At 47.2% G+C, this 72,089-nt stretch overlaps 3 protein-coding genes and 3 pseudogenes across 4 annotated transcripts; 2 read left to right on the top strand and 4 right to left on the bottom strand.

The window, feature by feature from the left end:
• Positions 1-8,473: 8,473 nt before the first annotated feature.
• LOC147963700 (uncharacterized) lies at positions 8,474-9,347 on the bottom strand (annotated as a pseudogene).
• Positions 9,348-35,630: 26,283 nt separating this feature from the next.
• On the top strand, positions 35,631-37,304 carry LOC147963699 (uncharacterized). Its single transcript, XM_087531340.1, has 2 exons — positions 35,631-35,896; positions 36,029-37,304. The coding sequence occupies exons 1-2, from the start codon at positions 35,631-35,633 to the stop codon at positions 37,302-37,304; spliced, it is 1,542 nt and encodes a 513-aa protein (XP_087387466.1).
• Positions 37,305-40,418: 3,114 nt separating this feature from the next.
• Positions 40,419-43,586, bottom strand: LOC147963698 (uncharacterized). The gene is made up of 2 exons (XM_087531151.1): positions 42,442-43,586; positions 40,419-40,743 (listed from the first exon to the last, which is right to left on the bottom strand). The coding sequence occupies exons 1-2, from the start codon at positions 42,995-42,997 to the stop codon at positions 40,736-40,738; spliced, it is 564 nt and encodes a 187-aa protein (XP_087387277.1). The 5' UTR covers positions 42,998-43,586; the 3' UTR covers positions 40,419-40,735.
• A 2,839-nt stretch (positions 43,587-46,425) lies between these two features.
• LOC125515597 (NAC domain-containing protein 67) lies at positions 46,426-47,680 on the bottom strand. Its single transcript, XM_048681095.2, has one exon. It carries the CDS (start codon positions 47,447-47,449, stop codon positions 46,574-46,576), a length of 876 nt encoding a protein of 291 aa, XP_048537052.1. The 5' UTR covers positions 47,450-47,680; the 3' UTR covers positions 46,426-46,573.
• A 4,232-nt stretch (positions 47,681-51,912) lies between these two features.
• Positions 51,913-53,976, top strand: LOC147963697 (uncharacterized; annotated as a pseudogene).
• A 14,066-nt stretch (positions 53,977-68,042) lies between these two features.
• On the bottom strand, positions 68,043-71,457 carry LOC147963696 (putative F-box/kelch-repeat protein At1g15680; annotated as a pseudogene). The gene is made up of 2 exons (XR_015608165.1): positions 70,328-71,457; positions 68,043-68,342 (listed from the first exon to the last, which is right to left on the bottom strand). The product of XR_015608165.1 is annotated as a putative F-box/kelch-repeat protein At1g15680 (transcript).
• Between the last annotated feature and the right edge of the window lie 632 nt (positions 71,458-72,089).

Genomic DNA, 72,089 nt, shown 5'->3' with positions numbered 1-72,089 from the left:
ATGTGAATCCTGGGTCCATCTCTTAACTATATGCATGTACTTCCTCACGAACTATGCATCAGGCATGTACTTCCTCATGAAGTAATTCTTCAACATGTGGTTCGCACTTTCACTCCGCTATGTACTCGTCATTTTAGCACAGAATACACTTTGAAATAAGGCTTCGCCCACTTGTGTTGGATCTCATACAATTACTTCATGTAAGTGTAGTTCTTCATGCTGTACTTCTCCACAAGATACTTCCAGGCTTCTTCAAATTCATCTATGGTCACCATGTGATTAATAGCCTTATGAAATTCAGGAAGGGAGTGACTCTTCTTTAGTACAAAGGACCCAAGGACTCTTTTGCATTCTTCCGCACGTGTCGTTTGCACCATCTGTGAGTTGTGTCTGGCATCAAATTTTTTATTGCTACTACCATTGCTCGATTTTGATATGAAAATCAAACACATCATTTCAATGTCAGGTCTGTAATGATCTACAGGAGGAAGTTTTAATATTATTCACATAGCAATTCAGATCATGATACCTGTTTGTGGAGCAGTACCGCCCATTATCCTGATAAATTATGCGAAAACCCACTCAAATGTTTCAACCTTCTCATCACGAACCAGCACACCAGCTAGTATAATGCTCTGAAAATGGTTGTTAACAGCCACAAAAAGACCAAACCGCATGTCATATAGATTGGCCCTGTAGGTTGTATCAAATGTTACTACATCTCGGAAGAAGTTGTACTGCAATTTGCTGCTGCCAGTTGCCCACATTACAATGTTGATCCTTCCTTCTTTGTCCGCCTGAACTCGACATGTGAACTGTGGATCCTTTGAGCATAGTTCCTGGAAGCAATTATGCTGTACACCTTTGCTTTTGCTTTCCTGGCGTCATCTTCTGCTTGCTCACGACTAATTTTGCCACACAGACTACGCAATGCTCTTTTCGTGAACTGGTACATTTTCCATCCTGCCAAAGAAGCTCCCAGTTATGCTGTACACCTTTGCAAGGTTAACTGTTCTGCCACAATTGCTTAACTAGATCCGTGCTGTACATGTTGATATGCTTGTGTGATGGCCAGTGTATTGTGTGTCCATAGGAGGGGGACAACAAATGGTTGTGCTCATCACGATGCTCCGCTATGTACCACCCATTGTCCTTCGAACGCAGCAATCTTGTAAGGGCAGGGCACTCACACCGACAAGTGTGTGTATTTTCAACTATTGGTTTCCCCTGAAAATAGTTTGATCAGCATGATTTCAGTTATTCATGGCAAAAACGATAAATGCCCAAATCAGAAACTTTCAAAAATGAACACAAAAAATTCATACCGTGCAGCCACATACTATCCCTTGCATGCATTGTCCGGTAGAGGTTCAGCCTGCTCTTCCCATATCTGATTCCAAACCGCCTCTGCCTAGTGCGGCAGCCCCAATTCAGACCTTGCATTGTGGAGAAAGTATGCCAGAAATCTTCAGTTCATTCTTATAGTTCAGTACGCCCTGAAACTACATTCACTAGTAATTTTGTAAATACATATTGTGCAGACTTACTTATCTTTACCCAAGTGGATATACACTTTGTTGTTTAGACACTAGTATCTATAACAGTATGTCTCCTAATGATGCCACACATAACTTTTCAGTTAATTCGTACCAACAACATATTCAGATTTTTACTACAGTATATATGATTTACTATCAATATATCCTGCGTGGTCAGCACAATGCTTAATGACAGACAAACCTAGTTCCCACCACTAATCTTCGTACCTTTGCGTCCATCCAGATGTTTTTTGGTCAACTTGCTGGATGGAGTGCTCTGAAGCTTGAGGTTTGTCTGCACTGCCTGCCCCTGGATCAGCGCCCTCGGCACAAATCTGGCCATCAGCACTCGACACCGTCCTGGCCGGCAGCTCTACGACCGGCGGCGTCCTCATGGTGCCTCTCCGTGATCAGGTTGTTCCCGTTCACCTCTTCTAGCAAAGTCCTGCTGCTTCCAAAGATAGGAGGCAGCCAAATCAGATCTCTGACAAGTTTTCTATAACAAAATGGTGTCCAATGAGCAGCAGCAGCAAGCAGACCCATACCTGCATCAAGAATTCCATGCTTCCCTCAGCGGGTCGTCGCCTTGTTGCACCAGATTTCTCCACGGGGTCGCCGCTCTCGGCAATGGAGGAAGCGAGGTCTGGAGGTAGGAGGTAGATGCTGCCAACGGCCAACCCCTCTAGCGCATTAACTCCGGTCACTACCGCCGTTACCGACCAGCGCCGGATCTGATCCACGGATCAGGACGCCGGCGACATGTCGAGCCACGGCTCTGCCTCGTTCCGTCCATGGCGTGCAAACGTCCGTGTAACCAGGGACCCGCAAGGCAGGTGCGTATACAGTTGTATATCTGGATTAATCTGTCCCACATGGCCCCTCGACCTGACGCTACATTGAATTATCCAAATCGCAATGCAATACCTGACGTACGAGATTCCGAGCTCCTGTGAGCTCGTGATCACATACTCCACGTCCGGAGCAAACGCAGCTTCTTTGCTTGTTTCTTTTCTTTTGGCAAAGAATTGTTTGATTCTTCATGTTTGATTTCCTTCTCCTTTGTCCTATTGACTGGCAAAAAAGATAACTGATCAAGATTCTTGGGCTGTTTCCCACAAGCAAAGGTGATAAAGAGCAGCGAAGGCATTGCTGCAGCACAAAGAAAACATATGAATGGGGTGTTGCTGCTGCTGGCTTCACACTTTAATCTATTTTCTTTTGGTAAAGATAAAGAGGGGTTTGGTTTCCTTTTTCTTTTTCCTCTAATACGTTGTCAATCTATAATGCAGGAAGTTACCTAAAAATTGTGACAAATTAGCTGCGCAATTATGAACGGTAAAGATAAAAAAGGAAACAAATGTAAGATCCATGGTTTACTTATTTGCTCACCACAAACGGCACATCAGAGAATACATTACCATCTTCCTGACTACCAACAAATGAAACCAGATAAGATAAAATTGCAACTGCCCGAGCCTAGGCAATAGTATATCACACTACTGTAACACAAAAAAGAATAAACGAAAGCGACTTCAAACAATTTAGCTGACTAGGTTGAAACTTCCTTGAAATTAACATGGATGGCAGATCAGTCGGCTACAAATGCATTAGAAGTATTGTCTCCTCAATTCAGCCAAAGCAGCGACGCCTCCACAAAACAGGAAGACCAAGGTATTTTACAGGACTCCTCACATCACAATATCTATAACATGGCTCTACTGAGCTTAAATCTTTTAATGTTTTGTTTACTGATGACGATGACCGATCGGTCAGTAACTAATGCTGGATTGACCTGAGTGAATTGGTCAACCAAGAAACTTCAATACTAACTATTTAACTCGGACGGAAGCATTATGCAAACAAGATAACACCAGGGCAAGGATTAAGACTTGAGAATGACCTGAAGCGTTGTCCAAACAAGATGCATTGCTCGTGGCTTGAGAGAACGAAATGTCTCCAAGCACCACTTGGTTTCGCCATGGTCCATGGCATCTTTTACGGTGTGGCCAATGGAGATCAGAAACGGACCTGCAAGGCTTCATCATTGAACTGGCTGAGTTGGAGACACAGCAATAATCTCCTGATCGTGACAGAATGCTGGCAGGGAGGAAGCTCGTTCTGCTGGTGCTTTGCGTCTTTGTTATACTAACCAATTGATACACCCATATAGAAATTGGCCGGCATGAACAATGTCAGCGTGACAGTATCATCAGGAATAATTTGGAGAGAAAATCAACAGACTTAGACTAATATGCAAGGAAGAGGAGGGTCTAGCCAGTGGTCCCTATGGAGTAAATTCACCATACAGTGTCAAAATGCCCTATGTTCCCTAATATATAAACACAACTTTTGAAACGTGCATGCATGATGAAAGCATTGCTGCCATTGCTGGTCGAAACGCTTGCTATGCAGCAGCAAATGGCACCAGGCAGGCAAGTGTATGCCAAAATTCATTAGCCAAAATCAGATTTAAAAAATCAACAGAACACGCGCACTAAATGGACATAAGCAGGAATACAAAGTCAAATCTCCCAAACTAATACAGCATGGAACCTAATCAAACGGAAACAGAGAGAAGATGAACACACACACACGCACATGACAGTAAGCCAAGATCATTGGGCAGGCAAGCTTGCCTGGAAAGCATAAAGCAAATGTACCACAAATGCTCATTAACTCAAGCAAGTCTGTATCTTCATCAAGCCAGTTGGCTAATTGTGTCCAGCAATAAGATAACAGAGGGAAGTTAGCAATTAACAATCAATCCTGTGATTGCCCTTCCTAGTTGACCATGCATGCAACATAGACCGTTGATCTTCACATGAACAGTGAGGTGTAGAAAATTGATGAACCCACATTGATGAAGCCAATTCCTGCATCCCGGCAACCAGAATACAAATCTAGGTACATGTGGAACAATCAACGACATCAGTCAAACCATTAGTACTATTCATCCATGGAAAGACGCTGAAGTTATGCAACCTCACAAGTTTTTATTATTCAAACAGTAAATATTAGCTTCGCCACAAGGAAATTGTACCAAATACACCAAAGTTCAGTCATCTCGACATTGATGGCAAAAACAACAATGGAAACAGAGATTGTCAGCTGGTAATTTGTGGTGTAATGGCACACTTTCAACAATCTAGGTTACCAATTCAATTGGAATATTCTCTGTTATCATGGACATATGAGGGGCTCATGTGGAGTAGAAAAGCAGAAGCATCAGGTTAGCTAATAGGCACATCTTTCAGAAATATATGAGCTCAATAGTCACCAACTACTTGAATTTAACCAAAATCATCCTATAGAATCTTCAAGCAAGGGGTCTTATTAATTAAAACTTCCTTCGGTACATAATAGATACCACCTTTTTTACACTGCATGTCATCAAAACAAAGCTCGGAGTGCTCCTTCAAGCATATCATGTCACTAATTTAAAAATAAAAGTGGGTATTCGTGATGAAAACAGTTTCAATGACAAATCTAGTCTTATGATTTTGCTCATGTGTTCAGTATGAAGTCTCTTATGGTGACCCAATTGAAGAAATTAGACCGCACACAACACATGTCTACAGCCTATAGCTAAATTTCATTGTTCAACTTTTAGGTTTGAACTGTAATATACGTATCTTGAGAAAGAACTGCACTGCAGCTATGCACTAGAACTATAATTATACCATTCTTGCATATGTCAATAGGCAGTCATCTAAAAATGTGACCATTTCTCAACTAAAAAAAGTGAACATTTTCTCTCTCAAAAAAAAGAAAAGAAAACCATGACCGTTTGTGTCCTGCAAAGCTCGGGTGGGACACCTTCGGCAGGGAATGGATGAAATCTAGGGGTTCCGCGACTATGGGTGAGCTGCAAGGTTTCACTCGTGTGACTACGGAGGAGCTGTTCATAGCCCCATCCATCATGTCCGGCCACTCTGCCCCGAACCGGCCCTTGGTGTTCGGCACTGGCGGCGGGGCCCGGGCTTCCCCTTCGGTGGGAGGCGGTTGTGACGCTTCGGCGGGCCGTGAAGACTCCGGAGCTGTCTTTTGAGAAGGCTCAGCTTGCACGAGCCCCTTCTCTTGGTCTTCGGCGGCCGAAGCATTAGCTTCGGCCATGTCGATGTCACCATCACCCCCCGTGTTCGGCACGGGTGGGGTCCTTTAGGACAACACTTCCCTAGTCTCTCTGATGACCGAAGGAGGCGCGGAGTGTGATGCGCCCCCACTTTCCGCCAGGTCGGCTGGCGGAGAAGTGCCCTCCGACATCTGGTCGGTGGGGAGGTCGCTGGGCGGGCTACAGCACAAAAGCACACGTACTTCTGCTAATGGGTTAGTAAAATCAACATCCGGACAGTCTTCGGACTCTCACCTTTCAGCGCGGGCCTTGACTCTGTGGACCCTCTCTAGGACCTTTTCTGAAGATGCGGACTCCTCACCGGAGTCTGAACTATCGTCGAGCGTGGCCAGCTTTCCCCTGCTCCTCTTCTTCGAAGTTGGGGAGGGGTGCTCCCCTTCGGCTTCGGCTGATGCCGCTCTCTTCCTGGTACGGGAGGAGTCGCTCAACTCCTCTTCGTCCTCCTGCTCCCCCTCTTGTGCGGAGGAGACGTGTGTGTCCTCGGACTTGGTGTTCGGAGGGACTCTTGGGCGGAGGCCCTCCCTAGCCTCCCTTACGGGGTTCTTCTTCTCCTCCTCCTCCTTTTTCTTCGGCGCATTGTAAGGTGCCACTGTCAGCATCTCTACTAGCACAGCCGACACGGGGTCTTCGGGCAGCGGGGTCGGACTGCCCATCTACACGGCCTTCTTGAGCCAGCCCTGGGGAATGAGAGGAAGGAGTTGAGAATCATAGTGAGAATGCAGATATTAGAATATAAAGAGAATAGTATTACATTACCTCCTTAGGTGGGTTCTCGATGTCAATGTCGATGTCCTCCTTCTCGGTCGGCCAAGTCTTCTACGGCTTGAACAACGCCCTCCACAGCTTCTCGCGAGTGGTGTCGTGGAGGTACTGCACAGTGCAGGGGTCTTCGGGCTTCCAAGACCTCATTGGAGCGGCCCAAAGTTGGCAGGGCAGCAGGCTGCGGTGCAGCATGATCTGGACCATGTTGGTCAGTGTGGCCCCGCCTCTATCATATTGGAGACACGTTTTTGCAGCGCCTTCACCTCGGCAGCAGGCTCCCAGTCAAGGCCCTTTCTGGTGAAGGAAATATGCCCTAGAGGCAATAATAAAGTTGTTATTTATATTTCCTTATATCATGATAAATGTTTATTATTCATGCTAGAATTGTATTAACCAAAAACTTAGTATATGTGTGAATACATAGACAAACAGAGTGTCACTAGTTTGCCTCTACTTAACTATCTCGTTGAATCAATGATGGTTATGTTTCCTAACCATAGACATGAGTTGTCATTTGATTAACGGGATCACATCATTAGAGAATGATGTGCTTGACTTGACCCATCCGTTAGCTTAGCACGATGATCGTTTAGTTTGTTGCTATTGCTTTCTCCATAACTATACATGTTCCTATGACTATGAGATCATGCAACTCCCGAATATCGGAGGAACACTTTGTGTGCTACCAAACGTGACAACGTAACTGGGTGATTATAAAGGTGCTCTATAGGTGTCTCCGATGGTGTTTGTTGAGTTGGCATGGATCAAGATTAGGATTTGTCACTCCGATTGTCGGAGAGGTATCTCTGGGCCCTCTCGGTAATGTACATCACTATAATTCTTGCAAGCAATGTAGCTAATGAGTTAGTTACAGGATGTAGCATTACAGAACGAGTAAAGAGACTTGCCGGTAACGAGATTGAACTAGGTATTGAGATACCGACGATTGAATCTCGGGCAAGTAACATACCGATGACAAAGAGAACAACGTATACCGTTATGCGGTTTGACCGATAAAGGCGACGGGGTCCCACACCAGGAGCTGGGGCCAGTCCAAGATTAATACGAGGCCATGGCGGCACCCCAGTACACGGAGGCTGGAGTCAGACTGCAAGGAGAGGCGCCCGGGCGGAACGCGATTGGGGGCCTCCAGAGTAGGCTCAAAGGATATGCCGTCGGCACGCAGCCGAGGAGTGGAGGGTTGCGGCGGTGGTGGAGGTGGAAGCGGCGGGAGAAGGCTGGGTCGGAGATGAGGCAGCGTCAGCGCTTGCAAACAAGGGAGGCGCGCAGGAGGGAGGACGGGAGCGGCAGGAGGCGGAGGAGGATCTCGGTGAGTAGGTTCTCGTTGTTGAGCGGCGGCGCTGCCGGCGGCGGCAACATGTCGCTCATGCGGGACTACGGAAGGTGAAGCAGCCGCCACCCTGTGGCAGGTTGGAATTGGAGTGCGGGTGACCTAGGCTGACACAGCCAGTCCAAGTGAAATGAGATTGAAGTCAAGCCCATTGGAAGAAAGAAGGCCCACGACCACACTTATCTTGAGAAAGAACTTCACTGCAGCTATGCACTAACACTATAAATATATCGTTCTTGCATATGTCAATAGGCAGGCAACAATGAAATTTGGTTCAATTATTATTCAAAGAACTTGCCAACCTTGGCTACAGAAGCAGACCTTGCGACATAAACTAACTAAATGTCTAAACCAGACACCACAAGGATTTTTTTCCCGACCATAACAATTAAATAAACACCATACAAGCATGGGAAGAAAACGCTACAGAGCGCCATTGCTATATGTTAAGCCATATTATAAAAAACAACCTGGTTTCGTTATAGCCATATTGTAAAGACATGCCTTTACCTCCAGTATAGACACTTTTGAACGGATGAAGCCAAAGCTTGTTGTTGGACACACTAAGTTTCCTAAATTGCAATGATTCAAGCTGGACCATGAGGACACCATCAACTGCTGGCAGGAACACCGTATTATTTTCCTCTGCAAACCCTATTAGGGATAGGCGTTTTCTCGGCTTCTCCGAACTCAGGGAAAGTAGCTTGTCCACCTCAATAGTTCTTCCAACCCACCATGATGCAACACCATTCCGATCAGTCTTTCTCTTCCATAATTTGGCCGTGAAGCCTCAGATGGAGAGTAAACCCAGCCCACCATCATCAGCCCGCATAACTGTGAGGTTGTTCTCAACATCCGTTGGCGCTTGCATCGCCACCAGGCTCTGCTTCTCCAAATCAAACTCAAGAATCACGGCCAAGTGGTTTGCCTCAAACAGCCAGTAAAGGGAATTCCCAATGAGCAAACCCGGCATTCTCGTAAACATAGTGTAAATGAAAGCACCCCGAACCGATGTTGAAATGAGATTACCCCATGCGCCAGTCTCTGAGGAGTAAACGCAGGTGAGCAACCGCATATGTTGTGCGCCGTCAGTGGCGGCCTCTACCAAGACCACCTGGAAGTGGTGGACCTCGCCGGGAGCGCGAAGCACCGCCCCGTGGATCCGGCTTGCAACATAGCCGAACCCTGGGGGAACGGCAAGGCGGTGCTGGTCGCCGATGACGGGGTCCCACACCACGGCTTGCCTCCGCATCGTGAAGGAGATGAGCACAAGGCCATGGCGGCAGCTGAGAAGCAAGAAGTCGGAGCTGTAGTCGAGATGTAAGGAGAAGCGCGCGGTGGGTACACAATCGGGGGAATCGCTGTAGTCCAGGCCTTTGTCGAAGCAGCCGAGGAGGGGAGGGCTGCGGCGGTGGTGGAGCCGGAAGCGGCGGAGAAAGCGGGTGTCAGATAAGATGTTGCGCCAGCGCTTGCAGACGAGGGATGCGCGGGGAAGGGAGGACGGGAGCGGCGTGAGGCGGAGGAGGATCTCGCTGACTAGGTTTTCGTCGTCCAGCGGCAACATCTCGCCCACCTTAGGGCATCTTCAGCCGCGCCCCCAAGAAGGCCTCCCCAGACGATTTTTTCGCGCCGGCGCCGAAAAAACGGCCCAGTCGCGCCCCCAGGAACCCGATTTTCGCTGGCTTGGGCCGAAAACAGCGCCGGCGGACCCAGGCCGAACCCGGCGCGCTGGGGGGCGCCCGGGGGCGCCGGGGCGAGCTGTTTTGGCGCGAAAAAGACGCGGGCCAGCCGCGTCAGCGACTCGGCGCCTCGTCTTCCCCCAACGGCCTCGGTTCCCGCGGGGAATCAATGGCAAGGCTGCCGCCGGTCAGACTTGCCATTGATTCCTCACGGGCGGCGCGTCGCGGGACGGCGCGCCGACGCCTTCCCTCCCTCGCACGTGTACACACGGGCGCGGCCCGGCTATAAAAGCCGGCGGCCTCCACTCGCCTGTGCCCACACCAGCCCCGCCCTTCGCCGCCGTCCAGCCCTTCCTCTCCCTACCTCTCCCGAGCGCCGCCGCCTAGCCCCTCCCTCTACCTCTCCCGAGCCCGCCCAGCCCCGCCTTCGCCATGGCAAAACGGTTCCCCGGAGATGAGGCGGCGGCCAACGGCTTCGGCCGCCGTTCGCTCCGCGAACAGGAGTCCTGGCTCCTGTTCCAGGCGAACATCCCAGTGCCGCCGGACATGCGCGCCGGGCCGACAGGGTGGAGACTCAGCGCCGGGGGAGTGCCCATTCCCCCGTTCCCCAACGTCGTGGCGAAGCCGAAGTACTTCGCCGAGGAGGTCGAGATCGTGCGCGCGTCCCTCACCGACGCCGAACTCTCCCTCCCCCAGTACGCCGCCGACAACCACGCGGCCTGGGCGGAGTATTTCGAGCGCCGCCAACAGCAGCGCTTGGCGTCCACCAACGGCGCGCCGGTGGTCGGCGGCCGGCAGAACTGCGAGGGGCGCCACCTCTGGTGGGGCATCCCCGGCCACACACTCGAGGGCGTGCTCACGTACCTCGAGGGCGGCAACGACCCGCCGTTGGCGTACCCCCCGGCGAGGGTGGCCGCCCCGGCGCAGCACCGACGCGCCGGGCCGTGGGCGCCAAGGAGGTTCGGCGCCTCCTCTTCTTCCTCCTCGTCACGCTCTTCTTCACACTCCTCCGGCTCTCCGGCGCTGCTCGGCGTCAAGGCCGAGCCTGCGGCGGAGACGCCGCTCGGCCGGCGCACTCGCAGCGCCGGCATCGTCATCAACGAGGGTGGCCGGCGCGCCTCCTCGTCGGCTCCTCCGCGCTTCGTCAAGTCAAAGACGGAGCCGGGGCTACCGCCGGTGAAGACGGAGCCGGGGCTAGCGCCGGTGAAGACGGAGCCGGGGCTGGCGCCCGTGAAGGCGGAGTTCGACGACGACGACGCGGCCCTCGAATGGGCGCGCCAGGACTCCATTGCGATGGAGAAGGCACGCTGCAAGAAGGAGAAGGAGTGCCAGTGCGCCGCCCTACGCCGCTTCGAGGAGCGCCGACGCAGCCGCGAGGAAGGCGGGGTCGTCGTCTTGTGCGACAGCGACGACGACGACGACGCGCCGCCGCCTGTTCGCCATGGCGACGCCGGGCAGGGGTCCAGCAGGGGAACCCGCGTGAAGGAGGAGAAGGCCGACGACGACGATGGCGGCGACGGCGGCGACAACTTCAGCCCCTTTCTTTTTTTTAGATTAGGGTAATGTAATGTTTGGCCGAATTTCGCCGAAATTTGCCATGTTTGGCTGAAATTTAACTAGTTTTTATCATAACTTCGCCGAACGGCTCGGTTTTTTTTAAGATACGCACCTGGGGGCGGCCCTGGGGGCCGACGGCTGGGGACCAACTCGCCCCCAGGGCCATTGTTTTCGCCGGCTCACCCCCAGGCGGCGCTTTTAGACGCCCCCTGGGGGGCCAACGGCTGGAGATGCCCTTACAGCTCATGCGGGAGGGGGGAACGGGTGAAGCAGCCGCCACACTAGTGGAATGGTTGGAATGCGGTGACCTAGGCGAGGCGACACAGCCAGTCCGAGTGAGATTGAAGTCAAGCCCATTAGATGAGGGCCCATGAAGTCAAGCCCATTGAGATTAAAGTCAAGCCCATTGACGTAAATGCGGCCCGGAACACTCAAGGCACACACGCATTCGCTTTCTTTTTTCTTCAAAAAAAAAGACAACACACATTCTCTTTTAGGAAAAAAACAATGTGCCATCAGTATGCTGCAAAAGATACCATAAATCAGATTTTAAGTACTCACCTAGCAATCACAATGGTGATACTTTTTCCCCATCTCCAGTGGAGTATTTAGTAAATGCGACAAGGCTTTACATGCTCGGATTTTTATTTCTGAAGAAAACACCCTCATTTTCTATCTAACATTTTGATTCAATTTCCAGAGTTCAAATTTAGTACGGTAGTTTAGTAGGTTAGCATCGGTGCCTGAATCTCTTACTGCATCGTGTAACTTTTCAGTTTTCACTATGCTGATTTTGAAAATGTATTGTGTTACGCATAGCTGAATAGAGTTATAGAAGCTCTTATTCGAGTAATCATCTTGAGCAGTTTTGGAGCTTTCTATTTTGTGCTATGTACTACCATTTTTCTACAATCACCCGTGGGACCGGAAAATTGAATGAAAGCCGAGATTACTGAGTTGGGGCCCAAAGGGACTCGAGATAGTTGATATAAGCCGAGTTTGTTTTGTTTCCCAGTGCACTTTACTTGGCACTAAGGGCATCTCCAGCCGCGCCCCCAACAGGCCCCCCCAGGCCACTTTTTCGGCGCCGGCGCCGAAAAAACCGCCCAGTCGCGCCCCCAGGACGCCGAAAATCGCCGGTTCGGATCTTTTTTCCGCCCGGCGGTCACAGGCCGAACCCGGCACGCTAGGGAGCCGTTGGGGGCTCCGGCGCTAGGGAAAAGCACGCCTGGCCCACACCGACAGGGGAAAAGTCAAGGTTTTCTTCCCCCGACTCGCCTCGCACCCCCCGCGTCCTCGGCCACCACTAGCTATATCCCGGCGACGGCCGCCTCCCTACTCCGCTAGATAGCCATTCCCCGCCGGAAAATAGCAGCGCTTCGTCGCGGCAGCCCCTCCCACAGCAGCTGGGCATTTCCGGCCGCGGAGGCGCGGTTTAACGGCGGGTACACGCCCACCAAGCGCAAGGTGTTCGGCATTTTGCCTGTCTCGACGATGGACTCGGATGAGGAGGAAGAGCTCGCCGCGCTGCTGGAGGAGGAAGCCGCGGCCGACGTCCAGGAAGAAGAGCATCTGATGGTGCTCGCCGCCCTCGCCCAGCTGATGGCGAGCAATGAAAAGCCGCGGCGAGGTGGCTCGGCGCGGGGGCGGGTGAAAGCAAAGAACCGGCATCGTCTGCAAGGCTACTGCATGCTCTACTCCGACTACTTCGCCGATGCTCCACTTCATGGCGAGAGAACATTTCGGCGCCGTTATCGGATGAGCCGAAAGCTCTTCCTCAGGATTGTGAATTCCATCCGGGAGTTCAACAACTACTTCAAGTGCAAGATGGATTTCACTGGCGCTCTTGGATTCACCTCCATCCAGAAGTGCACGACAGCGATGAGGATGCTTGCATATGGAGCTCCCAGTGATTCACTCGACGACTATGGGCGCATGGCCGAGTCCACCAGCATAGAGTGTTTCTACAAGTTCTGTCGGGCAGTGGTGGCAGTGTTTGGGCCACAATACTTGAGAACACCCAATGCGGAAGACACTGCTCGGATCCTAGCCCAGAATGCAGCAAGAAGATTTCCTGGGATGCTTGAAAGCATCGACTGCATGCATTGGAAATGGAAGAACTGCCCATTTGGTTGGCAGGGGATGTACAAAGGCGCCAAAGGCGGTTGTAGTGTGGTTCTTGAGGCGGTAGCCACACAGGACCTCTGGATTTGGCACTCCTTCTTTGGTATGCTAGGAACTCACAATGACATCAACGTGCTACAGTGCTCTCATGTTTTTGTCAAGCTCGTTGAGAGTCATTCTCCTCCGGTGAACTTCGAGATCAATGGGCACCAATACAACAAGGGGTACTATCTAGCTGACGGCATCTATCCGAGATGGTCGACATTTGTGAAGACGATCTCAAACCCTGTGGCAGGAGGCAAGAACGCCTGGTTTGCGAAGCTTCAGGAGGCTTGCAGGAAGGATATCGAGCGGGCATTTGGTGTGCTCCAATCTCGATTCGCTGTTGTTCGGTACCCCGCTCAGACCTGGTCGAAAGATCAAATGTGGGAGATCATGACTTGCTGTGTCATCTTGCACAACATGATCATCGAGAGCGAGCAAGAAGACCCAGTGTTTGACACTGAACCATATACAGGCAGGGTCCTCTAGCCGAAGTTGATCACCAGCTACCGGCAACTTGGACTGCCTATCTCAGTATGCGTTAGGAGATCCGAGACCCACAGGTGCATCATCAACTGCAGAAAGATCTGATTGAGCACCTATGGAGGCTCAAGGGGGACGCCGCGTGATGAAATACGAGTTTTTATTTGTTGAACTATATAATTTGTATTGAACTATTTGTTGTTGTAGTATTTTGTTGAAGTATTTGATTTTTCTGTGATGAAATATGTGATAAGAAATAATTGTGTTGATAATTGAACGCCGAGACACGGCGAAACCACGCCGAATATGGGCCTATTCTCGCCCATATGGGTCGTTTATTCACCGAAATTAGGCTGCAAAGTGAGCCAATTTCGGCGCCTGGGGGCGACGACTGAGCGCAAAACCGCCCCCAGCGCTGAGTGTATCGCCGGCTCGCCCCCAGGGGGCGATTTTTATGTGTCCTGGGGGGGCCAACTGCTGGAGATGCCCTAAGCAACAGCCGGCCTATGCCGAGATTGTTCCGTTGCCGAGAACCATACTCGGCTTATGTTGTCTTCGCCGAGCTCCCGTGGTTCGAGACTCGGCAACGACCAATTTGTAGTGCCTCCTGGTGATTCCTCAAAAAATAAATAAATTAGTGCGTCATATGGCCTGATGATGCATGCATTGTATGGATTGTGCATGTTGTATGGCCTCATGATGCATGCATTGTATGGATTGTGCATGTTTGTATGGCCTGATGGTTGTTGTTATTTGTGTCAAACATTCTGGCTGTTGTTTCACTTATTTGTGTCAACTTTAGTGCATGGTTGTGCATTGCCTTTTTTAAGGCTTGCTGATATCTGTTGTTTGCTTTCTTGCTGAGTTTCTGACGAGTTAAAAAGTTGATTTATTGCACACATGTTGAGCAAATTAACAGGTTGTGAGTTGATTGCCTGACTGAGGGGTTTCTTCTTGTATATGGGTACCTGGAATAACCTTTTTTTTGCGGCATGGAATAACCGAACGGGACAACACAGGTTCTGTCAGTAGGTCTTAGATTAATTTTTGATAAAAGAAAACGTCTTAGATTAGACACATTAGGATACTTTCTTGATTTTTTGGAAACCAAATTTTTGGAAGACGGAACCAAAAAGAACCCATGACAAGAGTTTGTTTGGTTCACATCCTGGCTACCGTGCGGCTGATCGAGGAGGATTATGGGATGGGATAGAAAGAGCTCAGACTGGTTGGTATCTCAGTTCATTGAGAAAGAAAACTGGACTATCCAGTACCATCCTCACAAGAAAAGGTAATGCAGAGGAGCAAAGGCAGCCTGTTTCATATGGCTGGGGGGGCTGTTCCTGCTACTCCTTGCAAGAACTCCATCTCGGAATGATTGATTGGAGCAACTCTAGCACACTCTTTATACTCTCGAACTGTAAACGTGGTATAAGGGCCGAGAAAGCAGGGGTTTGAGGGGTCATTTTTGTTGCGGCCGAAAAAACACCATATTTGGAACCGTAAATTTCAAAACAAATCATTCGCGGGCGAAATTGAGGAACACATAGCACCATCATAGTTTGATCATGGGTACATAGATTATCACTACATTTATACTACAATGCTACACCATCGTTGTAACCGAACTAAGCAAAATCTGAGCTCGCCGGAGCTCTCCGGGTGCGGCGACGGCACTCACTCGTCGTCATCGGAGTCTGAGGAGACAAGGTCGGCGTATTTCTTGTCCTGCTCCTCCTGCTTGCGGCGCCATGCGGCCAGCTTCTCGTGGAGCTCGCGGTCGGCGGCGAGCGCCTGCTCGAAGAGGTCGCTGAGCTCGTCGTCCCGCCTGCGATGCGCGTCCTCCTCCTGCTGCTCACACGCAGTGCGCTTGGTGAACGCCGCCTCGAAGGGGTCCGATTCGGGCCCGACGAGGTAGTCCTCTGGCCCGATGACGCTGCGGCCGCGCGGGCGCTCCTCCCCCGGCTCGATCTTGACGGCAGGGAGGTCACCGGACTCCCTCTTCCTCTTCACCGGAAGTAGCCCCGTGCCGGAGTGCCTCGCATGGCGGAGGTCGTACTCCTCCGTCTCGCGGCGGAGGAGGGACTCCAGCACCGGCAGCCTGTACTTAGTGTAGCGCTTGGTCGCGCGCTTGCACGCCGCGTCGGAGGTGACACAACGTTTGTGCTCCGGGTCTTCGCCGCCACCGCGCCGGCCAGAGGTCCACATCCTCGTGGATTGGGGGGGCAGGGCGCGACTGATTTCTCACCGGCGACGAGAAATGGGGAGGGCAATGGGTGAGAGGCGGCAGTGGGGGGATAGGGTTTCGACCCGTATCTGGACGACAAAACCCATAGATATATTGCGTCGGGGGGGGGGGCGATTTGCGGGCCATCATAAAAAAATTACGGGCCAGGCGACTATACGGGCTCTGGTCTGGCCCAAAAAAGGGCCAAACCCGTATAGTCGCCGGATTTTTACTGTTTGCGCGAGAATACGTGCTTTGCTAGAGTTGCACTTACATTGCCACATTTGCTATTCATCAGATAACTGAAGAAGTTTTTTGGGTCAGTTGGGTTTGGAAATGGGCAGCGCAACGCAACAACGAGCTCGAGTTGGGGACGACAAGGTCGATCATGGTGTCATCGCCAAGGGCTCCAGCGCGGCTCGCCACGACGTCCCAGACAGAGGGGAGGACGAGTGCTCACAGATTTGGGTCGCAGCTGGAGGTGAGAGAGGACCTTGACTGGTTTGGGTTTTGGGGAGCTCTCGTTTGGGGTTTGGGCTGGAGGTAGAAGATGAACCAGAGCCGTCGAACGGCTCGAGAAATCGACTGAAAACAAACAAAAATTCAAGCACCTGATACATTGTAGATATCCGAAGGTTTCATCGAGGAGAGATGCACAACCCACCTCTTCCTCGATAAACCCTTCAGAAATCCACAATATAATCAAATCGTGTAAGCACGGCGGCCTATGCTCTTGACCGTGTCAAGAGCGTCTTTGGTTCATGTGCTAGGAACCAGAGTGTGTTCATTTCAGAAGGGGCTGGGAGGAGCTCTGATTGGTCGGCAGCACATTTTATTGAAGAAGAGAGCTGGACTAGATTCTCTTTGGTTGGGCCTCTGGTTGCTGCTATTCCTCACAAGAAAAAGGTAAGTAAGGAGGAGCAAACGCGAAAGTGCTCATGTGAGCCCGGGCTGCAGTGATCCCGGAATCAGTGCCCACAATTCACCTCGTGATAAATGCACATGCAGGCATTCGCACAGGTACATTAATTCAGCTATATTCTTTTTTATGTGCTATGGCCCACAACTCAGTTGACGCCCAGGTATTTCCGTCAGTTACCATCAACATAGATCAGATGGAGATGGATGATGTGGACCGGTAATATGTAGATTCTGGACTAACGTCCACCGGCAAGCCCATTTCAGAGATGGCCGTCGAGTTAGCAGACGCCCTCCTCTGCAACTGCATACTCCTGCAGTTGGATCCCACCATTCAGCTTGTTCGCTACCTCTGCGTCGCTACCATCACCTTCACTCATATCCTGAACACCACACAAACTGTTAACACGCAGGCCAAAATGGTTTTGTAATGGTCAGTTACCATGTGCTCACATAATCCGACAGTGAGGAAAGCACCGACTGTGCACTCCCCGTCGGTTCAGGATCTGCTCGTTGATTGACTGACGCCTCAGAAGATGCAGCAGCCTGCAGTGTTCACCACATCAGTCTACGCGTACTTACAGTTAGCGAATGGATAATCACTGGACTGGCAATGCATACCTGAACCGAGAAGTCGCTCCCATGGATGTATTCTTCAGACTTGCTCACTGCAGATGCACCATGTGAGAACGAAGCTCAACCCATCCCACACACCCTCTGATACCCCTGATTGAGATGCATCTGCAGCATGTACTTGACACGTGGTAATTCAAATAAAAAAGATCATGCAGAATCTTAAATTTGGGCATGAAATCCCTCTGAACATTGCAACCCTGTAGTATCAATACACTCACACTGAACAAGTCTAATTTATGAATACTAGAGTCATTACCAACTATGCCATAGAATCCATTAAACATTATAAACTGTCAAAGCAAGGTCTGATGGAAAGCAAATTATTTTATAAGCACATGTCCAACAAACAAGCTACAAATTCTAATTATACAAATAGACCACAAGTTCATGACATTCCCTGGTCACATAGTTCACACATTTACATCCGTCTCAGCTCACCCGCCTTATGACAATTGTTTCGACGGCGGCTTTCAACACCACAATTCTTGCATCTTGCCAACTTTCATGGTTGTTTCGGTACATCACCACGATCAGGACAAGTTGTTCTCTTGTGGCCTTGTCGCCGACAAATGCTGCAGAATCTGGTCCGTTTACTCAACCCTCCGTATGGTGCCTTATCCATACTTGTGGTAGGCCTCCCTATCTGCTTGCGCTTAGCTGGAGGTAATAAAACCTGCAAGCATATTTCCCAATTTATGTGTTGAATTGTTGCCGCCGTTCTCCATATCAACATGTCCACCTACTGTTGCAGCCAACACAACGCCTTCTGACTGAACCTGATTCAGAACATCTCCATTCTCAGCCAACCTGTCCTCCAGTCCTAGGCCGTCCCTCATTTCTGTGTATGGTTTCATTTCAGCCTCACAATGCTTGAACAGTTTTATCATGTGCTCATATGCTTCTACACTACTATAGGGTAGTGAGCTGTTCACAAGAAATTTACACCCTCCCCTCACGGATCAGTGGAAGGATCTGGTTGAGGTGGTTAACTCTTGGCAGTTGTCTGACGAGACTGATCAGATTAGTTGGGCGTTGGGTAAAAAAGGTAAATTCTCGACCAAATCGGTCTATACCTACTTGGAAAGGCATCTGGCTGGATGTGACTATAGATGGACCTGGAAAGCAAAAATCCCCCTTAAAATCCAAATTTTTCTTTGGCAAGTGTTCCAAGACGTGGTTCTGACTAGAGAAGTCATGAGAAAGCACAACTGGGCAGGCAATCCTAAATGCTATTTTTGTGATAATGTGGAGACCTCACAGCATCTTTTCTTTACGTGCCCTGTGGCTCGGGTGGTATGGAGGACGGTTGGATGTGTGCTGGGCACATCTTTATGTCCAAATAACATTTGGCAGTACTATTCCTGGTGTTATATTTTCCTTCCTGATGGAACTAAACTTTACACCTCTAGTTTGGCAGCAGTTTGTTGGGCGATATGGAACAATCGTAACCAAGCTACTTTTGAACATAAAAACCTCAAAAGCCCTTTTAATGTGGTGTATGCTGCTTGTGGTTTTTTGATGTACTGGGCAGGTTTGATGGCTGGCGATGATCGGGAGGCCATGGAGCGCGGAGCCAAGATGCTCAGGTCCAGTGCTTCGATGATGATGAGAATCTGTGCGGCTCCAACCAACTCAGCTTCGAACTGATCCCTTCTGCGTCTCTTCGGAGCTTCGAGTTCTCGTCTGTCAGGGATAGGCTGCCTTTCACTCCTGCGCGAGTGCTCTGATTGCTCTTTTGTGAGCCTGTAAGCTTGGTGAATTTAGACTATTTCGGGTTCCTTTTGGAGACTCCTTGGTGTTTAGATCCTATAGGTTGCGTGATCACAGGTGTCGCTGGGTTTTCGCCCCGCAATGAGCTGCTCGATGACGAGTGCTCATGGTGGGTTTTCCAGTGGCGCTTTGAACTCGCCCCCCCCCCTTTCTAGTTTCCTTGCGATGTTTTTGGTACTTGGGTATGTGGTTCTCTGAACTATGTATTTCCGTTATACTGTCTTGGTGTCTCCCATCCGCACAAGCTCCATTGCGTGCATATACATACTGAAATGCCTGAAACTAAATGAGTTCTCCTGAGCACAGCCGCCGTTGGTACTGAGTTAGGTGCGGCAGGGGGATATCATGTGAATCCTGGGTCCATCTCTTAACTATATGCATGTACTTCCCCACGAACTATGCATCAGGCATGTACTTCCTCATGAAGTAATTCTTCAACATGTGGTTCGCACTTTCACTCCGCTATGTACTCGTCATTTTAGCACAGAATACACTTTGAAATAAGGCTTCGCCCACTTGTGTTGGATCTCATACAATTACTTCATGTAAGTGTAGTTCTTCATGCTGTACTTCTCCACAAGATACTTCCAGGCTTCTTCAAATTCATCTATGGTCACCATGTGATTAATAGCCTTATGAAATTCAGGAAGGGAGTGACTCTTCTTTAGTACAAAGGACCCAAGGACTCTTTTGCATTCTTCCGCACGTGTCGTTTGCACCATCTGTGAGTTGTGTCTGGCATCAAATTTTTTATTGCTACTACCATTGCTCGATTTTGATATGAAAATCAAACACATCATTTCAATGTCAGGTCTGTAATGATCTACAGGAGGAAGTTTTAATATGATTCACATAGCAATTCAGATCATGATACCTGTTTGTGGAGCAGTACCGCCCATTATCCTGATAAATTATGCGAAAACCCACTCAAATGTTTCAACCTTCTCATCACGAACCAGCACACCAGCTAGTATAATGCTCTGAAAATGGTTGTTAACAGCCACAAAAAGACCAAACCGCATGTCATATAGATTGGCCCTGTAGGTTGTATCAAATGTTACTACATCTCGGAAGAAGTTGTACTGCAATTTGCTGCTGCCAGTTGCCCACATTACAGTGTTGATCCTTCCTTCTTTGTCCGCCTGAACTCGACATGTGAACTGTGGATCCTTTGAGCATAGTTCCTGGAAGCAATTATGATGTACACCTTTGCTTTTGCTTTCCTGGCGTCATCTTCTGCTTGCTCACGACTAATTTTGCCACACAGACTACGCAATGCTCTTTTCGTGAACTGGTACATTTTCCATCCTGCCAAAGAAGCTCCCAGTTATGCTGTACACCTTTGCAAGGTTAACTGTTCTGCCACAATTGCTTAACTAGATCCCTGCTGTACATGTTGATATGCTTGTGCGATGGCCAGTGTATTGTGTGTCCATAGGAGGGGGACAACAAATGGTTGTGCTCATCACGATGCTCCGCTATGTACCACCCATTGTCCTTCAAACACAGCAATCTTGTAAGGGCAGGGCAGTCACACCGACAAGTGTGTGTATTTTCAACTATTGGTTTCCCCTGAAAATAGTTTGATCAGCATGATTTCAGTTATTCATGGCAAAAATGATAAATGCCCAAATCAGAAACTTTCAAAAATGAACACAAAAAATTCATACCGTGCAGCCACATACTATCCCTTGCATGCATTGTCCGGTAGACGTTCAGCCTGCTCTTCCCATATCTGATTCCGAACCGCCTCTGCCTAGTGCGGCAGCCCCAATTCAGACCTTGCATTGTCGAGAAAGTATGCCAGAAATCTTCAGTTCATTCTTATAGTTCAGTACGCCCTGAAACTACATTCACTAGTAATTTTGTAAATACATATTGTGCAGACTTAGTTATCTTTACCCAAGTGGATATACACTTTGTTGTTTAGACACTAGTATCTATAATAGTATGTCTCCTAATGATGCCACACATAACTTTTCAGTTAATTCATACCAACAACATATTCAGATTTTTACTACAGTATATATGATTTACTATCAATATATCCTGCGTGGTCAGCACAATGCTTAATGACAGACAAACCTAGTTCCCACCACTAATCTTCGTACCTTTGCGTCCATCCAGATGTTTTCTGGTCAACTTGCTGGATGGAGTGCTCTGAAGCTTGAGGTTTGTCTGCACTGCCTGCCCCTGGATCAGCGCCCTCGGCACAAATCTGGCCATCAGCACTCGACACCGTCCTGGCCGGCAGCTCTACGACCGGCGGCGTCCTCACGGTGCCTCTCCGTGATCAGGTTGTTCCCGTTCACCTCTTCTAGCAAAGTCCTGCTGCTTCCAAAGATAGGAGGCAGCCAAATCAGATCTCTGACAAGTTTTCTATAACAAAATGGTGTCAATGAGCAGCAGCAGCAAGCAGACCCATACCTGCATCAAGAATTCCATGCTTCCCTCAGCGGGTCGTTGCCTTGTTGCACCAGATTTCTCCACGGGGTCGCCGCTCTCGGCAATGGAGGAAGCGAGGTCTGGAGGTAGGAGGTAGATGCTGCCAACGACCAACCCCTCTAGCGCATTAACTCCGGTCACTACCGCCGTTACCGGCCAGCGCCGGATCTGATCCACGGATCAGGACGCCGGCGACATGTCGAGCCACGGCTCTGCCTCATTCCGTCCATGGCGTGCAAACGTCCGTGTAACCAGGGACCCGCAAGGCAGGTGCGTATACAGTTGTATATCTGGATTAATCTGTCCCACATGGCCCCTCGACCTGACGCTACATTGAATTATCCAAATCGCAATGCAATACCTGACGTACGAGATTCCGAGCTCCTGTGAGCTCGTGATCACATACTCCACGTCCGGAGCAAACGCAGCTTCTTTGCTTGTTTCTTTTCTTTTGGCAAAGAAGGGTTTGATTCTTCATGTTTGATTTCCTTCTCCTTTGTCCTATTGACTGGCAAAAAAGATAATTGATCAAGATTCTTGGGCTGTTTCCCACAAGCAAAGGTGATAAAGAGCAGCGAAGGCATTGCTGCAGCACAAAGAAAGCATATGAATGGGGTGTTGCTGTTGCTGGCTTCACACTTTAGTTTATTTTCTTTTGGTAAAAATAAAGAGGGATTTGGTTTCCTTTTTCTTTTTCCTCTGATACGTTGTCAATCTATAATGCAGGAAGTTACCTAAAAATTGTGACAAATTAGCTGCGCAATTATGAACGGTAAAGATAAAAAAGGACACAAATGTAAGATCCATGGTTTACTTATTTGCTCACCACAAACGGCACATCAGAGAATACATTACCATCTTCCTGACTACCAACAAATGAAACCAGATAAGATAAAATTGCAACCGCCCGAGCCTAGGCAATAGTATATCGCACTACTGTAACACAAAAAAGAATAAACGAAAGCGACTTCAAACAATTTAGCTGACTAGGTTGAAACTTCCTTGAAATTAACATGGATGGCAGATCAGTCGGCTACAAATGCATTAGAAGTATTGTCTCCTCAATTCAGCCAAAGCAGCGACGCCTCCACAAAACAGGAAGACCAAGGTATTTTACAGGACTCCTCACATCACAATATCTATAACATGGCTCTACTGAGCTTAAATCTTTTAATGTTTTGTTTACTGATGACGATGACCGATCAGTCAGTAACTAATGCTGGATTGACCTGAGTGAATTGGTCAACCAAGAAACTTCAATACTAACTATTTAACTCTGACGGAAGCATTGTGCAAACAAGATAACACCAGGGCAAGGATTAAGACTTAAGAATGACCTGAAGCGCTGTCCAAACAAGATGCATTGCTCGTGGCTTGAGAGAACGAAATGTCTCCAGGCACCACTTGGTTTCGCCATGGTCCATGGCATCTTTTACGGTGTGGCCAATGGAGATCAGAAACGGACCTGCAAGGCTTCATCATTGAACTGGCTGAGTTGGAGACACAGCAATAATCTCCTGATCGCGACAGAATGCTGGCAGGGAGGAAGCTCGTTCTGCTGGTGCTTTGCGTCTTTGTTATACTAACCAATTGATACACCCATACAGAAATTGGCCGGCATGAACAATGTCAGCGTGACGGTATCATCAGGAATAATTTGGAGAGAAAATCAACAGACTTAGACTAATATGCAAGGAAGAGGAGGGTCTAGCCAGTGGTCCCTATGGAGTAAATTCACCATACAGTGTCAAAATGCCCTATGTTCCCTAATATATAAACACAACTTTTGAAACATGCATGCATGATGAAAGCATTGCTGCCATTGCTGGTCGAAACGCTTGCTATGCAGCAGCAAATGGCACCAGGCAGGCAAGTGTATGCCAAAATTCATTAGCCAAAATCAGATTTAAAAAATCAACAGAACACGCGCACTAAATGGACATAAGCAGGAATACAACGTCAAATCTCCCAAACTAATACAGCATGGAACCTAATCAAACGGAAACAGAGAGAAGATGAACACACACACATGCACATGACAGTAAGCCAAGATCATTGGGCAGGCAAGCTTGCCTGGAAAGCATAAAGCAAATGTACCACAAATGCTAATTAACTCAAGCAAGTCTGTATCTTCATCAAGCCAGTTGGCTAATTGTGTCCAGCAATAAGATAACAGAGGGAAGTTAGCAATTAACAATCAATCCTGCGATTCCCCTTCCTAGTTGACCATGCATGCAACATAGACCGTTGATCTTCACATGAACAGTGAGGTGTAGAAAATTGATGAACCCACATTGATGAAGCCAATTCCTGCATCCCGGCAACCAGAATACAAATCTGGGTACATGTGGAACAATCAACGACATCAGTCAAACCATTAGTACTATTCGTCCATGGAAAGACGCTGAAGTTATGCAACCTCACAAGTTTTTATTATTCAAACAGTAAATATTAGCTTCGCCACAAGGAAATTGTACCAAATACACCAAAGTTCAGTCATCTCGACATTGATGGCAAAAACAGCAATGGAAACAGAGATTGTCAGCTGGTAATTTGTGGTGTAATGGCACACTTTCAACAATCTAGGTTACCAATTCAATTGGAATATTCTCTGTTATCATGGACATATGAGGGGCTCATGTGGAGTAGAAAAGCAGAAGCATCAGGTTAGCTAATAGGCACATCTTTCAGAAATATATGAGCTCAATAGTCACCAACTACTTGAATTTAACCAAAATCATCCTATAGAATCTTCAAGCAAGGGGTCTTATTAATTAAAACTTCCTTCGGTACATAATAGATACCATCTTTTTTACACTGCATGTCATCAAAACAAAGCTCGGAGTGCTCCTTCAAGCATATCATGTCACTAATTTAAAAATAAAAGTGGGTAATTCGTGATGAAAACAGTTTCAATGACAAATCTAGTCTTATGATTTTGCTCATGTGTTCAGTATGAAGTCTCTTATGGTGACCCAATTGAAGAAATTAGACCGCACACAACACATGTCTACAGCCTATAGCTAAATTTCATTGTTCAACTTTTAGGTTTGAACTGTAATATACGTATTTTGAGAAAGAACTGCACTGCAGCTATGCACTAGAACTATAATTATACCATTCTTTCATATGTCAATAGGCAGGAAACAATGAAATTTTGTTCAATTACTGTTCAAAGAATTCACAAACCTTGGCGGCTCATGTCAGCTTGTGCTGGGGGCGTGTGTGAGGTTGGGATCCCACCCAAAACCCTAAAACTAAGGCTGGAGAATGGACGAAGCCCATCTTAAAAAAAGGTCCACTGAAGCCCACGATAAGTGTAAAACAGACTATCCATTCACGGTTTCCAAATACACGAGTCTTCAAAGAAATCTCAAAAGGTTCATACTCATAGACAGAGGTGGACACTATATAGTCATCTAAAAATGTGACCATTTCTCAACTAAAAAAAGTGAACATTTTCTCTCTCAAAAAAAAGAAAAGAAAACCATGACCGTTTGTGTCCTGCAAAGCTCGGGTGGGACACCTTCGGCAGGGAATGGATGAAATCTAGGGGTTCCGCGACTATGGGTGAGCTGCAAGGTTTCACTCGTGTGACTACGGAGGAGCTGTTCATAGCCCCATCCATCATGTCCGGCCACTCTGCCCCGACCCAGCCCTTGGTGTTCGGCACTGGCGGCGGGGCCCGGGCTTCCCCTTCGGTGGGAGGCGGTTGTGACGCTTCGGCGGGCCGTGAAGACTCCGGAGCCGTCTTTTGAGAAGGCTCGGCTTGCACGAGCCCCTTCTCTTGGTCTTCAGCGGCCGAAGCATTAGCTTCGGCCATGTCGATGTCACCATCACCCCCCGTGTTCGGCACGGGTGGGGTCCTTTAGGACAACACTTCCCTAGTCTCTCTGATGACCGAAGGAGGCGCGGAGTGTGATGCGCCCCCACTTTCCGCCAGGTCGGCTGGCGGAGAAGTGCCCTCCGACATCTGGTCGGTGGGGAGGTCGCTGGGCGGGCTACAGCACAAAAGCACACATACTTCTGCTAATGGGTTAGTAAAATCAACATCCGGACAGTCTTTGGACTCTCACCTTTCAGCGCGGGCCTTGACTCTGTGGACCCTCTCTAGGACCTTTTCTGAAGATGCGGACTCCTCACCGGAGTCCGAACTATCGTCGAGCGTGGCCAGCTTTCCCCTGCTCCTCTTCTTCAAAGTTGGGGAGGGGTGCTCCCCTTCGGCTTCGGCTGATGCCGCTCTCTTCCTGGTACGGGAGGAGTCGCTCTCCTCCTCTTCTCCTCCTGCTCCCCCTCTTGTGCGGAGGGGACGTGTGTGTCCTCGGACTTGGTGTTCGGAGGGACTCTTGGGCGGAGGCCCTCCCTAGCCTCCCTTACGGGGTTCTTCTCCTCCTCCTCCTCCTTTTTCTTCGGCGCACTGTAAGGTGCCACTGTCAGCATCTCTACTAGCACAGCCGACACGGGGTCTTCGGGCAGCGGGGTCGGACTGCCCATCTACACGGCCTTCTTGAGCCAGCCCTGGGGAATGAGAGGAAGGAGTTGAGAATCATAGTGAGAATGCAGATATTAGAATATAAAGAGAATAGTATTACATTACCTCCTTAGGAGGGTTCTCGATGTCAATGTCGATGTCCTCCTTCTCGGTCGGCCAAGTCTTCTACGGCTTGAACAAAGCCCTCCACAGCTTCTCGTGGGTGGTGTCGTGGAGGTACTGCACAGTGCGGGGGTCTTCGGGCTTCCAAGACCTCATTGGAGCGGCCCAAAGTTGGCAGGGCAGCAGGCTGCGGTGGAGCATGATCTGGACCATGTTGGTCAGTGTGGCCCCGCCTCTATCATATTGGAGACACGTTTTTGCAGCGCCTTCACCTCGGCAGCAGGCTCCCAGTCAAGGCCCTTTCTGGTGAAGGAAATATGCCCTAGAGGCAATAATAAAGTTGTTATTTATATTTCCTTATATCATGATAAATGTTTATTATTCATGCTAGAATTGTATTAACCAAAAACTTAGTATATGTGTGAATACATAGACAAACAGAGTGTCACTAGTTTGCCTCTACTTAACTATCTCGTTGAATCAATGATGGTTATGTTTCCTAACCATAGACATGAGTTGTCATTTGATTAACGGGATCACATCATTAGAGAATGATGTGCTTGACTTGACCCATCCGTTAGCTTAGCACGATGATCGTTTAGTTTGTTGCTATTGCTTTCTCCATAACTATACATGTTCCTATGACTATGAGATCATGCAACTCCCGAATATCGGAGGAACACTTTGTGTGCTACCAAACGTCACAACGTAACTGGGTGATTATAAAGGTGCTCTATAGGTGTCTCCGATGGTGTTTGTTGAGTTGGCATGGATCAAGATTAGGATTTGTCACTCCGATTGTCGGAGAGGTATCTCTGGGCCCTCTCGGTAATGTACATCACTATAATTCTTGCAAGCAATGTAGCTAATGAGTTAGTTACAGGATGTAGCATTACAGAACGAGTAAAGAGACTTGCCGGTAACGAGATTGAACTAGGTATTGAGATACCGACGATTGAATCTCGGGCAAGTAACATACCGATGACAAAGAGAACAACGTATACCGTTATGCGGTTTGACCGATAAAGGCGACGGGGTCCCACACCAGGAGCTGGGGCCAGTCCAAGATTAATACGAGGCCATGGCGGCACCCCAGTACACGGAGGCTGGAGTCAGACTGCAAGGAGAGGCGCCCGGGCGGAACGCGATTGGGGGCCTCCAGAGTAGGCTCAAAGGATATGCCGTCGGCACGCAGCCGAGGAGTGGAGGGTTGCGGCGGTGGTGGAGGTGGAAGCGGCGGGAGAAGGCTGGGTCGGAGATGAGGCAGCGTCAGCGCTTGCAGACAAGGGAGGCGCGCAGGAGGGAGGACGGGAGCGGCGGGAGGCGGAGGAGGATCTCGGTGAGTAGGTTCTCGTCGTTGAGCGGCGGCGCTGCCGGCGGCGGCAACATGTCGCTCATGCGGGACTGCGGAAGGTGAAGCAGCCGCCACCCTGTGGCAGGTTGGAATTGGAGTGCGGGTGACCTAGGCTGACACAGCCAGTCCAAGTGAAATGAGATTGAAGTCAAGCCCATTGGAAGAAAGAAGGCCCACGACCACACTTACTTATTTGCTTTTTTTTTCTCAAAAAAAGCATTCACTTTCTTTTTCACACACAAAAGAAAAATGAGAATGCATTCTCTTTCAGGAAAAAAAATATTTGTACCATCAGCATGCTGCACAAGATACCCGAATCAGATTTCAAGTGCCTGCCAATCACAATGGTGATACTTTTCTCCATCTCCAATGGAATACTGTATTTAGCAAATGCGGCAAGGATTTTCATTTATGAAGAAAACACCCTTATTTTCTATCTAACATTTTGCATCAATTTTGAGAATTCAAATTTAGTAGTTTAGTAGGTCGGCACGTGACTTGTCGGTGTCTGAATCTCTTACTGCAGTGTGTAACTTTTCAGTTTTTACTATGCTAGTCGTAAATCTAGTATGTTACGCATAACCAGTGGGAGGCGGAGGAGAATGTCGGTGAGTAGGTTTTCGTCGTCCAGCGGCGGTGCCATTCCAACCTGTGCCACAGGGTTGCGGCTACTTCACCCAATGCCTTCTCACATGGTCATGTGCACTTCAACTCCAATGATGGTCAATGCAGCCTTCACCCAAATCTAATATGTTCCAAGCCGCATTGACCACCATGTGGGAAGGCGTGGTTTAGTCACATAAACCACGCCTTCCCACATGGTGGTCAATGCGGCCTGGAACACTCAAAGCACGCGTGCATTTGCTTTCAGGAAGAAAATTGTATCATCAATATGTTGCACAAGATACCATAAATCTGATTTCAAGAGCAGTGAAGTATTTAGCAAATGCAGTAAGACTTTACGTGCTTGCATTTTTTTTAAAGATTGAGAATCGAGGGAAAGAAGCCCCGAGTGACCCTCAATCGAGCACCTCTCATGACCAGATGGCTGATGCAGAGGTTGTGCTTCGTTCCTTCCCCATCCATGCATGCGCGACTGCCTTGTCGTATGTTTGTCTCCCATGTGTCACAAGAGATGTTGCCCCACTAGCAATGAAGAATTCATCGTCCTAGAACCAATTCTCGTTGATTGCTTGCTTCGGAAGGACCACAACTAGGAGAGAGGACGATTGACCTTCTCAATCAAAGGGGGAGAGGCCTACCATGACATAGTTGACGAGTGCAACCACCGCCAATACTCGAAACTCGTCGTCGGCGTGCTCTAGTACTACCTTGGGCTCACGACCCCCACCATCAAGGTTGGTGTGGATACTTGGTTGCCGGAGCATACTGGTGGGGGTTGCCGGAGCATGGTGATAGGGATCCAGACTACGCCCTCGAGAGTTGACATGCAAGTTGCCGCAGTGCACGAAGCATAGGGACCAGTCCAACGCAGGAGAGGATAAGTCTGCCCTGTACATATGGCAGCAGTTCCTGACACACGATGCAGCGTGTGAGTCCTGCCTCGGGTCTAGCGCCATGGCCGTGGATGCATGTCGTGTTGTTCATGCGGCTGAGGTGTTTGACGGTTTACTTGCCTATGGTAGGTGTAGGCAGTGGCGGAGGACGGATAAATTTTGAGGTAGGCCGAACTCAATAGCGTGCTAAAAGTATGATGCAATATGATAATAGTTTGAAACTCGTTTTAAATTTTAACTATAAAAATCCGCATCACAAATTCACATTATACATAAATGCAGAAATTAGAAAATACTTGGTTCCTTCACAATTCCCCTTCACGGTGCCGGCTTGGGCCGTGCCTGCGTGCCTACATCCAGCAGGCTGGCCTGGATAAGTGGGTCCATGTGGTTTTTGCCGCCGTCGAAATTCAGCCGTCGTCATTCAAGGGCTGGGTCCGAATAATCTTGGTTTTTGCCAGCGTAGGAGTTCACGGCCTAGGTGACTAGGTCCAAATAACGTGGCCCATGTGCACGGCGCAACAAGCCCTTCCATCATCGTTCTTCTGTTTTTCTCAGCGAGGCAGGATTCTAACGAACACAGCTAGCCACAATTCATACTAGAAGAACGCCCGTGCGTTGTAACGGGGCCACATTAAATTTAAAAGTTCAATATTAATATTCTCATACATATCAATCCTTCTCCTCCTTCCGTCTGCCACCGAGACAGGGACCTAGACTTTGTGCTGCTCTTATTGATTTAATGAAAAAAGTTATTTATTTCTGTTAGAACACAAATGCTTAGATAGCATCTGCATGTCAGGGAAGGATAATATGGCCTGGATAGCATCTGCAAGTTAGGGAAGAATTATGCGACCGTGTAATATTTGGATAGAAACAAACATGGACGTGCGTTCCCCGTTGCATTACCGCCCAACGAACATGGACGCCGCCGTCGGCGGCCCGGTGGAGCTCGAACCCGAGAGACTCTGCTGCTTGCTGGGAGGGGTCGGGGAGGGTCGGAGCACAGGAGCATTGACGTGAAGAGAGAGTAGGCCGGGGAGATTACTGTGCACGCCGCACAGCGACTTGGACCTCGGAGGGCCTTGGCTCTGTCAGGAGGAGGTCCCGAGTTCCTGCCGAAGACAGCCTGACGGGGGAGACGCACGGCCGCTCGCGCTGCCCGCAACGCGACCACGCCCTGCCCTAGGGTTCTGCGACGGCGGCAGCGTCGTCCACAGCCACACCCTCCCTGAGTCCTGCCCTGAACTGGGGTTCCGAGATGGCGGCGGTGGCAGAGGTCTCTGAGATTGGAGAGGGGCAAGATGTAGGACGGCGGAGGCGGGAGCCTGGAGCGATGGCGGCGTCTCGGGATTGCAGGCAGGGGGACGTGCGAGGTGAGTGTTTTTTTCACAGGTTTATGTTGTGTTGCCTGCACGGATATATAGGAGAACAAATAGGTGGATTATAATTCCTTTCATTGTATCAGTGCTGGGAAAGGAAGCGAGGGACAAAAATCAATCGAGGGGTCTTTAAGAGTAGAGATTAGTTAATTGGATTTTTCTTTAAAGTCTGTTATTTGTTTCCTTAAAATTTATTATATGTTTCCTAAATCAAATTGCATTGATGGGATGGATCGATTGATTTGGATAGTCTATTATTTGTTTCCTTCACATCCATTATATGTTTCCTAAAGCAAATTGCATTGATGAGATGGATCGTTTGATTTGGGTAATTTAGTAAAGTTAGATCTGTGTCTTTTTGTACGGTAGGAAAGTGTTTGTTTAGAAGGAAATAGTGAAAAAATAAACCGATGGGGTGGTGGGAGGGGGGACGAAAAAATCCAGACGAAAGTGGTGGGAGGATGACGAAAATAAAACGGAGGTGGGAGGATGACGAAAAAAAACCAGCGAAAAAAAACCGCGCAGACTATTCACCAAGTCGTCCATTAGGAGTAGAGATGCAGGCACGCATCACATACCTATAACTGTCCTTGCCAAAAAATCAAGGTGGGCGGTCGCCCAGCCTTCCCCTACCGAGTCCTTCGCCTGTGGGTGTAGGTGATGCAAAGAGAACATCAAGAGAGGTTGGAGCTCTTCGCTGCGTGTGTGGGTATGGTACAACCAAAGACACAATAATTCTAGATTAAGTGGTTGCTGATGTGAAGGAGAGTCGATGCAGACGATGAAGATAGATACCATAGTCAAATTATAACAGAGACAAAAAACCACATATTAGAAAAGATGATTTCCCAAGGGTATTTTTGCAAAAAAAATCTGTGGCAGTGACCAAAGTGCCACATCAATTCGTCAGTGTGGGTCTGAGGTGTGTAGGAGGTACGGCGAACTACTTAAAAAAAGAATTGGGAGCAGGATGTGCATCTTCAAAGAATAGGGACTCACTTGACATTTCGGCGAAAGAATTAGGACCGCTCCTTTTTGTGTTTAAAAGAAAAAAAATACAAGTTTCAGCGGACTGTTTCTGAACCGTTGGATTGAAATTGAGTGGCCGGGACATCGTCTTCCTCCTCTAGTAATGGTCTTCTAGTTGGGGTTTCCTGCGCTCATTCGGTGTTCGGTTGTTTCGGTTAGTGGCTGGGCTATTCGGTCTTCGGGTAGTTCGGTTTCCGATGGCCACCAGCGCTCCACTCATTTCCCATTTACCCTAACCCCAAATCAGCCATTCCCCATTTACCCTAACCCCCACGAGACAGAAGCCCTCGACCAGCAGCGGCGGCGCGGCGGCTGCCTCTCCCGCTCCCCCCAAGGCCACGGCCGCCCCCGCCTACTTCCTTCCTCTTCAGCTCTCCCGGTGCTCCCACCCCGGCCCGCTCCGTGGCTCCGGAGAAGCAAAAGGGAGGGCGCCGCTACGCTGCAGCGCCGGTTGCCGGATAGGACGCCACCACCACCGGTCGCCGGTCGCGGGAGAGGACAGCAGCAGCAGCAGCACCACCACCACCACCATGGCAACGAGCCAAGTATCCTGCAATGTAACTCCCCTGATCCGTAATTTCTACTGTATTTCCGCAGCAGATTGAAATTTCCCTGGCTGAATGGATGGTCCAAAGCGCTGCTTCACTGCCACCTCTCTTCCTTGGCTTAACATCCCCTGATTACATGATTCTTGCTGATGCTGAATACACACAAAAACAATCGATTGACTAAGCTGCACAGTAAGTTCAAAGTTCAGGTAACCACAGAGCAGCTTCCCCTGTAATCAGGTTGTAAACTGGTCCATATCCTCCCTCACCAAGTAGGTTCTAGAATTAAAATTTTCCCTGCCTGACTAAAGAGATACGACATTTGTTCTTCCAGCTATAGTGTTCAGCTCTGCATAACTATGGTTTTGTTGGCTCATTTGCTGCCCTGTTTGCTGTTTGTAGATGCTTGAACCGGAACAAAACGCTGGCAATATGGCACTAGGTTCTCAGCTGTCATTGACAATGAGCTCTGAGGATACAGAGAAGGGCAATAATGTGGAGGAGGAGGTGGAAGGCGAAGCTGAGAAACAGCAGTCCCAGAAGGAGGCCAAGAAAAGGAAGGAAATGGAGCCAAGGTAAGATGTTTGATCATCTTTTACCAAATTCTTCGAGGTACAAGTGCAACTATTCCAAACAAGAGCTTTGTTGCTGCGAATCAAAAGCAATAATGGTATACCATCCTTGCTGAAGCGTTGACCACCTGCAGGAGTGACCCTAATAAGATCAATGAGGACAAGCAGCCAATTCTTGAAGATACAACAGATGAGGAGGACGACATTAAGTGTGCACTCACTGCTTGGGAGTTTGAACCTGAGAAGATGAGATATGCTCTTGCTAGAATGATAATCATGGATGGTCTCCCATTTGCATTCTCCGAGAGACCAGGATTCAGAAAGTTGATGTCAAAGACATGTCCTTGGTTTAATATTCCATCTAGGAGAACCACTATTAGAGATTGTGTCTCCATTTATTATCGTCAGAAAGAGAAACTGAAGAAGTTCTTTAAAGAAAACTGTGAAAGAGTCAGCCTAACAACCAACACGTGGACATCTATGCAACAACAGAGCTATATGTGTGTTACCGCTCATTTCCTTGACACTGACTGGAAGCTACATAAGAGGATTATTGGGTTTTTCTTGATTAGTTGTCGTAATGGGGAAGACAGTGGGAAGGACATCGAGAGGTGTTTGGTGTATTGGGGCTTAGAGAAAGTGTTCTCAATAACTGTCAACGATGCATCAGCAAATGCTGGCACTATAAGTTACTTGAAGATGGTTATGAACAATGCTAAAACCAGCATAGCGGAAGGACAATATTTTCACATGAGATGTGCTACCCATGTCATAAACTTGATAGTTTCAGATTTCCTAAGAGAGTTGGATATCCCAGTGCAGCGAGTCCGTGCTGCTGTCCGTTTTATCAGAAATTCTCCATATAGAATTACTCGATTTAAGAGGTGTGCTGACTTGGAGAAGGTGGACAGCAAAGCATTCTTACCACTTGATGTATGCACAAAATGGAACTCCACATACCTAATGTTGAAAACTGCAGTCACATATGAGAAGGTGTTCAATCGGTATGCCGATGATGACCCTTACTTTGCAACTGAGTTAAATAGTGAGGAAGCGCCAGGAGTTCCTGAAGCTCTAGATTGGGAGTATGCAAGGAAGATCTCAGAGTTTCTTGAGCCTTTTTATAACCTCACTGTTCGTGTTTCAGCCTATAATCGTTGCACATCTCACATTTTTTTCCATGAAATTGCCGATGTTTATATCTTGCTGAGGGAGTGGTGTGAGAGTACCGATGCTTTGCGGAAGGAAATGGCTGAAAGGATGATTGCTAAGTACAACAAGTATTGGGGTGATCATGAGAGCTTCAACATTCTGATCTTTGTGGCAGTTGCTCTTGATCCAAGGTACAAGTTATCAGATTACACAAGGTTTGCTACTTCTGAGATGTTTGGTGAGATCAAAGGAGAAGAAGTTGGGAAAAAGATGAGTGAAACACTTAATGACTTGTTTAAGGAGTATGGCAAGATGTATGCTTCAAGTGAGAAGAAGGAATTGGAATCCGATGTGGTGCGAGGCATGAGCTTGATGAGGTCCCTAATTGCCAAGAGGATGAGAATGAACAACTCTGTGATCGGTACTACAAAGTCTGAACTTGAGAAATATCTTACCGAGGAGACTGAAGCACAGACCGCCAAATTTGATATTCTCCAGTGGTGGAAGGTCAAATCTTCCAGATTCCCAGTATTATCCCGGCTAGCTCGTGATGTCTTGGCTGTCCCAATATCTGCAGTTTCCTCTGAGTTCGCCTTCAGCGCTGGTGGACGTATCCTCGACGAGTTAAGGAGCTCTCTTACTCCATTCATTCTCCAAGCACTCATTTGTACTCAGGATTGGATGCTGGGATCAGCTCCTGTAAATGATGAAGAGGATACAGAGCAGTTGACCGAAGTAGTGGAAGGTACGAAAATATGTTCATTCGTGCTTCCTTGGTTTTTCCTAGTTCCTTGCTGAATTAAACTGTTTTCTGATTGCTTTACTTTAATCTCAGAATTACTTGAAGAAATGGTTGGCCTCAACGTATCTGAGACTAGCTCTAGTACTAATAATTCCATCCCCGTTGATGATTCCGCATCATAAATCTGGGTGAGTACTACTTACTTCCCTTGATAAGTACATGAACGACTTGCAACTTGGAGAGTATAAGTGTAATCTCATTCTACATTATTTGCTAACCTGCAGTTTGTAGAGTTCGGAGCCTTGGGAAATCTTGCTACCTCGCTGACATGGAGAGATGGAGTTGGAATGATGGTGCAAAACTGCATATCTTGTTGTTGGTTGAAATGATTGTGTCGTTGTTTTATTTCGGTCTATGCTTCATGTTGAAACATCTATCTGTTTTATTTTGGTCAGTTGTGTGAACTAAGTTATCTGTGTCGTATGAGAGTGATGTGCTGCTGCTACTAAGAACTCTAGCTATTATCTATGATGTACGGCTGCTCATGGCCTGATGCATTGTCTGCTTATTATCTCTGTCAACTTCAGTGTTAAATATATTTGCATGCATTGTGTGGCCTGATGATTGTTCGGACACCCGCAAACTTCCCCTGGTTCGGTAACAATATTTGTGATTTCACACCCTGTTATGACCAGCATATTAGGGGCTTAGCCAAGTGGGTTATGGTCCAAGTATCTTAATCATTATTAGGGGCTTAGCCCAATTATCTTATCATATTAGGATCGTTTGCTTAGGAGTTAAGTAAACCTCTCTATATAAAGAGAGGAGATGTATCAATCTAATGAAGCAAGAAGCAATCAGTATTTGCTCGGCTTCCCTTAGGGAGCCGGGAGACCTAACCCTAGCCGCCTCTTGCGCCGCCGCCGCCTCTTCTCCACCACACAAGGACGGCGCCCAACCGCCGGCCGCCGCACCCTCAGCCTCATTTTCCTCCATCTTTCCCCTACAGTGTCCGCCCTAGAACCGGTAGAACCTTAGCTCCTAACACCTTGGTATCCGGAGACTCAGGTTCGATCATGTCATCATCCCCACCCACGCCACTGCTGCCCATCATCACCACTGCCCCGATGACCACGGCCGGGTCCCCAACGCCGCCGGCCCCGATCACCTCCACCCCGCCGGCCCCGGTCACCTCCGCGCCGTCGACGATCCCCGTCTTCACGCCGGAGGAGATGTCCAGCACCTTGCGGGACCTCGTGACGGCTGTCCAGGGCATCACCCTGTACCTGGTCGGCCCGCACGCCACCCCGCCGACTGCGCCCCCCGCCTACAGCCATCCAGCGCTGCACTGGCCGATCCAAAACACGTCTGGCCCGAGCGGGACGCCCCTGCTGACGTTCCAGGCGGGACACACCAGCGGGCCCCCATCGCTGCTGCACCTACAGCCGCCCTCAGCCGCCGCCCAGCTCTGGCTACCGTGGCCGTCCCAGGGCGCGCCTGCAATTGGCGGGACACCGCTGCTGCCGTTCCAAACGGGGCACCACAGCGGGCTGCCACCGCCGCTGCTGCACCTGCAGTCGCCCCCAGCCGCGGCTCCCCTCTGGCCGCAGTGGCCCCCTACTGCCACCGCGGCTACCGCCGCGTCCGCCCACTCTCCACAGCAGCCGTTGCAACTCCAGGCGCCACCTCTGCCCAGCTCCGGACTGCCGTCACCGGTCGGCCTGCCGATACACCAGGTCCGGTTCCCGCCCTCCCCGTCACCACTACCAGCTTGGGCGGCTGGGTCTTTGCCATCGCCGTTCTACACCACGGCTCCGGAGCAGCCGACCCCGTTTTCGCAGTTCGACAGGCCACCCAGCTCCGCGGGTCCCTACCCGGAGTGCTCCGACCAAGCGCCACCCGCCTCGCTGCTCTGCACCTCCGAGCCAGCTCAACACGGCACTCCAACCCAGACACCGCCGCGGTTCGCCAAGATCGACTTTGCCACCTATGACGGCACGAAGGACCCCCTCAACTGGCTCAACCAGTGCGACCAGTTCTTTCGCGGGCAGCGCACCCTCGCCTCGGAGCGCACCTGGCTCGCCTCTTACCACCTCCGTGGCGCGGCACAGACCTGGTACTATGCCCTTGAGCAGGACGAGGGCAACATGCCCCCTTGGGAGCGCTTCCGCGAGCTCTGCCTCCTTCGTTTTGGGCCCCCGATCCGCGGGAGCCGCCTGGCGGAGCTAGGCCGCCTTCCCTTCACCTGCACGGTTCAGGACTTCGCCGACCGTTTCCAGGCCCTGGCATGCCACGCGTCGGGCGTGACGGCGCAGCAGCAGGCCGACCTCTTTGTCGGTGGACTTCTGGATCACATTCGCGTGGACGTGGAGCTTCGGGGACCCCAGGATCTCCAGACGGCCATGTACTACGCCCGCGCGTTCGAGCGCCGCACGGTGGCCGTCCAGCAGGAGTCACCGTCCCGGGCCACTGGGTCGCTACCCTGGCCAGATCCCGCTCAGGGTCGGCCTGCTCAGGCTTCCGCGGCACCCCTCGCCACGACCGCGGCGCACCCGTTCCGCCGGCTCACCTCGGTCGAGCTACTCGAGCGTCGCCGCCAAGGGTTGTGCTTCAACTGCGACGAGCCCTACATGCCCGGCCACGCCTGCCCACGACTCTTCTATCTGGAGGTTGCAGACTACATTCTGGAGGACGTCGTCGCCGCCGACCTTGCCGCCCCAGTTGTCGCGAAGGTGTTTGACGCTGGTTGATCACCTCGAGGAGTTCAGCAAGCGCTTCCCCACCTTATAGCTCGAGGACGAGCTGTTTGTGCAGGCGGGGAGAAGTGTTATGACTAGCATATTAGGGGCTTAGCCAAGTGGGTTATGGCCCAAGTATCTTAATCATTATTAGGGGCTTAGCCCAATTATCTTATCGTATTAGGATCGTTTGCTTAGGAAGTAAACCTCTCTATATAAGGAGAGGAGATGTATCAATCTAATAAAGCAAGAAGCAATCAGTATTTGCTCGGCTTCCCTTAGGGAGCCAGGAGACCTAACCCTAGCCGCCTCTTGCGCCGCCGCCGCCTCTTCTCCACCACGCAAGGACGGCGCCCAGCCGCCGGCCGCCGCGCCCTCGGCCTCGTTTTCCTCCATCTTTCCCCTACAGTCTCCGCCCTAGAACCGGCAGAACCCTAGCTCCTAACACACCCAGATGGATTTGATGCACGGCGTTGGACGGCCAAAAGTATCCGGACAGTGCAGTCCGGATATTTAGGGATGTTTTGATGAACCGCGTTGGAGTTGTCCTAACAGCTGTATGCGCCTGACTAGATGAGGATTTCGCTGATGGGACAGAAGAGCTGTGAGGAGCTCCGACTGGCCGTCCAGTACCATCCTCGCATCGGGTGCTGTTGCTGCAGCATATGAGTGGGGGGCTCTGCTGGCTTTACACTTATATTTGTATTTGCACACCATAAACAGCACATCAGAGATTACTTTACCATTTGCTGACTATCAACAAATAAAACCAGAATAGATAAAACTGCAACTCCCATTGCGGCTATTGCTGGTCGAAAGGCTTGCTATGCAGTGATAGATAGCACCAGGCAGGCAAGTGTAATCGAACATTCATGAGCCAAAGTCAGATACGAAAATTCAACAGGCGCACACAAAGGACATAAGCAAGAACATTACGTCAAATCTCCCGACCTAATACAACACGGAACATGATCAAATGAAAACAGAGAGACGATGAACACACACGACGTAGCCAAGATCATCAGGCAGGCAAGCTTGCTTGAAAACCATAAAGCAGATGTACCCCAAAAGCTAATTAACCAAAGCAAGTGTGTATCTTCAACAAGCCAGTTGGCTAATTCTGCCTAGAATTTAGCTAACAGAGGGAAGTTAGAAATGAACGATTAATCCTACAATTCCACTTCCCAGTTGACCATGCGTGCAACATAGGGGGTTGATATCTCAGTGTGACGCATACAAAATGGACGAACCCACATCAAGGAAGCCAATTCCTGCATCTCAGCAACCAGAATATAGTTCTAGGTACCTGTGGAGCAACCAATGTCATTAGCGAAACCATTTTGTACTACTAATCCATGGAAAAGAGTACAGGTTATGCAAACTCACGACTTTTTATGATTCAAACAATAAAAACTAGCTTCACCAATCACCATAAAGGAAATTCTACCAAAAACACCAAAGTTAAATCATCTCAGCGCTCTTGGAAAAAGACAGAAATATAAACAGAGATTATCAGTAGGTAAATTGTGGGGTGGTGGCACACTTTCAACTTCTACTGTCAGCACATTCTCGATCATTTTTGCCATCTTCTCTCAGTACAGGCTAAGAGACCAATGGTTCAAATAACTCCTACAGAGGCAAATGCTGAATCATCTAGCTTACCAAATCATTTGAAATACATTTTTAAAACTTCCTTCGGTCCAAATACACGCCATCTTTAAAAATGTGTGGCATACAAAAACAACACTTTTTTTAGGGGAACCTGTAGGCGAGGCCCTGACAGTAAATTTTATTAAAATAGACAATTTACAAGAGAGAGAATATATGCATAGCGAGACAGACAGAAGGGCAGGGGGCAGAGAAGAAAAACTTCAGCAGGCTAATCACTAGCACCAGAAAAAGCCTAAAAAACACTTTGACCACTCTCTCAATCATAATTTGTTACTCCCTCTGTAAAGAAATATAAGAGCGTTTAGATCACTATAAAGTAGTGATCTAAAGACTCTTATATTTCTTTATGGAGGGAGTACTTAATAAAGGTGAAAATTGTGGCAGAACGTTAAGTGCAGCTCGCAACATCAACTGAAGCTGTCAAAATTGTGGTGGAATGTCAAGTGCAACTAGACTGACGAAGGTATTGCTGACAAGCATCGATCAGAGAACAAAACAAAAATGCAAGCTGACAAGCATCGATCAGAGAAAACCATTCAAGCGGGTGAGAAGGTATTGCTCAAACTGCAGCCTACTGCTTAATGTTCAGCGGTGAACAGGCCTTGTCTGAAGCTGGCATTCAAATACTCTGGACCGTAGCTGTTTGGTTCAGTGGTATATCTCTTGGAACTGCCGCGTGGCAGTGCCGTCCATCCCGTGTTCCATGTCCCGAAATCACTGAGTTAGGTGTGGAGAATCCAGACCTGAAGCAATTCTTGATCGGCGACTGGAAGGGAATTTCGCTAATACCGCACGGGTTTATCAACTGGGCTGGTATTCCTCAAGAACTGGCAACTTGGGACGATGTCAATGTACTGAAGCAGAACTACCGAGGAAATGTAACAACTGAAGGTGGTGACACAGCCAGAACAGAGGAGAAGACAAGAGAGCAAGGGCGCCACCGAGTTAGGTACGCGAATAATGATGGCGAAGCATGTGTTAAGTTAGGCGGGACCCAATTGTAAGCATCATGTGTGTCTGGCCTATAAGGATGTCAACAATAATGATGTAAGCGAATAACGATGGCAAGCTATAACGACGGAACCGGCAACAAACAAATGAGTGAAAAATCCCCTTTTTCGATCTTAGCTTTGTCCCTACCCCGGTCTCTATTTATCTCCTGCAATATCAATCTCACGTCCTGGCTAGCCGGCGGCAATGCCAGCTAAGATGCTAGAGGAGAAGAGTCCACACTAACAAAAGCAATCTATTTGGTAACCGAGATGTTAGTAAAAAGGATAGCAACATTTTTTTATTTCAAAAGAACATTTTAGATACGTCGACTTGCATGCAGAAGATATGCTTACCTGCTCAACCAAAAATCATACTCCCTCTGTTTCTAAATATTTGTCTTTTTAAAGATTTCAAATGGACTACCACACACAATGATGTTTACTATTTATTGCAGCAACAAGATGCACATAAACACTGACAAAAATGTAAGCAAGGATCGTCACACAGTTAAGCTTGCTTCCAAAGCATATAGCAAATGAACCACACAGCAAGTACTACTTAATCAAACCAGGTCAATGTATCCACATCATGCCTGTTGGCTAATTGTGGCCAGAAATTAGGTAACAGGGGGAAGGGAAAGTTGACCAAGTCAAAGATTAACTCATACAGGTCCACTTGTGCAAGCTACAAAGATGGCCGATCTCCATGAGAAATTGTCAACATGAAAGAACCTTCAGCAAAGAAGCCCATTCCTGCATCTCAGCAACCGGAACACAATTCTAGATACCTGTAGAGCAATTGATGTCATTAGTCAAAACGATTTGTACTGTCCATCCATGAAAAAGATGAAGTTGCATAACCTGTTCTTTGTGATCTACTCCCTCCGTTCCGAATTACTTGTCGCAGGTATGGATGTATCTAGATGTATTTAAGTTCTAGATACATCCATTTCTCCGACGAGTAATTTGGAACGGAGGGAGTAGAAAGTAATTATCAGCTTCACCATTGTGAAGATTGTACTACTAAAAGGGAAAGTAGTGACTGCACCCATTTTCGGTGCACCCACGCAAGAAAACATATCAAAACATTTAGAAAAAATCTGAAACTTCGTGGAAATGATCATCAACAAATGTTATGAGGGCTTGCAAAGTTTGGTGGTCAAATAACATTCGAGAAGCGCTCTACAAAAAAGACAAAATTGCAAAATCTGCTCAAACAGTGCACGTACATTTTGACTAATTTTCAGTGATTTTGTCTTTTTTGTAGAGAGCTCCTCGAATGTTATTTGACCACCAAATTTTGCAAGTCCCCATAACATTTGTTGATGATCATTTCCACGAAGTTTCGGATTTTTTTTGAAATGTTTTCTTGCGTGGGTGCACCGAGAGTGGGTGTAGAAGAACCACTCTCCTACTAAAAAAGTGGAATCATCTCAGCATTATTCGAAAAAGATAACAATATAAACAAATAATAGTGATAGAAAGAGTGGAAGACAGTTAATTGGTAGAGCCACGTCTTCCACTTCTACGGTTACCACTTCCTCAGGTTTCTTGCCACATCTGATCTCAGAGACTAATCGATCATGGCTATTCAGATTTAAACAAATATATTGCATGACTATATAAAATGAAGTCAACTTATTTTATTTTCTTGGAAACAATGGACTTACCACTTGCAGCAGGACCAGGACTATCTTAAAATTTAACAAAATAAACAGTCTTGTAAATTTTAAAGCAACTTGCTATTATGGATTTAAGATTATTAGCAAGATCAGCAGAGGTAGCAATACTGAATGGAACAATAATTTGCTTTAAGCTTCTAGATGTGCATACATAGGACATATATCTATTTGATATTTTAGTTGTTTCAAGCTAGTTTTTCAAGTAGTTGTCTCCAACTGTTATATATGTCAACTTGTAGAAAAGAACATAACCGCCACACTAAACCGATGAGAAACTTTCCCAACTCTGAATTCAACCACATTGTCCAAGGGTAATGTTGATAAAAATATGAGAATACTAAAAACAACTTGACATCATATTTATCAACAATACACAGAATGGTGCCAGCACATCACCTCATTGGTTGAGAAAAACTGCAATGCATCTACATGCTCTAGCACTACCATTATACAGTTCTTGCATATGTCAACAAGCAGACAACAACGAAATTTAGTTCAGTTATAATATAAAGAATTTTCCACCTTGGCCACAGAAACATAAGTGGTGGCATGAACTAAACTAGATATCAGAAACTAATATGTTTCTAAATCATAAGAATTACATAAACACCACCACACAACCATTGGGATTGAACAAAACTGCTATGTGCTGAAGAGATCATATCAAGAAGCAAAAGAATAATTGACACGGCACTACTTAAAATTGTTAGCTTAACATGAAAGGATGTGAAAGGCATTCCATCAACCCATTATCAAAGAGCAACTTGGTTTTGTTATACTGGCAGTGCAAAGACATGATATTACCTGCAGCATAGACACTTTCAAATGGATAATAGTACCATTTGCTGTTGTCGGTAACTTTCCTGAACTGTAGTGACTCAATCTGGACAGTGAAGATGGTGCTGATACGCAGGACGACCAAATTATTATCCTCAGGAAAGCCATGTGTGGTTACGTACTCCTCTGAATCCAGGGAAAGTAGCTTGTCCAATTCAATAGTTTTTACTATCCCCCACGATGGAACACCGTTACAGATGGTGTTCCTCTTCCATAATTGGGCGGTGAAGCCTGACAAGGAGAGTAAACTCAGCTCACCGTCCTCTGCGCGCATGAGTGTGATGCCTTCAAAATCAAACATACTCACTGGCACCGGTATCAGGGCCAGGCTCTCCCTCTTCAAATCAAACTGGAGGATATTTGACGAAGTACCATAAAGCATCCAGTAAAGGGAATGCCCAACCAGCACACCCAACACATCAATAGAAAGCAAGGTCCCGGATGGAATCGGTGTTAGGATGAGATTGCCCCACGCCCCGGTCTTCGACGAGTAAACGCAGGCCACCGCTCGCCATTCTTCCATCTCGTGGTCGTCTGTTACCAAGACGATCTGGAAGTGGACGTCCCCGGGGGCAGCGCGGAGCACCGCCCCGCAGGTCACAAATCTGAACCCATCGAATCCCGTGGGAATGGATGATACGCGGTGCCGGTGGCCGGTGACGGGGTCCCATACCAGCAACTGGAACCTCGCCGTGTCGAGGATTAACACAAGGCCATGGCGGCACCCGAGGACACGGAAGTGGTCGAGGTCGGACTGCAAGGAGAGGCGCCCGGGGGAACACGGTATGGGGCCTCCAGAGTAGGCTCGAAGGATGGAAGGTCGTCACATGCCTGGATGAAGCCGAGGAGTGGAGCGTTGCGGCGGTGGTGGAGGCGGAAGCGGCGGGAGAAGGCTGGGTCGGAGGCGAGGCTGCGCCAGCGCGTGCAGACGGCGGAGGCGCGGGGGAGGGAGGACGGGAGCGGCGGGAGGCGGAGGAGGATCTCGGAGAGCAGGTTGTCGTCGTCCAGCGGCAGCGCCGCCGCCGCCGCCGTCGTCGGCAACATCTCGCCCTCCTCACAGCTTATGCGGCAGCCGCCACGCCATGGAGTGAAGTGCGGGTGACCTAATAAGGTGGGTGACACTGGACCAGTGCGAGAGAGAGATGGAAACTGATTAAGCCCACTGGAAGAGAGCCCACGAACACACCATGTCCCCCGTTGTAGACATTAACATGGCCCACAAGCCCATACAAAGCACACACGCATTTGCCCCCCCCCCCCCCCCCCCTCTCTCTCTCTTCCTCTACATAAACGCATTTGCCCTTTTTCTTACCCCTAAATTTGTTTTGCCCTTTTTTCTTTTCTTTTGTGCTTGTGTGTTTTTAGCGACTTTTCAAATCCAAGACCCCAATTACTTAATCTTTGTGGTTTCCGCAGATTTTCGGAAAAAATAGGGCATGGCTTAATTTCGCTTCTGAAGAAAATACTAGCCACATTTGCGTATCTACTATTTTCGCGTCAATTTTCAGGGCACATCTTGCTTCCGAATCCCGCTGGACATGAACGAATGCTAAACAAAGTTGTCCACCTCACTTGCCTGGATCTTTGACTGTAGTGCGTAACTCTTCGAAAGTCTTCTTCTGCTCCCAAGATCAAATGACCTCAGGATGAATAGCAAAATAGAAACTTTGACAGATGTTTTGTATGCTTGGCACATTTCATCACGAAATGACATACGTGAAAGTCAAGGTAAGAAACAAAATCATCACTCCAAAATGCTTTTCAAAATAGCATTTTTCTTAGCATCATTTTTGTTTTTTACCATGACTTCCATGAATTTCCTTTCCTGGTAAATTTTTGCAAGACATTTTTTGTCAAATTTTACCCCAAAAATTTCAGAATTTATTGATTATTTTACTAATTTTCATCAAGGAACATTTGAGTTTGGAACAGATACTCCATGTGTGTAACACTTGAGCTTTCGCCATGCCAGTTGTTAATTTATACTATTGTGCTAAGCATAAGTAAACACGGTTTAAAAATTTGAAGATGAAAATTTGTTTCTTAGGCAAAACTCATTTTGCCGTTTTCAAACTCCCAAACACAGCCACATGGCTGCGAGAAGGGAGTTGTTTCTTAGGCGCAACCCAAAGGCATTTTGTTCACGACGCACATGGTGAATCCCAAAGTCTTTTCCATTTCGTGAGATGCGCTCCACCCAACAGGGGAGACCACTAGTGTTCTATTTGGCGCCGGATCTAGAAGCATACGAGCCACCTCGTCACAATCTGTTTTCAGGATGCATGAACGGGGCGATGCCTTCCACGCACTCTGTCGTCTCCTCTTTGAGTGCACTAGAGCATACATCTCCAAACTACATGAGGAAAAGATGAACGCGCCTGAAGCATCCCTTCAGATCATTCCGGCACCTCCGTTGCCGACTAGCTCCGAGAATGCACTATATTTGGCTAAGTTTTTGCATCGCGTGCAATTGTGACTTCTATTTTTGTCCGTCTCGTTCTATTTGGAGGAGAAAAAAAGTGTCTGGTAGGGATCATATCTAAGGTGTCTTGATCTGGATGACTCACAACATCCCACCACGAGCTCAAATCATGCCAGAGCCACGATGCTGAGGATGCAGACAACCATGGCCTAAATAGGGTCATGTCATGAACTATGAAGGGTGCACGACACCCACAAACATCATGGGCTCGTGCCTCACTAAGAAAAATAAAATGAGGTAAAACTAGTTAAGGAGAAAGACATGCAAAGGACTAGACTAGTTATGAAACAGATCAACCCCCCCCCCCCCCCCCCTCCTCCTCCCTAATCTTGTCATTTATGTATTTTCTCTGACATGTCGATCCTCCTTCTCAACTCCGGAAAATCTGATGTGACCAAGTGCCTCGTAAGAGCATTTGTGAGTATATTGTTGGTACCAATGTAGTCGGTGTTGATCCACCCATGTTATGCATGGAAGACAGCACCCCGAGGGGTATTCTTATTGTGCTTATTTTGGTCATGGAAGATAGGGCTAGTACCTATTTTCTTTCTTTGATCGTTGAAGATAGGATTAGTACCTTGTGCTTACTTTGATCATGAAAGATAGGGTTCTTGAGAGGGAATTGACGATTTGTTGTCGACTAGAAGCCTCGGCCACTTGACTTCTTCGTTCGACATCTCGCCAAGCAGCCACGACAACCCTATCCCTTGATTATCGATATTAGGTCAACAAGCACACACTAACGTGTGAAGCGAAGTATAATTTGGCATAGTGTGGAAGAGGTGCTCAAAGAGAGTTCCACAGTCGATGACACTATTTGGGAGTATGGTGATAGATATGTGGTTGCTAAAGAAGGCCTGTTCCATAGACCAGGTCAAACGGGAAGGCCCCCCCTAGGGCCAAGTCACTCGCTAATAGTTGTACAACTGCTGCCACCACAAGACCTCGGTCAGCTAGCCCACCTCAAATGCCGCCACGTAGAGCAGCGCGTTGTGATACTATGCAAGGCCCCGCCGCCAGACCGGTGTTGGCCACACAGTTTTTGCCCGATGGCATCGTCTGACAGCGCAAGGGAGGTGACTCGAGCAGTGAGGCCAGGTGGATCTAGATCGCCGCCCGAGCCACACAACCACATGACTTGTTTCTTTTTTTTTTTCTGGATCTTTGACTCTCATGACTGGCCCTAAATTCAGGAAAACATCAGTCTTGAATTCTAGCCGGCGTTTTTTGTGTGTGTGTGTGTGTGTGTGTGGGTTGGGGGGGGGGGGGGGGGGGGGGGTAATCACTTTTTCAGGCAAATCCATCTAGAAAAATAGCCTAAATTTTGTGGGGCCCTTTTTTGGAATTTAGAAAATGAAAACATGTGATCTCTTTTTTTTTCGAAGTACAATGTGTCTTCTAAGTCCTGAACAAACTTGAACTATCGACTATCTACAGTTACGCTGCACACAACAGTGCAAGCTGTTCCGTATTCAGTACCGGCTGGCAATGTATCATTAAAAAGCAATATATAATACAAATAAATCCAGAATAAAACTAAATCCTGAGCAAATGTGAACTATCTAGAGACTACAGTTACGCCGCAGACAACAATGCTACTGTGAGAGAGTTGATGGCTCAGAAGAAGAATGGGCTGACGTCCTGCTCCATCTTCATCGCGGCCACCGGCGACAGGAACGAGGCGGCGTAGGAGTCGTCCCAGGGCAGCATCAGGGAGCCGGGGCCCTGAAGATCGTCGAGGCTGATCCCCATGAGCCAGTCGTCGTTGCCCAGCTCCCGCACCTCCTCCTTTGGCAGTATCGCCGCGTTTGTCGTCCCCATTCCCTGGAACTCCGGCAGCGAGTCCAGCTCCGGGAACGGACCGTTGTCGACATCGGACTCCGGCGTCCGCGTCTCACCCCACGAGGTCGACTGTGACGCCGCAGCCTTGGCCGCCGCCTCCTCCTCCTCCTGCCGCTGCCGTTGCATCTTCTCCCACTGGTTCTTCTTGTTGTAGAGGCGGCAGAGCACCCAGTCGTCGAGCCTGAGCGAGGCGCCGTCCCTCTTGGCGGCGGCGCCGGCGAGGCGGTACTCGTGCATGATCCAGTCCGTCTTGACCCCCGCCGCCGGCCTGCCGTGGTAGAAGACGAGCGCCTTCTTGATCCCGAGGGTCCTGCCCGCGCGCGCCACGGGCCTGTCGGCGCCGGTGGCCTTCCAGTAGCCGCCCCCGGCGGCCCGGCTGGGGCGGGAGCCGTTGGGGTACTTGCGGTCCCGCGGCGTGAAGAAGTACCACTCCCGCGCCCCGAAGAGCGCCCGCTCCGGGAGCTCCCACGGGTCGAACCGGTAGAGGTCGAGCTCGGCGATGATGGGCACCGGCGGCGCGCGCCCGGCCGCGCGCGCGCAGAGGTAGTCCGCCACCAGCTCCTCGTCCGTCGGGTGGAACCGGAACCCCGGCGGCAGGTTCAGCTCCGCCTCCGCGTCCCCCCGCCGCCCCTCCGCCGCCGCCATCACCATTATCGGTCGCTCCTTCTCCGCCGATGAGATTCTCGGGCGCTGCTGCTGCTGCTGCTGCGCGTGCGTGGTGGACTGTGTCGAGTGTCTCGGGATGGATCTTGGAGAACGGCGTGGGCGGAGGATAAATAGCGAGGAGAGGAGGAGAAGCTTCGTGGGGAGGCGTCGGGGGTCGGAGAGGAGTCGAAGGGGTTCATCTTCATTGGGGATCGAGTCGGCGGCTACGAGAAGGAAGGAAGGAAGGAAGGGGTCGCGATGGGCGGTCGCGCGCGCGGCTACGTACCCACCCGTGCGGGCGGCCGTCGATCCTTTATCGTGCGGCGGTGGGGGCGTCAACAGGCGACGGTGGAGCCCGGAGATCGCGCACGTGTGGCGACGGCTGAGGAGGCAGGAGGCAGGCAGGCAGGCGACGAGATGGCGATGGGGGTCGCCTCGCGCCGGTGGTTGGTTGGTTCATTGAACCTCGCCTCGAGCGAAAATGTTGTGACGGCGACTTGGCCAGCAACGTGACGTCATTGCCCACCTCATCTTTCTTTGCCCGGCTAGATATATGTGCTGCGTCTGGGTGGTTCTTCTGCGGGCGTGGAGGTGTGTGGTCCCGCGTGTGTGCTGCTGTGGTTTGTGGTTGTAGGTGGCTGCCATGTTTGGCCTCTGGCCTAAAGATGACACCTCTCAAATGTTGGAAAACAATCCCGTGCGGTCGACCGGCCGCACGCGTGTCGTGCGATCAACGTCCATCCAGCGCTCTTCGTTGCGCCACGTCGGCCGCTCACGGATAAGAGTCACACCTTCTATGTAGTCTCATCCGCACGCATTTTTAGATATATTAAAACTGAGCACCCTTCCAGCCATCTTAGACCATTAGCGTTTGCAGCCATTGGATCTTCAGTTTTAGGTGTTTCAGCCGTCTAATTTCTCTGGATCCGGCGCTTGCTCGCTTCGTTTGCTAAGAACGAGCCATATCCCATGTTGGGCCTCTGCTCCGGTGACATTTTTGAGCGTCAGGCGTGAAATTGGACCTAATGGGGCTTCTACTGCTCCCCCTCCGTGCAGCCCATATATAGAAGATATAGGCCTCTACGTTGCACTGCTTTCTCTTTCGCACGAACGAACGCAGCGACGCTGTGTGGGAGTGCCTCCCATGGCCACCGCGCCAGGGTCCGAGCGACGCGACCTACGGCGTCGCATGCCAACTGCCCTTCGGGTCCGATCAAGATGGGCGGGGGCTGCGGATCGTCACCTACCGATTGGATACCCCTCGCGGGCGATTTGATACCTGTCAATTCAAAACCATTCACAGGGCTTTAATGACAATTAGATGCGCATAACTCGTCGGCGCCGGATAATTATAGGTCAGTTACCATGGCGCTTCATGTACTCCACGCGTGTCCATATATTCCCTCCTTCCTATCACACATCTGGCTAGGTGCCGACCGAGGCAACGGGCCAGCGGCTGATTCCTCTCCTCCTCGATTACTGACTCTGTTGACGGTGCAGCGAACGGGCTGCCAGGCAAACCGTGGCAGGAGCACGACGTCACCGCTCAAGAGGAAAAGCGGTTGTGTCAGGTCAAGCAAAGGCAGCGCTAGGAGCTGCACTCCCACATCGCGAAGGTGCCTCGCAAAGTCACAAGGAGGCCGGCCGAATGCAAATCGGGTCTTGGGCAAGTGCTCCAATGCCAGGTACACAAATTCCAGTAAAAATATAGGGGCACACGTGGCTCCAAAGTATCCATGATTTGATTTAGATAATTCTATTATTGCTCCTGATTGTAGATGCATGAAAACGTACTGATTGAGTTGCTTGAAATACTAATTTTAACAGAAAGAAGGTTTTATGTTTTTGAAGAGATATTCAGGTTGGTGCCACCACAAGTTCTGACACGCAGTAGACATGTTGCTGATTATATTCATGGAAGATTTTGGTATTCGTTTTTGCAGCTTGCTTATGCTTTTGATATAATTTGCTGAAAAGGTGGGTATTTACTGTCTATCAATCCTTTACTGGTACTAATATAAATTCATGAAAATCTTATGATAGAGTTGCCAGTCAGGTCTGGCAAAGCTGGGGCACTGATTTTGTTTCACCGAAATTATTTAATAATTACATTTGTGTTGTTTGCCATATATTTCAGGCAAATCATTAGCTAGATTTCGGTGGATGGGAGAACGGAAGAGACGAGGAGACTAGCAATGTATTGTTAGCTATAGTTATGGTTGGTTGGCAGGTGAGAAGATGAGAACAGTGGACGAGATAATTTTCTCTGTTAGAGGAATGCCTTGACCTGAAAACAAAGGATATAACGCTCGAAAGACAAAGCAAGTACCAAGTTGGACGGCACAAATTCAGGATTTTACAAATATGCAAGTACACCATGTATATAATTTTCTGAATTTATAATCTATTCCCAATTAGTAGTTTACTTGTAATTCGTAAGGTCAACGTGTACACCATGTTTTAATTTGACATATCCACAAAACAGCAAAATTTTCTTTCTTCCACCATATACAAGTTACTAAATAAGAGAATTCCAACAAATTTATTGGACTAATGGATGGGCGCTTGGACGGTAACTTTGGGCATTTTTTACCGTTTGATCAACTCATAATCTCGGGCTTTAGTTGACAGAAGAATGCTAGAGGGACCGGTTCGCTGCTCTCATAACAAAATTGAAACTGTTATGTTATTTTGACTCCATGGGCCTTCGGGGTGTGAGCATCAGTCGTGCTGTTCTGTGAATCGTTTCATGTGAGTCATCTGCTCTTCACAAGGAGTAACAATTCTTGTGAGGCAGACTCACAAGTAGGTGAACCATTCGTGTGAGGTGAGCAACCTAAGCCTTGCCACGTTGAGGAGAAGCCACAAAAACGTCTGTATGTGATGAGCGATCAAATGAAAGTCAGTCCTGAATCTGACATTTTCCTCATCCAACTAACATATACCTATACCCCGCAAAAATAAAATACCTATAAAAATCCCCAAATATTTTTTCGTCAATAACTAACATGAAAAATAATACCGCTTCAAATAGTTTTATCAATTACCAACATTAAAGTGCCAAAATTGACTTGCGCGCCTTCAATGATCTAGTGTCTTTTATAAGACTCGTCACCGCTCTCACTCTCTTATCTTCCAATAAATCGTTCTCGTCCACTCCTTTCTCCCCTCCCCTCATGAGTGATAGAGCGAGTTCTACTCTACCTCGCATACTTCACCAAGCACACATCCATCTCTCACTTCCGCCGTGCCTGCAAGCTTGTATTCATTTTCCACAGCAGCAAGCTCCCGCCCACTTCCTTTGCTCACCCCTACCGAGGTGTTGCAACCGCTGGTATCGAGGAACGTCGCAACGGTAAGACGGTGACTGTGTGGGGGATGCGACAAGCTAACCGGCGACGTCGAGGTGCTGCGGTGTGGGGGAGGCAGGCGTGGCTGTACTGGGTGATGTTGTGATGGGTGCCTCAGAGTTGTGACTAGGGGCGGAGCTGCACCCCAAGCCTGGGGGTGTCATGGTATCAATATAAGACCAAGGGTGTCGGAGAGGGCTCCTGTGGGTCTCATGCAGACTGATGCCGTAACTGAGTGCCTGGCGGCATGGGCACCACATTCCACCCGTGGCTCTCCCATTCCATGATTTTGACATTATCATTTTCTGGAATTTTTCTGGCTCCATGGTGGGGAAATTTAACAGTGGTCATCGCGACAGAGGCACTGCCCCCTACAAATGGTAGAAGGTTGGCCGACATAGCCATGCCATTGCATCCTATGGCCACATGGTGGCCCTCTCCTTTTCCCTCTCGCCAACATGGTGCAATTGCCATATGGAGTTAGTTATCCTTCTCACCGAAAGCCATGGCTCGTCATTGTGGTGCCCCTGTCGTACCAAGTGGCTTAGTCCATGGAGGCGGCGACGACGAGCTGAATACTGCATGGAGGTGGTGGACCCGATCGTGTTTCTGACTTCAGTTCAGGGTCGTTGCAAAAGTCCAGGAACTTGTTTGTGTTTCTCTATTTATTTTTGGGTCCTCTTGTAAAACATGTTGTAGTCTTCCTCTATGGATAAATTTTTAGGGATTCCCCTGCTATTAAAGAAAAATACAATTTCCCCATTTACCTTGTAGGTCAAAGCTCATGTTTAGCCTACTTTCTCTGTGCTTATTAATGGTCAACCCTCTCAAAAATTTAAAAACTACAGAGGTATTAGACAGGGCTGCCCCATGTCTCCTTATTTGTTTGTTCTAGCTATCCATTATGCTGAATGAGGCTTTGCAGGCCAATCATTTGTTTGGTATTTCTCTTGGACCAAATTGCCCTTCTGTGCATTCCCTACTGTTTGCAGACGATCTTCTTGTCTGTGGGCAGGCTACTTATCAGGAGGCTCATGTTATGGCCAACTTGATTAATCACTTTTGTAATATCTCTGGCCAAACTCCTAACTGGAGTAAATCAGCTATTTTTCAGTTCTCATGTTCCTCAGCAGGTAAGAGATGACATTAAAAGCATTTTTCCAGTAGCTAATTTGGATGATAGCTTCACTCATTTAGGTCATCCTCTCATTCTTCCTGCTAACAATAGAGCAGCTGCTTACAACTTTGTCTTAGATAAATTTCTTAACAAGCTGCCTTCCTATAAAGCTAATATGCTTTCTCATGCTGCTAGATTGGAATTAATCCGTTCTGTTTTCTCGGCCATTCTAGTTTATTATATGTACAATATTTTATTCTCAAAAAAGTTCATTGCTAAACTTACTGCAGTAATCAGAAACTTCGGGTGGACAGGTATTAGAGAAAAAAATTCCAGGAAAAGTCTTTGCCTTCGTGCTTGGAAGGACATTTCAAATTCAAAAACAGAAGGAGGATTGGGTATCAGAAACTTAAAGGCAATTACTGAAAGTCTAATTCTAGCTGCGGCTTGGAGGTTAGCAATTAATCCTACTTCACATTTATATTCTGTAATCCGAGCCAAATATTTCCCTAATACAACTATTTGGAAAGCTACTCCAGCTCCTCCTAAGTCTGCTTTTTGGGCTGCCATTCTTAAAATGTTTCCCAAGATTAAAAATCATGCGTTCTACCAATTGACCCAGGGGAATATTTCTTTATGGAGCATGCCTTGGTGTACCAATTGGAATACTATTCATGACTACCTTATTCCTCAACATTCTGCTTTTGTTTATCCCTCTTTAGTTAAAGATCTTTGGATGACAGAAGCTAGGTCTTGGAATCATCAGCTCATCCGCCAACTTTTTAGGGAACCTCTTGCTTCTCAAATCATTAATACCAATATTATTCAGGATGATAATGAAGATCTTCTTTGTTGGCCTTTAGCTCCCAATGGTACCTGTTCTCCTAAACATGCTTATAAAATTTGTTTACAAGACATTCATGCTCATCCTAGAACAGCTCCTACTCAAGTCGCCACTGATTTAAAAAACTTTCTTAAAGTGCCGTGGAAAAACAATTCCATGCTCCCTAAAATCAAAACTTTCGCTTGGCGTCTTCTTAGTAAAGCTCTGCCTATTGGTATGAGAGCAGGTAAATTTTCCAGTCATATTTCTCAAATTTGTTCTAGACGTGCGCATCACGAAGACGATTTCCATCTTTTTTTTCCTTTGTCACTTTGCTAGAGCTGCCTGGTTTGCGCACCCTTGGTTTATTAGATCCGACACTCTGGTTCATAATCATGATTCTCTCCTTTCAGACATTACTTCTTTTATGAATTCAGGTCATCCTTTTGCTTCCATGCAAAATATTTTCAATTTCTTATGGTGCATTTGGAAAGCAAGGAATGAGCTCCTTTTTGAGCGCAGGGAGGTACACCCGAACAGGATTCACATCATGGCTGCAAATACAGACTACGCGTTGCAGGCTCAGGCACTGGTGTCGGGACAAGTGTACAACAGTTTTTCAAACAGTTTGAATAATGAACAACATATACCTCTGCAGGGTACAACTATCAAGTCTGATCTCATCATTAAAGGGACTAAAATTTATTCTGATGCGGCCTTTCGATGTTCAAAAATTTCAGGTATTATGAGGGGACAGGTTGGTACAGGTATTGGAATTTACTTTTCTATTCCCGTTGATCATGGTGAGATTAATATTCAGATTCAGACATCTGCCCCTGTAACCACAGATCCTACTCATGCAGAAGCCAAGGCTCTTTCTTGCGCTGCTCTTATTGCAAACAAATTGAATGTGCAACAACCTACTTTTTTCACTGATTGTCTTCCTCTCGCTTCTGCTGCTGCTTCTAAGACCATTTCCCACCCTGCTACTCCTTGGAATATCAGAAATGAATTAGCTTCTTTTAATAGCATTTATTCTATTCTAAATGCTCAGGTGTTCCACATTTCCAGGAATCTAAATGGAGTGGCTCACAATCTTGCACAACAGGTGTACCAGGCTTCAAATCAGCCACTGATGATTTGCTCTACAAGATCACATGACACAAACCTCTGTCCTGTTGCGGCTGCTCTAGCTCAATTCTCTGGCACGGGGTTCCAACTACACAAGGTGTATTGCTACTAAAAACAGCACTCAAAGCAAGGGTCCTCCTGCCTGCAAGAATAGCTGGACTCTGGTGTTACCACAAGCATATGACAACACATCTCTACCGGCGCTGGTGGTCTTTTCTTTAAGCTGCAGTTCATCTGGTTGATTAGTTTTCAACCTATCTTTGCTTCTCCATTGCAGCCTCTTTTTCGGGCTCTGTCTCTTATTCTTCAGTCTGTTGCCCCTGTAACTTGTAATGACCCCATAAGCTGTCAATGGAAATTTGGGCACCTTTCAGGTGCCTTGCTTTGTTCAAAAAAAAAAGTTTAATACTGATAGGAAAAAAAAGAGTTCCTTATAGAAGAGTATCCTGCTACCGTGGAGAAGAAATTCACAGTGATGAATGGTAAGCTAAGGTTGGCACTCGACTTCTCGTACCTGAATCTTTGCCTGCAGCGTATAACTTTTCAGTTCTCACTCTAAGCAAGTCTTAATCTGTACTGTGTTGAGCATACCGGAACATGATTTTCTTTTCGGGGAAGGAATATATAAGCTATTGCCATAATAATAATATTGAGCAGCTTCGGACTTTTCTAGCCGTGTGCCTTGTATGCACTACTCTTTTCCTATAATAATAGTCACTGATGATATAAGATCAAAACTGAAGGGACTGCATTTTTTTTGTAGCTATTTAGAGCACCATCTCTGGTGAGATACCTACATGAAGGAAATATTACCTGCATTGTATAGGATCAGATAATTCTCACTTGATGAAAGAAAATGATCTGACCACTGAGAAAAGTAGCACCTATTTTTTCCAACATGGGAAAAAAAATCTTTGCAGTGGGCAACCACCTTATGGAAAAATTAAGTGCTTACCGTTCATTGCAGCGAGAAGAGAACAAATGGAAAAGTGAAAAGATGCACATAAGCACACAGCCACACACAAGCGTAAGCAAAGATCATCAGGCAGGCAAGCTTTGCTTTAACGTGCTTGCTTGGAAACCATATGGCAAACAAACCACAAGGTAAGTACTACTTAATCGAAGCTAGTCAATATATCTTCATCATCCCAGTTAGCTAATTATGTCCAGACATAAATTAATAGAGGGAAGTTGGCAAACTAAATGATTAACTCCTACAGGTTGACTTCAAGTAGACAGGTACACACTATGTAGATGGTCGATCTCCACATGAAGTTATCAAAATGGAAGAACCTTCAACAACAAGCCCACTCCTGCATCTCAGCAACCAGAATATACCTCTAGATACCTGTGGAGCAATCAATGTCATTGGTCAAACAATTTTGTACGTGGAATGATGGAAAAGACATTGAAGCTATGCAGACTGACAACTTCTTGTGATTCAAACAGTAAAAATTAGCGTCATTCACCATACGGAAATTCTGCCAAAAACACTAAAGCTGAATCATCTCAGCATGGCTACGGAAAAAAAGAATAGAAACATGGGTTATCAGTAGGTTATTTGTGGTGTAGTGGCACGCTTTCAAGTACTACTGCTAGCACATTCTCGAGTATTTCGCCACAGGGCAAATGCTGAACCAACTAACTTACCAAATTTTTGACACATTCTGAATAACAATTGATATATTAGGAGCACATGGAGTACAAAAGTAGAAGCATCTGGTTTCTAGCTCCTGGGGATAATTTTTACAATTTTGCTAAAACACATCTAGATGTACCATAAGTATTACACATCTAATAGGCTGTTTGGCAATCCACCAGCTCCCTGGAATTTAAGAATCTGGGGAGTACCTGTTCACTCGCTCCGCAGTTTTCAACTAGCACTCCGCCAGCTCCGGGAGCGGCAGCGTGGAGCAGAGGGATTCCGAACAGTCCCTAAGTCTTATTTTATGGGCAGTGTTACGCGTCCATCAAATGCCGTACGAAATAACCATCCGATCTACCGCCCCAGCCAGTCGAGGACCTTTGCAACAACTACCTTGTTGTGCTTAGGGGGTTTGCAACAAGGATCTTGTTGCAAAGGTCCGCCGAGACAGCACGCCGCGCCCTTAGGCTAGAGCGAAACCGCCGTGCCGCCATGGCCCAAGCGTCTCCGCCATGGAGCGCCGCTGCTCGCCGGAGTTGCTGCTCCTCCACCTCAGCCCCGAGAGCACCTGCCAGCTCGACCCCAGCATGACGACGACCTTTCACACCGGCCGCTCCTTCGGCGTTTTCTGCAAATGGAGCTATGCTTCTGAAACATACCTCATGTTGCGATGTCTAACCATTCACTCTCTAACGTCGGGCGCTCCTCCGGCGCTTTCTGCAACTCAGACTATGTTTCTAAAAGAAGACCCCTGCTGCGAAAAAAACCCCTTCACCACTGAACCATTTCTTTTGAAACAAGACGTCTATTGCAGAAACCTTTTGAACAGGATCCCTGTTGCAGGAAAAAAATCTTCACCACCGAATCGGTCTTTGCTTTCTGAAACTAGTCCCGTGTTGCAGAAATATACTGAAACAAGAGCCCTATTACAGGAAAAAAACTGGCTGCGGGACTGACTTGTGGTCAGCATGAGCGCTCGATCAGGATTGATCCGATGGCTACGGAAGTGGCGGATGCTGCGCTTGCATCCACTGACTGAAGGGTAGTGTTTTCTGACATCACATGAAGATTCATGTGGGTATTTTCTTTTCTTTTCTTTTACTTTTTATGCTTGATTGAGTTACTTAGATGTGCCCTAGACAGACCCTCTAATTTTTAGACATGTACACGCATCTAATAAAAGAATTTTTCTTATTTGTCTATTTTTATCTCCTCATTCATCTCCACTATACCCCTTGTCTTCCAATTCCTGTTCTATTGAACCAAGGAGGCCTCTAGAATAATTGCAAATCAAAATATGCTAACTGTTCTGTAATAGCACCTGGAGGAAGCTGGTCACTAACTAATTGAATTAATCAAATTCATGTCATAGAAGCCTCAAGCAAGGGATTGTACACCATCTTAATGCTCCCTTTGGTCCAAAATATATGTCATTTTTAACACTGGACAGCATCGAATACAATAGCTTGACCACTACTTCTAATGATAATATATTAGTAAAAATAAAGACTGTAGTTCATGGTGAAAGGAGTTTTTACGATAAATTTAATGTTATCACTTTACTCAAGTGTTCAGTATAATGCATTAGTTGCTCATGGTGCCAAATTGAAGAAATTATTAGATTGAACAAAAAGCATAGGTACAGCCAGCTAAATTTCATTGTACAACTTCCTAGTACGAAGTTACCAGAACTGCATAGCCATTCCACCGGGAATATTGCCCTCTGCTCACACTACACAGCTGACCGAAAATAGCTCCATCGAACAGCCAACCAAGCTGCAAATCGGGGGAGCTCCCTGGTGCAAGTTGCCCAGGATCCTTATAGGTTAGAATACCGAATGAAATTCAGCCCACTGGAAGAAAGAGCCCACGAACACAACTATGTCTCCCGACGGAAATCAACCATGCAGCGGAATTTTGTACTCCACTACCGAGGGAATTGGTGGTGTTTCCAGTTTAAAATCAGAAGATTTCATCACTATGCTACAGTAGTTTATACAATCACTGATTAACTAAACTTCTTCGGGGTTTTTTTTTGCGAGGATAAAGGGAGTTTTATTCTTTGGGTAATAGGATTACAAGTTTACAACCACCTTCTGCGTGGTACATACAGTAGTACACTCCAAGGGTGACTTACACCTGCATTGCATAGGATCAGGTAAATCTAATTTGATGTATCTCAAATTTCATCTGATCATTGCTGGAAGCGACACTTTTTTTTTCAATATGGAAAAAAATGTTCTTTTACTATTGGAAAAAAATGCTTTATTTTGCAGCGGCCGACCACTTTATGTAAGAACGGACGGAAAAGTGAGCAAGACACACATAAAAATGTAAGCAAATATCATCAAGCAGGCAAGCTTGCTTCAAAATAGAATTTTTTATTTAAGAAAAGGTGCTTCAAAATAGTATGGCAAATGAAAAGGTAAATGCTACTAAATCGAACCAAGTCAATACATCTAGCATCCCGGCTGGCTCATTGTGTCACCCTCGGTTTGTGGGCTTAGCTATTGACATGGGCAAGCCGAGGCACGACGTGTCTCAGTTTCGTGGATTCATAGTTCTTGATCACGCAAATTGTCATCTCACGCTTTGACTTGGTTTTGTGGCGACAACGGGATTGGTGGTTTCAAGCATGTTTTAATTAATGTTCCTTATATCTGTTCTCAACTCCCTTTTTTGTACTATATCCTTTGATGAAGCAACGGTTCAATGTTCCGCCTTGCAATGGGTGTCTTCTCAGTTGTGTGCTCAACGGTCTTGCATTTTCCATCAATTGTGGCGGAAGGCTCATGCATCTTTTCAAAACTTTGAGGTTATTTTATCTTGTGCAAGCATGGCCTTCTACGATTTTTCACTAGAGGCTTGCAAGAACGTCAAGGTCTGAATGGTGCAGCAATAAATGGCTGCTTGACATAATAAAATGTTGAGGTAAATACATCGGAGATGGGGGTTTGAATCACCTCCAGTATGCGGACGACACCATCATGATGGTGGAAGGTTCAGACGAGGACACCTTAAATTCCTCCTTCTCTGCTTTCAGGAGATGTCGGGGCTCACAATTAACTTCGCTAAAAGCGAGGTGATGGTTCTTGGGTACTCTGAGGAGGACGTTCAGCGAATTGCCAACCGCTTGAACTGTCGCTTGGGATCTTTCCCAACAACTTACCTCAGCATGCCAATTAGTGATACCCGTCTGCAGGAGAAAGATCTCCGCCCAATAATCTCCAAGCTCCAACCTCGGATGGAGCCTTAGCACGGAAGGTGGATCTCCAAAGCCGTGCGAGTGGTTCTGATGAACTCCTTCCTTATTAGCCTCTTGATGTATATTATGGGATTCTATAGCCTTCATGAATCCCTTCATCATGAGATTACCAAATACCTATCCAGATTCTTCTGGGCTGGGGAGGGTGATAGACAGAAGTACCACATGGTTAAATGGTCTGGGATATGCAAACCCAAGGATCAGGGCGGATTTGGGGTAATTTCATCTAAAAGGGTGAATATTGCCCTCCTATCCAAGTGGCTTTGGCGTATTGAGACCGGTGAAGGTGGGCTATGACTGGATATTATCCGCGCAAAATACCAGCGTGGGCAGCCCCTAGCCTTCGCCACTGGAACTGGAGGTTCCTAGTTTTGGCAATCGACTATCCAACTAATGCCGATTATGCGTATTGGGACCTCGATTAATGTGGGCACTGGTTCCGGTACCTTATTCTGGATAGATAGATGGTCCAGAACCAGACCCTTTGCAGAGCGGTTTTACGCTTTATTCTCTATCTGCACCCGCCCACAGCTTACTGTGGGCGTGGCATTAGATAACCTAAGCTCTATTGCCTTCCGGCATACCTTTGGGGCAGTGGAGCAGGCACAATGGGAGGAGCTGCTTGAGTGCATTGCCTTACACACCCCCTCCCTTGAGCCTGACTCCCTGACTTACGCCTTGAGCCCAATGGCAGGTTCTCCACAAAGTCCTTGTATCAGGCTATTGCGCCCACTCCTGGGCCTATTGAGCTCTCGGTGATATGGGAGATTAAGCTACCTATGAAGATCCACATTTTCCTTTGGCAATGGGTACGCGACCGTATGCCTTCGGGCACGGAGGTGCGTAAGCGTAATGGTCCTGAGGATGGACTTTGCCCCATATGCACTGTCCCGGAGGACTCCCACCACATTTTCTTCCCGTGTCCGGCGGCTCGATTCCTTTGGAGTTGCTTCCGGGAAGTTGTTGGTGGGGATTGGTGCCACGACAACCTTCTGGACATGTTTGGGGAGATCCTTAGGCTCCCCAACCCTAGACATGTCTTCCACTGGGTGGCTATGGGTACCCTCGCATGGACCCTTTGGTGCACCCGCAATAAATTAGTCATTGAAACACGTGATTCCTTGTCGTGTGACTGATGCAATCAAGAAAATGTGTGGCTTCTTACAGCTATGGAGACCGCTTAGCAAGCGGCGTGACCGGGACATCATCAATGCCATCATCACGGGTCTTCGCTCCACTGCCTCGGCGTTAGCGCCGCCACCCCCGCCACCTCCTCCGGAGCCGGATTAGCACCTATTTTCTTATTATGTTCGGGGCTTGTTATGTTGTGCCCCAGATGCTATTTGAGATTTCTCCTCCTTCCTCTCTCCTTGAACTTGAACCTGAACTTGACTTGCTGTTGGATGCTTGGTGATGTTGCTTTATAATATAAAGCGGGGGAAAACCCTTTTTCGTAAAGAAGAGGCCCGAGGCGCAGAGGATCCAGCCGATGAGCCAGAGCAGATGTGCTAGTCCTGGGTCGCCGGAGTCGAGGGAGATGACGCTGGCAAACAGACAGCGGCTGGTGATGGCGACCGCGGCAGCGAGGGAGCCGAGGGCAAGGCGCATCCGGTGGCGGCGGTACGGGAGCAGCAGCGACAGCGCCGCTGCGGCCACCTGGAGCGCGGCGCAGCAGACCGTCAGCCTAAACCCGACGACGGTGTCGTCCCTGCACCGCAACATCTGCATGATCGATCGATCGGCCGTGATGTAGGAGAAGGGGACGACGGCAAGACAAGGGAAGTACTCAGTTACCTGGCTGCACACGGCGAAGCCCAAGGCGCAAGAGACGGTGACGACTGCAAGGCGAGGGAGGTAGCACGCGGTGAGGAGCGCCAAAGCGCTGATCCGTCGGATGGCATCCACAGGGAAGTACTCCCTCCGTTTGAAATTACTTGTCGCGGAAATGGATGTATCTAGCGGAGGGAGTAGCAGGCAGTGACGAGCCCCAAGGAAGGCTAGGGAACAGACGAGCGTCCATCGACGCCGATCCGTTTCGTGGGTGGATCCAATCCAAGGCAGCTACCTTAACAACAAGGAGTCAAGGACGTACGCAGCGCACGGTTTAAATTCGAGTCAATTACACCGATGGTGCTATAATTTGACGTAAACGGTCACTTTAGTGTTAGAACCATGATGAAAGATTGGTCAATAACTAATGGTGGATTGATCTGAGTGAATTGGTCAAACAAGCAACTTCAATACTTAGTATTAACTAGTAGACTGCCCGTGCGTTGCCACGGGCATTTTAGATTTTGTACTGGTTGCACGTCAAATTTTTCATGGTTAAAAATATAGCCAATAGATTCTCAAACAAAAAAAGATAGGCAATAACAGATGAAAAAACAATATATATTGTTTTAAAAAAAATTACAAGCTTTTATTTGCATTTTTTAAATATGATAAATCTATTGATGATTTTTTTTTTCTTTTATTTGATTTGTGTAGCTTCGGATTTGGTGTACCGACTCAAAAAGAGCCCACATAAGACTCAAAAGGAAATGTGTGTTAGTTACCATGACATAAAGGAGAAGCCTACTTACTCTCTCTCCTTCTCCCTCCCCCTCCCTCTCTCCCTCTCTCTCTATATGTGGAGAAAGTAGGAAGAAAAAAAATGCATTTCAGTTCTCAATATAGAAATTTAAGAGTGAATAAACCTAAATGTGAGAGTGGGCCTTAGTACACTGCAAGAACTTTCAAGTCTCATCAGTGGCATTATAAGCCTAATTCAAGGTAAGGCAATATAAAATGTTTGAAAAAAAAAAATTTTCTAAAATATTGCAAGGCAGCCCGGAGATATTGACGTTCTGAATTGCTAAGAGATTAAATGCTTAATACAATCAACTGAAAAGCTACAAGCATGCTTCTCCATTTTGAGCGGTTCACCTAACAGGAACTACTTCATTAACACCCATAGTCATTCCAGATTGCCTGCAAAAATATGAGGTAAGTGAGTAAATATTGTATAAATAAAATTTTCAGTTGAGTTGAAAGGCTAAATATAAAAACCAACAAATATAGGCAAGGTTATTTCCTTCTGCTATTTTAATGAGCACCAATAACCTCCTTGTCAGCATCATAATATATCAAGTTTATACTACTTATGAATATAAATAATATGATTAATTAACAAATCTTTGATTGTAAAAGATGTGAAAAACACTTCGATATTTCAAGGAATCACATGGTGTGAGTATTGTCTTAAAGCTTTCAAGATGGCCACATTTTTTAAGTAGAATAGCTAGTGACTCCTTACACCAATTCTAAGTTCACCATTGTTACATGTACAAAAGGGGAAAACACACCATGAATAAGAGAAAAAGGATAGAGAGCTGTTAAGTTCATCACATTTTTCATTTGCTTACAGGAGAAATAAGACAATACCCCCTGAGACAAATTTGTTTTTATTGTAAAGCGAGTTCCTCTGGTTGTTAAAAAGATGCCTATGTGGTTGATCTGGAAGGCAAAGGAGAATTTCATAAGATGTATATGGTACCTTCCTAGAACAAAAAAAAGATAACTATATATTTGCAGGAAATGTAGCGTTCAATTCCAGGAAATGTAATAGCACACCGGGTCATATTTCTTAATGCATAGAAATCTGGAAAGTATTATTACTTTGGAAAAAATGGACAGTGCAAATGAGCATGGTCCAATGCAGGTTCTACAGCTTCTATTGTACGCGTGTTTTTACACAAAATTTACCGGTCACACAAAGGAACAACATATGTTTTAGTAGGTAACTGAATATGCTTTGGAAGATGATGGCTTCCTAACATTTAAGCACATAACTGACCCCTACTGGACCATGGGACATGAATCGGATGTACAGGAGAAGAATAAACATATAGGTTTTATTTCTGCTATACACAGGCCACAGCCTACATGTACAACATTGAGAAACTCCTCGTGTATATACCCTCCTTTTGATAGGTCATGAAGATTGCCAGCAATGAGAATCTCATATAGTACTTAGGCCTGAAAATTTCACCATTGGTACTCTCCTGGGAATTAGTCATCAGTACTAAAATGAATGGCATACCTCGCAAGAAATTTCATACAACTCCACTGCTGGTACTTAGGTGTCAAATTTTCAGCATATATGTGAACATTAAATAGACCTCACATACCTAAAGAAATTAGGAAAAACACTCAGGCTGCAGTACTACTCCCGTGTCCTCGCCAGTTTCGGAGCAACCTACCGTGCCCTCGCCGGTTGGGGTACGACCCCTACATCCTTGGGGGTGGCCACGTCCACCTTCATCCTCGCTTGGGCAGGAACAGCGGCAGCGGCAGTGTTGTCAATTTCGGCGGGCCAATCGCATCCTACCAGGTTGAGGCGCAGCTCCTACATCCTCGTGCAGCATGCACTTGCAGCCTCGCTTGGGGCCAAACAGTGGGGGTAATAACATTCCGCCGGTTGGGTCCAAACATGGCCGAGGATTTAATCAAGTTGTTGTTTAGCCTCATCATCGGATCATTGACTTCTCCAGATGAAGCATCCTTAGAATGACTTGGTTTAACTCCTGGAAATAGCATCCAGTGTTAACATAGTGTTAACTAAACAAATCTACAAAGTCACTTGTCAAACCAACAAAGGGGAGAAAAATGAAGTACCAGACTTTCATTCGTCAGCTCTATTGTGGTGGATCTATTTCAGTTCTTGCATCTTTAACTTCACTACTGTACTCAACATATACATCAATGCCGAACGTTTTTAGCAGAGATTCAACATAATCTTGTGAAAAATGCTAGACCTACAAACAATTGCTACTTAATCTTACGGGCTCCTTCGTCTCCTAATCAAAATTGCCCCCCTCAATTTGGGGGGGTAGGCCCCACGGCGCATTAATATCCAATGAAGGGCAGCCACCTCACCTTGTAATTACTCGTAGATGTAGCCTCAGATTAGGGTCTTTTGGATTAATTGAATCAGCAGCAGATGGTTCTTTTGTTAATATTATATATAACCAGGGGCAGTGAAGATTTCTGCATGATATATAATCCTAAACACTGGCAAATCAATGTTATTCAGTAGAGTTTTTTTTTTGTGGGGATGGTATTCAGTAGAGTTATAGTGGGGAGGAATTTAGATTTATAGTCTTCATCAAAATCAAATCAAAGAGAATTCTTATTACTGGAGTCACATGTTTCGATCTACAAGCACGGCAAAATAATTTGAGTTGATTATGCACTCCGGACATGATGAAATTTTATTGTTACTTTGTGACCAGTTGTTAATTATACAGAACAAAGAAAGAACAGTGGCATGTTGGCTCAGGCATACTGGCTGCCGTTCTATCGCTGTTGCAGTCGCCGCCCCTCCTTTTTTTCTATAACTGAAAGCCGATGTATATATTAAAGATTCTGCATTCCTTTTAAACAATTGTGAGAGATGTGCAACAGGTACGCCAAATCACTGTTGCAGTCGCCGCCCCCCTCCTTTGTTGCTCTGAACTCGTTGTCAGCACAATGCACCATATGTTTATATCAAATTCATAGGCCAAATCATCTAACATACATGAAAGGAAAATGCAGCTGCTGGAAGGTGAAGCAAGTTAGTGATGAAAATACCTTATACGGCCAAGCTCTCCTCTTTCTTCAGCAAGACTACAGGGGTACGCTTGGCTTCATCGTCAATGCGGAAAAGCTTAGCTACATCAGGACTGGTAGTATGGTAGAATTTGAATGTGGCTTCCAGCCTTGAAGCAGCAGCAAGCTCGTTACTTTGAGCACCCTACAGCTTCTGACAAGATTTATTGATCACTACACGACGTCTGCGTTAACTAAGCTTGCAAGCGCATCTCTACCATTATGATTTCGTGGAAACACATGGAACATGCAGGTCAAGAACAAATAAGGCAGAGAATTTTAGCATCAAAGCAATTAATCACACAATATGTTTCTTCTTTGCCAAGGAGGATACTACTAAACCAACAACCAGGAAGCCATGTGGGTCAGATGTTAGATAAAGACGCATATTATAAGCTACTGAGTTTTGCCCAAGCATGATCAGATATGCATATTTTTTTTCAATAAAGAACAATTCCAAGGGGTAATCAAATCCCAAGGCATGCTATAAAATTTGAAAACTTTCCCATCACTATTCAGAAGTTAAACACCGGATGAACACCTTATAGAACTAACGTGCATGCTAGAGAACAACATTTCCATTACAGAACTATCCTTTAGTATTTCAAGAGATCGAGAACAATAAAACCATGTGACCAATCTTAAGTGGGCAACTATTCCTCTGATAGTACAGTGGACATTTATCTGAATAGTTATGTGAATAAACTCATTTACTGAACTAACAAGTACCTTCTTAGTTGTCCTTGCTGACAATGGTGGCTGACCATTCTTTTTCTTCAGGAACTGCTACTCTTAGTAAAGGTACACATAAAACAATTTTGCTACTCTTAGTCAATTTTAAAACACATCAAACTTGACATGCATATATACAGAGAGTATAATGTTAAGCAAACGGAAAGAAGAAAAAGAATATCATAAGATTGTAAAAAAAATAGGATGACAGAGCTTAGTATTGAAGGATAGCTTGAACAAATAAGATGGGTATCTATATATGAGTGGAGTTAAACATGAATTCTTTGTTCTGTCCAAGCAAGATCAATCATGAGCACATCATCCAATTGCTACACCATGCAACATCTTTCTTCGGTAGTGCAAGAAGCAAACTTTGCTTGCAAGAACCCTCCCCCCCCCCCCCCCCTCCCCCTCTGCGAGAAGAAGAATCTTGGTGTAAATAAGTACTCCTACAAGATATTGATTGCATCAATAAATTAAGTCCCCACAAAAAAATCAATGAATCGAGTCCCCGACTGGCTTACCTAAATCTTTGACAGGTTATTATGCTCTAGCTCATGCGTGCTGAAGAGAATTATGATGGTACACAAAGAAAGGTTTCAAAACTGTCGGGATTCTTAATTGCCTATGCATCGGATGCTTTCCACAATTTTAATGCAACATAAAGGTAATTTGATGAGAAAAAAGGTGAACCCTATGTGCGAGAAATTTAGTACTATATACTTATACGTTTGAATAAAATTATCTAACTATTTCTAGCCAAGATAAATGGGCACCATCACTATGCTAGTACTCAACCAGAGAAGCAAAAAATGTCCGTGTGTGCTAAACTGCTAATCAGTTAATCACATACACATATGAGCTAATCATGTGTGCATGAGTGGCGGAATTAGAGACAAAGCAAACTCCTTTATGTCTTTCACTTTCTTTTGTACCTAATTAAGGGAAATAAAATTGCTAGCTAATCGCCCATGCGTTGAACCAATGTTTACTCCGCAGCAACTGTCGAACCAATGGTCTCTTTCTTTCGTACCCATAGACCCTGAATAAGGTAGTCGAACAAAGCAAGTTTTGCCACCAATGGCCGGAGAAGTGATGCTTAATTATTTAAACCTAACTTTTGCGGAGATTTAGACCTAATCTTTTCAAGTTTCTGAAGAACAAACTTCTGAAAACTGCCTTGTCAATTAGAACACCTCCCTCCCTCCCTAACCGCTGCGATTTGCAAACATGCATTGATGCATATATGTTGGCAGTGGCACCGCTGCCACCGGTCACCAACAACAAACTGAAGCAAAACCATGCGTACATACACCTAATCACCCTGTTTAATTATTACTAACTTGCTACTTAGTGGTCGGGAGCTGAATTGAATGAATTTTATACCTTCTTCACGTAAAGTTTCCAACTTCCCAGTGTTTGTCCTTTCATTCGGGAGCTCTTTCAGTCAAATATCTTAGCATAAAGTTTCATGGCATCATGATCTGGTCTCAGTTACAGTTCAGACCAACCACCATGCTAAACGAGACAATGCGCCATTTGCAGGTGTACATGATGCAGTTTGTTCAGTTGGGTAAGAGAGCGGAGTACCTCGACAATGCAAAAGTGATGACGCTGCACCAGACACCCCAGTTCATCAGCTTCGCCGTAGTGCACATACCCTGAAAGGAACCGGTTGTAGCACCACCAGTAGAACATGAAGGAGGATAAGGTCAACTTGTTGAGGAGTCGATGGACGGAGAGGACCGAGCCCACGAGGCGGCGATATCCTGATCAGGAAGAGAGCAGGGTCAAGAAGTGACAGGGATGCGTCGGCACGCACCTCCCGGCGAGGGGAATCGGCCTGAGGCGGCGCCATTGTCTTGATTGAGGTAGATGACGTGCTGCCCCGGAGGTCGATGGGAAGACGCGATGGCGTTCATCTCCTCGTTGTGGCCAACCTGACGCGACAGATGAATAGGGACCGGAGTTGGCGGCGGCGGACGTGGCTGAGGCGTCGGGGCACGAGCGGAGCAGATGGCGGCGCGGCTAGGGCATAGGGTGGCGGTGGCAAGGCCGCAAGGAGGAAAAGGGAGTCTACGGCGGGGTGACGCCGAGATCGGGGGAGGAGATGGGGGGCGGGCGGCGTCGGGAGCCGGGATCCAGGGAGGTTGGAGGTCGGGGCGGCGCCGGGAGTGAGGGAGAAGGTGGGGGCGGGGCGGTGCCGGGAGTGAGGGAGAAGGTGGGTGCGGTGACGCCGGGATCGGGGGAGGAGATGGGGGCGGGCAGCGCCGGAAGCCGGGGAGGAGGTGGGGGGCTGGTGGCGAATCAATGTCATGATCAACACATACATAAATTGATCAACTGAATAGTGTCAGCAACGGTATTGTCAGGAATAGAGGAAATCGAAGGACTTGAACTACTCCGTATAAACTAGAGCGAGTGCCTAGTAGGCAGTGGTCCCCATGAAGTAAACTTGCCATACCTGCGTGGAAATGCTCTATGTTCCCTTTCGAGTGGTCGTTCAATATATCAACAAAGTTCAAAAAAAAACTAGGCGTTAATTGTGTGTTTTTTCCCCGCCTTGCACTTTTCTGACCAAACTGAACATTAAGCACTAGCCATTTTGCTATCACCTAAAGCCTAGGCACACCTTTTTTAACTATATATATCAGTATTGAACTGAAACATGCATGCATGGCATTCCTGTCATTGCTGGTCAAAACGCTGGCTATGCAGTAATAAATAGCACCAGGAAGGCATGTGTAATTCAACATTTATTAGCCAAAATCAGATAAAAATTCAACAAAAAAACCGCACACAAAATATAAATAAGCAGAAATAAGACGTCAAATCTCCTGGCATAATACAACATGGAAACATAATGAAACAGAAACAGAGAACATGACCACACACACACATGATATAAGCAAAAGGCCATTATGCAAGCAAGCTAGCTTGGAAAGCATAAATCAAATATATCATAAATGTCAATTAACCAAAAAGCAAGTATGTATCTTCATCAGGACAGTTGTCTAATTGTATCCAGAAATAAGATAACAGAGGGAAGTTAGCAATGGACGATAAACCCTATCGTTCCACTTCCGAGTTGACCTTTGGATGCAATGTAGAGGGTTGATCTCTGTGTGAAGCATACAAAATGGAAGAAAACCATATCAAAGAAGCCAATTCCTGCATCTCAGCAACCACAATACAATCTAGGTACCTGTGGAGCAAGCAATGTCATTAGTCAAACCATTTTGAACTATTCATCCATGGAGAAGACGTTAAAGTTATGCAACCTCAGTTATTTTTAATGATTCAAACAGTAAACATTAGCTTTGGCATAAGGAAATTGTACCAAAATTGCCAAAGTTGAATCATCTGAGCATTGTTGAAAATAAAAACACAGAAATATCAGTAGCTAATTTGTGGTGTAGTGGCACACCTCCAACTTCTACTGTTAGCACATTCTCCGTTATTTTCGCCATCTTTTCATGGTAGAGGCTAAGAATGGTTCAAATAACTCCCATAGAGGCAAATGCTGAAACACTTACATTACTATATCATTTGGAATATATTTATTATCATGGACTCATGGAGTAGAAAAGAAGAAACATTAGGTTTCTAGCTCATATGCATATTTTTTACAAATGCACGAGCTAGGTAACTACTAAATAATTGAAATTTATCAAATTCATCCAGCAGAATCCTCAAAACAGGATCTTATTAATTAATACTTCCTTTGTTACAAAAGCGAGATGTTGCTTTTTACACTGCATGACATAAAAAGAACACTATGAGCACTCCTTGTTATGTTGCTAAAAAGAAGATCTGTAACTCGTGATGAAAGCAGCTTACTGAGAAATCTAGTCTTATAACTTTGCCCATGTGTTCAGTATAAAGTCTCCTATGATGGTCAAATTGAAGAAATTATACTGCACGGTGCACACGACACATAGCTTGAGTCTACAGCTATATTTCATTCAGCTTCCAAATTTCTGCTATTATATATCGATCTTAAGAAAAGAAAAAACTGCAATGCAGCTATGCAGAAGCAGAACTTGTGACATAACTAAACTAAACAAGACACTGGAAGGAAATTTTTCCCCAGACCATAAGAATTACTTAACACCAATCAAGCATGGGAGAAGAACACTACAAAACGCAATTGCTACTCCCTCCGTTCCAAATTACTCGTCGCAGAAATAGATGTACCTAGAACTAAAATACATCGAGATACATCCATACCCGCGACAAGTAATTCGGAACGGAAGGAGTACATGTTAAGGTCAACAATCAGCAAAAGAATAATTGAGAGTGCAACACTACTTAAAAATGTTGGCTTAACATGAAAGGGTGTGAAAGGCCCTAACCAAATTATTTGGAATATTCTCTATTATCATGGACATATATGATGGGCTCATGGAGTAGAAAAGCAGAAACATCTGGTCAGTGGCTAATAAGCTTTTTTTTAAGAAGGCATGAGCTAGGTAATCACTAACAAATTAGATTTAGTATAATTTATCATGTAAAATCCTCAAGCAAGGGTCATACATCATTTTATTAATTAATATATCCTTCAATACAAAATACAGGCCACCATTTTACACTTTCATGGCATAAGAAACAAAAAATTTAAGCAGAAACTGTATGGAAGGTCCCGACAGTAATTTAAAAAGAGATTATTTACAAGAGACGGTATATATACATGGGCAGGGAGAACAGAAGGGGAGGGGTCACAGGGAGAAGAAAAATATAGCAGGCTAATCAATGAATGAGTGAAAAATATCCCCTTCTTTGATCTAGCTTCGTCACTATCCCAGACCCTATTTTTCTCCTGCGATCTCGATCTCAAGTCCTGGCTAGCCAGCGGCAAAGCTAGCTGAGATGCTAGAGGGAGAAGAGCCCACACTACCAAAAGCAATCTATTTGGTAATCGAGAAATAGTAACTAATTGTCAAAAATAACTTGGTTTTGTTATACCGGCAGTGTAAAGGCTATTACCTGCGTGTTTTTCTAGTTCATAACCATTACATAAAACGCAACCACACAAGCATCAGGGCAGAACACTATAGCACAACATCCCTATATATTGAAGAGATCATCAAACATCAAAATAAACAATTAATATGTGGCACTATTTAAAATTGTTAGGTTGGCACGAAAGGATGCGAATGGCATTCCATCAATGTAAAGGCATGCTATTACCTGCAGCATAGACACTTTCGAATGCATGGTGATGAAAATAAAAAGTGCCGTCAATCATGCAAAGTTGCTTGGATTGCAATGACTCAAGCTGTACCATGATGACACCATCACCGGCTGTCAGGAACCGCCACATTATTTTCCTCTGCAAACCCTATTATGAATGGGTACGCAGCCTCCCCTGAATTCGGGAAAAGTAGCTTATCCAGTTCAGTAGTTCTTCCCATCCCCCATGATGCAACACCATCACAATCAGTCTTCCTCTTCCATAATTGAGCGGTGAAGTCTGACAAGGAGAGTAAACCTAGCCCGCCACCCTCGGCCCGCATAACAGTGAATTCATCCTCTTTATCAACTGGCACTTGTATCACAGCTATGCTCTGCCTCTCCAAATCAAACTCGACAATAGCACAAAACTTCCCAGAAATACGCCAGTAAAAGGAATTCCCAACCAACACGGCTGGCATGCCCGTACAATAAGCCGAGGATTGAGTTGGTGTTAAGGTAATAAGATTACCCCATCGGCCGGCCTCTGACGAATAAACGCAGGCGATCACTCGGAAATGATCTTCATCAACTATGTCATGTAGCAGGACCACCTCGAAGTGCTCCACCTCGCCGGCGGCACGAAGCACCGCCCCATGAATCGAGTTTGTAATCCCGTCGAACCATGGGGGAAAGGCGATGCGGTGCTGGTCGCCGGTGACGGGGTCCCACACCAGGACTTGCTTCCGTGAATCGTTGGAGATGAGCACAAGGCCATGGCGGCAGCCGAGGAGCGAGAAGCGATAGCTGTCGTCGAGCTGCAAGCAGAAGCGCCCGGCGGGGACACGATCCGGGGAATCCATGGTAGGTGTGAAGCAGACGCCTCCCCGGTGTGGGACGAAGCAGCCGAGGAGGGGAGGGCTGCGTCGGTGGCGGCGGCGGAAGCGGCGCACGAAGCCGGGGTCCGATACGAGGAGGCGCCAGCGCTTGCAGACGGCGGATGCGCGGGGAAGGGAGGACGGCGGATGCGCGGGGAAGGGAGGACGGCAGCGGCGGGAGGCGGAGGAGGATCTCGGAGAGTAGGTTTTCATCCTCCAGCGGCGCCGCCGCCGGCGACATATCTCCCATCTCACCTCGTGCGTGGACGTTTTTTGCTGGAGTCGGATCAGACGCCGCAATGTGAAAGCCTGCACATGTAGCCTCCGAGTGAAAGCCCACGAACACATCAGATGCTCAGCTGGGCTGTAGTTCTGTACGGGTAGTAATATGGCCCACCAAGAGTCTCAGCAAAGAGGCTTCCTTTTAAAATGGATGAAAGGTGTCGGTCACCGAAATACCGAATCTTGTTCTGAAAAAGAGACTGAAGTGCTAACCTAAAAAAAAAAGACTGAAGTGCTGAATCATGTGAACAGCAAGATATCATTTTTCTCTCGATACAAGTGTTCACCCTTCTCTTGTGTTATAAGTTTGAAATACGCTTCAGATTTTTATTATTAAGTGTAGCTAGGTTTTACTCCTACATCCTATATTTTTTGTGCATTTCTTGTGTTGCAAGCCCCGCGCTGCATATGTCAGTTAGTAGAAAAAGGACTTAATGTGAGACACATTAGTCCCGGTTCGATTTTGGCCCGGTACTAATGGTACCATTAGTGCCGGTTCGAACGGCTATGCATTAATGCCGGTTCGTGTTGAATCTTTAGTACCGGTTCGTGCCACGAACCGGTACTAAAACGGTGGTGGCAGGCTGACGTCAGACCGGGGCCCCATGATCACCTTTAAT

Source organism: Triticum urartu, chromosome 6A, assembly GCF_056163025.1.
Source record: "Triticum urartu cultivar PI428250 chromosome 6A, HENAU_Tu73, whole genome shotgun sequence".
Taxonomy (NCBI): Eukaryota; Viridiplantae; Streptophyta; class Magnoliopsida; order Poales; family Poaceae; genus Triticum; species Triticum urartu.
This window is presented reverse-complemented; position numbering and strand designations above follow the sequence as displayed.

Coding starts and splice junctions, on each gene's coding strand:
- LOC147963699 (XM_087531340.1), top strand. CDS start 35,631: ATGTCATCATCCCCACCCACGCCACTGCTGCCCATCATCACCACTGCC. Junction 35,897..36,028: donor CCCGCCTACAGCCATCCAGC/GCTGCACTGGCC, acceptor CCAGCTCTGGCT/ACCGTGGCCGTCCCAGGGCG.
- LOC147963698 (XM_087531151.1), bottom strand. CDS start 42,997: ATGGAAGAATGGCGAGCGGTGGCCTGCGTTTACTCGTCGAAGACCGGG.
- LOC125515597 (XM_048681095.2), bottom strand. CDS start 47,449: ATGGTGATGGCGGCGGCGGAGGGGCGGCGGGGGGACGCGGAGGCGGAG.